Source organism: Bombina bombina, chromosome 6 (genome assembly GCF_027579735.1).
Source record: "Bombina bombina isolate aBomBom1 chromosome 6, aBomBom1.pri, whole genome shotgun sequence".
NCBI classification, from domain to species: domain Eukaryota; kingdom Metazoa; phylum Chordata; class Amphibia; order Anura; family Bombinatoridae; genus Bombina; species Bombina bombina.
Genome location: NC_069504.1, coordinates 270,460,135 through 270,532,223, shown reverse-complemented (window position 1 = coordinate 270,532,223; position 72,089 = coordinate 270,460,135). Strand labels below are relative to the sequence as shown.

At 39.0% G+C, this 72,089-nt stretch overlaps 1 long non-coding RNA gene across 2 annotated transcripts; it reads left to right on the top strand.

The window, feature by feature from the left end:
• Positions 1 to 16,696: 16,696 nt before the first annotated feature.
• On the top strand, positions 16,697 to 54,920 carry LOC128662848 (uncharacterized). Of its 2 annotated transcripts, XR_008402816.1 has the most exons (3): positions 16,697 to 17,129; positions 30,050 to 30,321; positions 54,558 to 54,920. It is a non-coding gene; the product is annotated as an uncharacterized LOC128662848 (long non-coding RNA). The 2 variants fall into 2 exon arrangements; XR_008402815.1 differs by lacking the exon at positions 30,050 to 30,321.
• The last annotated feature ends 17,169 nt before the right edge of the window (positions 54,921 to 72,089 follow it).

Genomic DNA, 72,089 nt, shown 5'->3' with positions numbered 1-72,089 from the left:
GTCTGGGTCTGTTGTAGCTTGTATAAGGATTGGTAGAAGTCAGCAAATGAGTTAGCGATATGGGAAGGGTTATTGGTTATTGAGCCTGAGGGTAACTGGATCTGGGGGATAGAGGTAGATCTGGTAATGTTTCTAATTTTCCTGGCCAACATGCGGTCAGGCTTGTTAGCGTATACAAAATATTGTGCATCAATAATTCTTAAGGAGGCTAAAGTCTCTTCATGAAGCATTTTTATCTAATTCAGCCTTCGTAGTTTTGATTATGTTAGCTAAATTAGGACTTCTGGTTATAATATGTTTTGTATTAAGATCCTCTATTTCTAGCTTTTTTTCCTCTATTAGCTTTTTCTTAAGTTTACTTATGTTTCCTTTTTCCTTGATTAGGATTCCTCTGAGGAAAGCCTTGAACGCCCCCCATATATTTAATGGATTTAGCGTTGAGTTTGTTTTATCGGACCAAAAGTGCTTAATTTGGCGGGTGAACTTTTGACATAATATAACATTTCTTAATACGGATGGGTCTAGAGACCAAGATCTGTCCCTGCAGGGGTCAAAAAAGCGAGATTTCCACAATGGAGTGGTCAGACCAGCTAGTGTGTGCTATATTAGCATATGTCGTTAGTGGGCATAAGATTTAGCTTGCAAAGATATAATCGATCCTGGAGAAGGATTTATGGGCCGCCGAGTAAAATCTGTAGTTTCAAACACCCAAATTAGGGATTCTCCATACATCTAGCAAATTATGGTCTAATATGAAGTCGCTAAAGATTTTTTTGGGAAATGCACCTGTTGGAGGGGATCTATCTATTTTATCATTAAGTGTTATATTAAAGTCCCCACCAAGAATAATTTTGTATTTTTTCCATGACATTACCATAATGTTTATTTGGCCATAAAATTACCCTGATTCTCGTTCGGGGCATATATATTCCCCAGCACGACCGTATTGCAGTGTATTTTCCTTTTTAGAATTATAAATCTCCCTTCTGGATCTCTAACAACCTCTTGTTCCTGGAAGTTGAGGGACGCGTGTAGGATAATAGAGACTCCTCTCTTTTTCTTTTGGCCAAATGAATGGTAAATGAAAAGCTGAGTCCCAATACTTTGGGTTCTGTGTGGAGGTGAAGTGAGTCTCTTGTAACATAATAATATGTGCCTGTCTGCTTTTGTATTCTGCAGTAGCTTTTTTTCCGTTTAACGTGGGAGTGTAATCCCCTCACGTTATGTGAGATTATTTTAAATGACATCTCTAGTCAGTGTAGTCAAGCATAAGGGTGTCTATGTAATGTGATCCCAGGTTAAATAGTACCTGGTATACCTGTCATTGTAAGCTGAATTGCTCAGTTCTCCCACAGTCTACCACCATACCTTTACTTTTATGACCCCACGAGTGTTCAAAGATAAAGAGAGAAAAGCTAGAAAAGAGAGAAGAAAATTATTAATAAACATACAAACAAAAAGTAACAGTAGTATCAGTATGAGATACTCAATTGTTCTGTAAACAATACTTGGTGGTTACATGGTATATAAGTGATTTAGTTAGCACGGGTTACTACAGTAATTCTAGACAGGTATAAGTTACAAATCATAGACCTGCAGATTTAATATTTATTTCAGAGGGGGTTGCTAATATATGGATCTATATCATTAACGGGTATCATTAGGGCAATGATATGGAGTAGGAGATAAGGGGATAATAGCCTGTGACCATTATATAATATAAAGCTATATAAAGCTTCTGCAATTAGTTTAGGGGAGGTCAAATCATTATAGGTTTAGGGATGTTGAGCATTCCTCACTACTCCTTCTGGGCGAATATGATCTAAGAATGTAACAGTGAACTCTGTTAATCATGGGAGGATAGCGTATCGGAGCTCTATGTCATCAATGGAGAGTAACCTTGAAACTTATTTTTTTCTGTACCCAACATGGGTAGCTTCTAAACCAATGGTAACAACAGTAGATTTATAATAACTTAAAGGTGAAGAGTTACTTTAGACTCCATCATATAGGCTTAGGATTAATAAGCACTCTTCATTACTTACAGTGGGCCAGTGTTATCCTAAACTATAACATTATTCTCCTGCAGTCTGGGGGAGATGATATGGCAAAGTCCAATGTAGAAAATATAAAATAAGCTATTCCAATTATAGGCAGCCTCTAAAACTTATATAACAGTAACACATTTATATTAACTCTAAGGTGGAGGGTTCCCATAATCTCCCTTTATAAGCATTATCTGGAACCCCCTCCAACATTAGGCTCCATTAGCTAATGGAATATGGACTCCCAATCCTATTAGTATGTATGTGGTCAATTACCAGAGAGTCCCAGTGAGTAAACAGTCCAACTTTGTTTGGTACCCTCCTTTGCCCAAAGCATTGAAAGGATATCATGCTTCAGATCCTGAGAAAGTTAGTGGATAGACCCCATGGGTCCTGGCCAGTGAAATTAGGATACCAGCTCCCATCATCCATCAGTTGCAGCTTGGACCTGTAAGTCTGATTCCTCTCCTAATTGATCCCCAGTCTTCCTGGAGAGTGTTCCACATCTGTTGAATCTGTTTCCTTGGAGGTCTGGGTGGCAAGGGTAGGGGTGTGTCTTCTCTCACCAGCCGTAGTTGACCAATTAGATCCATTCCCTCCTCCAGAGATGTGCAGGAATATGTGGTTTTGTTGTGAAGGAAGACAAGTCGAAATGGAAATGTCCATCGGTATTTGATCTGAGCTTTTATTAGGACCGTGGTAACTGGCCTGAGTTACAAAAAGAAGAGGTGGAAGGCTACTGAGCATCAGTAAAACGGTATATTTATTTCCAATATTAAAAAATACACATGAAAGTGAGCAAAGTCACATGAAAGTGAGCAAAGTCACAACAAACAGGGAAGGAGACAGCAGTCTTACATGTTTCACGCACACTTGCGCTTAATCATAGATGCTGGGAACAAGTATGGACAGCTGCTTCATTTAAAGGGACAACACACCAATAGAAACACTCATGTAGTTAAATCATGCAATCATTGGTTATCAACTTGTACATTTGATTTGTAAAGTGTGTGTCCACAGTTAATGATGCAGATCAGATAAAAGCAAAATACAAAATACTTGTGAAGGGGGAACAGAATCTGGCACATATGTAAAAGATATATATAGTTATAATTTATAATGTGAGAAACAATTATAGTAATCATCTCCAACAATATGTCTAAGATTAAGAAAATAAATCAAATGTTCAAGTAAATAATATAAGTGTATATACATCCTCAAGGAAAATAGAAAACAAGAAATATATGTATGTATGTATGTATGTCAACATAGTATGGGACACCATTGAACATTATGACATATTAACAAAGCATCACATTAAGTTTGCAGAATAGATTAATGGTATTCATGTAATCATGTAAAGATATGTATCTCAGATAAAATAAACAGACAAATCAAATACATAAATACAAATGTCATAGGTATCATAGATTGCTTCATATTGAAATTAATCCTTAAATAGAGAAAACCTAATAATATTACATTGGATACCAAAAACTACAAAAACTACAAAAATGTCTACAATGAAGTTATTGGAGTATAAAAAACTGGCCTGAGTTCCCTCCTCTTATGCAAAGTAATAGGTGAGAGGTCAGCAAAAAATTGTAGTTGATGGCCTTCAAATTCTATACTTTGTTGCATTCTAGTAGTTTGAAGGAGCCGGTCCTTGGTAGAGTAATAGTGGAATTTGAGGATGACATCTCTAGGTGTATTTGGGGCCCTTGGCTTATTTAGAGCTCTGTGAATTCTATCAATCAGGAAAAAGCTCTCCTCCACCTCCGGAAGTAGATGGTGGAGGATCTTAAGAAGGACATCATGAAGCTTGTCGTACATTTCTGGGAGATTACATTAGATCTCCGGGATCTGTTCTCCAAATCCTCAAGTTGCAATTCTAGCTGTTCAATCTTGTTATGTTGGGCCTGTACAGAGTTTTGGATGTGTGGAATTTCCTCAATAATCTCTCCAACTTTATCTTCTAGGTCAGAGATTCTCTGTCCAATTTTTTAATGTCACTTCTAATATCTTAAATTGCAGCTTTTAGTTCTATTTAGAATACCTCTTTGATCTACTGAACTAGAGTGCTGGTGGAGGACTGTACCTGATCCTCTGTACTAGTGTCTAAAATGGCCTCTGTCAATTCAGCCTCATGCGAGGCCCCTCTGTCTTGAAGCATGGCTTTTTTCTTTGCTTGAGCCTTGGATAAGCAGTCCCTGACTGACTGAGTTTTTCCCTTCATTGTACTGTAAATATTATCTGTCAGGAATAGTTCTTGTCCAGCTTTATGTTATAATTTGCACTTGTCTACCATAAAGTGGCTAAGTAGATATGTAGAACCACAGTGCATCGTTACTTAATCAACACCATGAGAAACAAAAATTAGGACCTATGAGAATACAGACATGCTTATTGGCAAAGGGGCTGCACCTCAATCATGAGTCCTCTTGTAGAATTTAGATAATAAAGATGGTTGTCCAGCCTATAGAGACCTGTTAGTTTCTCAGATCCTATATCATACCACTGTGGAGCCGAGACTCGAATCATAACACCTTTCCCTGAGTGGGGCGGGGGGGGGGGGCTGAACACCTTTATCAGGAATACATTTACAACATAGTACTCCAGTGACTTGGTTGAGGGTACTTTTTATTGTGCGTAGGGAGGTTTAATCTATAAAGCAGCCAAGTTTCATGTATGTCTCTTAATGGGCATAACCCCCTTCTAAAATGGGATATCTCCTGCCAAAGTTCTCCTAGTAGTATAGTCCTAAGATGGCTTCCTATAGTGAGGAGTTCTATCACCTTCCCTCCAGTGTAAACTTAAGGGTCAATCTATATATGTTTGCAAGTCTATAGTGGATAGAGGCCCCGGCCTCAGACAGCCAGCTAGAATGTGATAGCGTTGATCGTTGTGGGCCTCACTCAGAACTTGTGGGTCAACCTCTGTGTCAAAGACCCCTCTGCGGGGGTGGATAAAGGAGTACCTGATTTTGGGTTGCTGCCAGTTAAGTTCTCTTCTTCCGCTACTCAATAGGTGCTCTATTGCGGCCGAGGTGAAAGCCCCAGAAGCAAAATGGTGTCTTTCCGCGCCCTTTCTCTGCCCTCCGACTACTTTGCTACTGGTCACTGGGGCCGCAGACTGACTGCAGGGTTCTCCAGGAGAGTACCTGCGTGCATACTTAGTGGCCTATACTCTGTTTGTGGGGTGAGTCCCCATGTAACATTAATGATGGATGTCCTCCTCCTGAAGGCCCCAGAAACTCCCTCTGATGGCGTCGCTCCGACGCCAGGTAATTCTTTGCCTCTCACCTCCTTGTCCCTTCACCAGTGAACTGATCTCAATGCTCCAGAGCGGAGCCCCAACCCTCCAGAGCAGCGGGCTTTAGCTGCGTCAGTGACAAGTGGGTATCTGACAGGTAACGTTGTGGCATCTCACAGATTGCTGGGAATTAAAGTCTTTCCAATCGGTCGTTCTCGGACCTAAAACCCTAGGAAGGGGGTGTCCAGCTTCACTGCTAGTTAATCCCTGCAGTTAGGGAGTAATTTGGTAAAAACTTCTGCTAAATTTAGGAATTATTATTGATTTAAACACGGAGTTCACCACACATGCGACTGTTCAGATCGGTGGTTAACTCCGCCCCCCCCCCGGTTAGGTTTTATTTTACAGGTAAATTTGTATTTATTTTAACTAGGTAGTTAGTAAATAGTTAATAACTATTTACTAACTAGTCTACCTAGTTAAAATAAATACAAACTTGTATGTGAAATAAAAATAAAACCTAAGCTAGCTACAATGTAACTATTAGTTATATTGTTGCTAGCTTAGGGTTTATTTTACAGGTAAGTATTTAGTTTTAAATTGGAATTAGTTAGTTATTAATAGTAGGTTTTATTTAGATTTATTTTAATTACATTAAAGTTAGTGGGTGTTAGGGTTAGGGTTAGATTTAGGGGTTAATAACTTTAGTATAGTGGCGGCGGTGGCGGGGGCAGCAGATTAGGGGTTAATAAGTGTAGGTAGGTAGCGGCGATGTCGGGGCAGCAGATTAGGGGTTAATAAGTATAATGTAGGTGGCGGCGATGTCGGGGGCAGCAGATTAGTGGTGTTTAGACTCAGGGTTTATGTTAGGGTGTTAGGTGTAAACATAAATTTTGTTTCCCCATAGGAATCAATGGGGCTGCATTATGGAGCTTTACGCTCCTTTATTGCAGGTGTAGGCTTTTTTTTAGCCAGCTCTTCCCATTGATGTCTATGGGGAAATCATGCACAAGCACATAAAAACAGCTCACCGCAGCTCACAGCAGCGCTGGTATTGGAGTGCGGTATGGAGCTCAATTTTGCTTTACGCTCACTTATTGCCTGCTAACGCTGGGTTTTTGTAAACCTGTAATAGCAGCGCTATAGGGAGGTGAGCGGTGACAATAACTTGCAGGTTAGTACCGAGTAGCTCTTACCGCAAAAATCTAGCCAATAGGAATGAATACTCTTCTGTAGTTTATATATATAAAAAAGGAGAACAGCAGCACTGTGGATTTAGCATCAAAATCTGATTTATTCCATCAAGAAAGGAACAAGTATAGACGATGTTTCGGGCCAACCACCCTTATTCATATAAATTGATGGAATAAATCAGATTTTGATGCTAAATCCACAGTGCTACTGTTCTTTTTTATATCTATATTGGGGATTGCAGGTCCCTTCAGCTTGCACGGGATCACATTGGAAGTGCTGGACAGTGTTTCATTTTTTCTGTAGTTTATATATGTAGGTATTTGGTAATGGGATAGGCAGAGCTTGGAAAAAATATAATATTCTTGGTAAAACAGATATTTTAATAGCCTGTATTCTACCTGTCCAGGACAGTCTTTTTTTTCTACCAACTTTGTCAATCTGTTTGTATATTTTGCAATAGGGATTAGTAATTCAGGGAAAACAACTATTATTTATCAACTGAAATTATGAATTGCTAAATATTTAATCAATTTAGGTTTATACTGAAAGTGGTAATTCTTCCTTACGTGAAAAATAGTGGACGGATGGTTAGATATGCTATGAAATTCAGATTTGTTTATATTAATTTTAAAATAAGAAATTTGACTATACCTCTTCAAATTCCTTAAAGAGTGTAGCCAGTGAATCTATTGGAGAAGTAAGGGTAAGCATAATATCATCCGCGTATATATTTTAACTACCTAATGAACAAGTTTCCAAGCCAGGCAACCTGTCCTGTTGTGTTTAGAGCTTGCAAGGCAGCATTTAACAATGCACAAATATTTGTGAAGCCCCAACCCCAGCTCTCACAACAAATTACACAAGAGCAGGGCTTTCCATCATGTGGATGAATAAAAACATAGAAACATATGCCTAGATTCAGAGTTTGGCATTAGCCATCAAAAGCAGCGTTAAGGGGTCCTAACGCTGCTTTTGGCTGGTATTTAGAGTCAGCCAGGAAATGGTCTAACGCTCACTTCCCTACCGCGATTCCAAGCTACCACAGATCCCCTTAAGCCAATTGCGTATCCTATCTTTTCAATGGGATCTGCCTAATGCTGGTATTTGGAGTCTTGGGAGAAGTGAGCGGTAGAGCCTCTACCGACAAGACTCCTAACGCCAAAAAAAGTCAGTAGTTAAGAGCTTTATGGGCTAACGCCGGAATATAAAGCTCTTAACTACTGTGCTCTAAAGTACACTAACACCCATAAACTACCTATGTACCCCTAAACTGAGGCCCCCCACATCGCCGCCACTCTAATAATTTTTTTTAACCCCTAATCTGCTGACCGGACATCGCCGCCACCTACGTTATACTTATGAACCCCTAATCTGCTGCCCCTAACATCGCCGACCCCTATATTATATTTATTAACCCCTAATCTGCCCCCCCAACGTTGCCGCTACCTAACTACACTTATTAACCCCTAATCTGCCGACCGGACCTCGTCGCCACTATAATAAATGTATTAACCCCTAAACCGCCGCACTCCTGTCTCGCAAACACTATAATAAATTGTATTAACCCCTAATCTGCCCTCCCTAACATCGCCGCCACCTACCTACAATTATTAACCCCTAATCTCCCGCCCGCACCGTCGCCGCTACTATAATAAAGTTATTAACCCCTAAACATGTCTAACCCTAACACCCCCCTAACATAAATATAATATATAGTAAACGAAATAATATTCCTAAAATTAACTAAATTATTACTATTTAAAACTAAATACTTACCTAATAATTACATTGTAGCTATTTTAGGATTTATATTTATTTTACAGGCAACTTTGTATTTATTTTAACTAGGTACAATAGCTATTAAATAGTTATTTACTATTTAATAACTACCTAGTTAAAATAATTATAAAATTACCTGTAAAATAAATCCTAACCTAAATTACAATTAAACCAAACACTACACTATCATTAAATTAATTAAATAAATTAGCTACCAATACCTACAATTAAATACAATTAAATAAACTAAACTAAATTACAAAAACAAACAAACACTAAATTACAGAAAATAAAAAAATATTACAAGAATTTTAAACTAATTACACCTAATCTAAGCCCCCTAATAAAATAAAAAAAAAAATAATAATAAAAGTCCCTACCCTATTCTATATTACAAAGTAATCAGCTCTTTTACCAGCCCTTAAAAGGGCTTTTTGCGGGGCATGCCCCAAAGTAATCAGCTCTTTTGCCTGTAAAAAAAAATACAACCCCCCCCAACATTAAAACCCACCACCCACATACCCCTACTCTAACACACCCAAACCCCCCTTAAATAAACCTAACACTACCCCCCTGAAGATCTCCCTACCTTGAGTCGTCTTCACCCAGCCGGGCCGAAGTCTTCATCCGATAGGGCAGAAGAGGACATCCAGACCGGCAGATGTCTTCATCCTATCCGGCAGAAGAGGACATCCGGACCGGCAGACATCTTCATCCAAGCGGCATCTTCTATCTTCATCCATGCGGAGCAGAGTGGAGCCATCTTCTTCCCAGCCGATGCGGATCCATCCTCTTCAACCGACTCGCCGAATGAAGGTTCCTTTAAATGACGTCATCCAAGATGGCGTCCCTTGAATTCCGATTGGCTGATAGGATTCTATCAGCCAATCGGAATTAAGGTAGGAAATATCTGATTGGATGATTCAATCAGCCATTCAGATTCAAGTTCAATCCGATTGGCTGATCCAATCAGCCAATCAGATTGACTTCGCATTCTATTGGCTGATCGGAATTCGAGGGACGCCATCTTGGATGATGTCATTTAAAGGAACCTTCATTCGGCGAGTAGGCGTCGGTTGAAGAGGATGGATCTGCGTCGGCTGGGAAGAAGATGGCTCCACTCCGCTCCGCATGGATGAAGATAGAAGATGCCGCTTGGATGAAGATGTCTGCCCGGTCCGGATGTCCTCTTCTGTCCGGATAGGATGAAGACTTCTGCCGGTCTGGATGTCCTCTTCTGCCCCATCGGATGAAGACTTTGGCCCGGCTGGGTGAAGACGACTCAAGGTAGGGAGATCTTCAGGGGGGTAGTGTTAGGTTTATTTAAGGGGGGTTTGGGTGGGTTAGGGTAGGGGTATGTGGGTGGTGGGTTTTAATGTTGGGGGGGTTGTATTTTTTTTTACAGGCAAAAGAGCTGATTACTTTGGGGCATGCCCTGCAAAAAGCCCTTTTAAGGGCTGGTAAAAGAGCTGATTACTTTGTAATGTAGAATAGGGTAGGGACTTTTATTATTTATTTATTTTTTTAATTTTATTAGGGGGCTTAGATTAGGTGCAATTAGTTTAAAATTCTTGTAATATTTTTTTATTTTCTGTAATTTAGTGATTGTTTTTTTTTGTAATGTAGTTTAGTTTATTTAATTGTATTTAATTGTATGTATTGGTAGCTAATTTATTTAATTAATTTAATGATAGTGTAGTGTTAGGTTTAATTGTAACTTAGGTTAGGATTTATTTTACAGGTAATTTTGTAATTATTTTAACTAGGAAGCTATTAAATAGTTAATAACTATTTAATAGCTATTGTACCTAGTTAAAATAAATACAAAGTTGCCTGTAAAATAAATATAAATCCTAAAATAGCTACAATATAATTATTCGTTATATTGTAGCTATATTAGGGTTTATTTTACAGGTAAGTATTTAGTTTTAAATAGGAATACTTTAGTTAAAAAGAGTTAATTTATTTTGTTAGATTAAAATTATATTTAACTTAGGGGGGTGTTAGGGTTAGGGTTAGACTTAGCTTTAGGGGTTAATACATTTATTATAGTAGGGGCGAGGTCCGGTCGGCAGATTAGGGGTTAATACTTGAAGTTAGGTGGCGGCGACGTTGGGGGGCTAGATTAGGGGTTAATAATTATTATGTAGGTGTCGGCGATGTTGGGGGCAGCAGATTAGGGGTTCATAGGGATAATGTAGGTTGCGGCAGTGTACGGAGCGGCAGATTAGGGGTTAATAGTATAATGCAGGTGTCAGCGATAGCGGGGGCAGCAGATTAGGGGTTAATAAGTGTAAGGTTAGGGGTGTTTAGACTCGGAGTTCATGTTAGGGTGTTAGGTGCAGACTTAGAAAGTGTTTCCCCATAGGAAACAATGGGGCTGCTTTGGGAGCTTAACGCTGCTTTTTTGCAGGTGTTAGATTTTTTTCAGCCCAAACTGCCCCATTGTTTCCTATGCACGAGCACGTTTTGCTATCTTACCGCTACCGTAAGCAACGCTGGTATTGAGAGTTGAAGTGGCGGTAAATTTGGCTCAACGCTCCCTTTTTGGAGCCTAACGCATCCCCTCACACAACTCTAAATACCAGCATTGTTTGGAAGAAGCGGTAGGAAAATAAGCTGCGTTAGCTGCGCGGGTCTTTACCGACAAAACTCTAAATCTAGGCCATAGATTTTAATGGCAGATAAGATTTATAGGCCCAACAAGTCTGCCCACATTTAAGCGTAATTAGTTTGTAAGATAGTCTTATGCATATCCCAGGCATTCATGAAGTCCCCCATAGTGTTTGTCTTTACAACCACTAATAGAAATTCATTCCATAAATCGACTACCCTTTCTGTGAAGAAATGCTTCCACAAATTACTCCTGAACCTACCATTCTTCAAGTTGAGATCATTACTCCTTGTTCTGGTGTTGCTCTTAAATAATGGAGAGAGGCATAAGCTTCTCTAAAACACCAGGAACTAATGAAGCTGGAGAGGTTGGAGTTACTTCTTAGTCACTTTAGCAGCATTCCTCTAACCTGCCTGTTCTGTAAATTGCACTATATATTACTGGACAATACCCTAAATAAAGTTTAAGGAACACATAAGTCATTTTTATATATGCATGAGAAATGAATCACTGTATTACAGAAGATCTGGATATAAATAGTTTTAAAAGCATTTACAATTGCACAATTAACATTTTGTTGACATAACTGGCATTATTTTGAAAAGCATATTCAATGTTCTTTAATCTTTTCTGTAGCTAATTAGGGACAGCTATACATGACTATACTGATCAAGTAATCACTGTGCAGCATGTAAAAGGTTCAGGATTCTACATTCTATGGAATTCACTTCAGACTTTCTCCTCCCAACTGTCCCTATTTGAGAGGGACAGTCCCTGATTCTGAGCTCTGTCCTGTTGTTCCTCTGAGACAGTAATATGTCACTATTTGCTGAATTTTCCTTAGCTCCAGAGCACCCAGACATGCCTACAAACTGCACAGACACACCCACTGACCACCCAGACACACCCACAATCTTGCCTACTAATCATCCATGATCCCACCCCTACCAAAACAGCTCCATTCACAAAATGGTGACAGCCCCCATCAACCTCTTGAGTCCCTCATACACAGCCATAAATGGTGTGCGGTATGCTGTGGGCAGTAAACCCTCCCCAAAAAAACTACATATTTCACAGTTAAATTAGAGGAAAAGCAGACAAATAAATATCATAAATAAGAAGTTTTTCACTATGCATAATTAAACCTATGTACAATTAAATTTATATATATATATATATATTCCTTTAATTGCTTGAGTTCCTATTAGTTTTATTTTTAGGTTTAGATGCAACAAAACAGCTTTAAAGGGACATTATACACTCATTTTTTTCTTTGCATAAATGCTTTGTAGATGGTCTTGTTTTTTTTTAAATGTATAGTTTTGCTTATTTTTAAACATTGCTCTGATTTTCAGACTCCTAACCAAGCCCCAAAGTTTTATGAGAATATCGTCAGCTACCTTCTCCAGCTTGCTCCTGTTTGTGTAAAGGGTCTTTTCAAATGCAAAAGAAAGAGGGGGGGGGATTGTCTTATTTCCCATTTGCAGTGGGCTTTCCAGCTACCTTATCAACAAAGCTAAACTGAGAGCTTAAAGAGTAAATTTTTAAACAGTTTTATACTGGATTTTTATATCAGTATCTGTGCATCTTATTCATTATAGTAGTCTCTATTACATGCAGTTATTTGAAAATGAGTGTATACTGTCCCTTTAAGCTCAACAATAGATGTAGTTCCTAGATCCATTTTTTTCTAAATGGTAAAGCTCAGGAGTAAAAGTTCAAATCAAAAGGAATATACATTTCAGAACAGGGATAGATACTAGTTAGATTTGTGTGAACATAATCCCCAAATCCTTCCCTTTATCTATGTGCTCCCGGTGAGTATGACTTTGCTTTCACATTCGGTTCTGGAAGGCTTGAGTGCTTTCATTTGGAAGATCAGGAATTAGGCATTTAAGGAAGTTGACAGACTTGCATTCCCAAGAATTCCCTTACCTCTGCCCTTCTGACCTGCTCAACTATAAAGAGTCAGGGACTTCCTTTAACTATTCAATTAAGCATAATTGATGTGACAATGCATTGTAAAAATTGATTGGCACTTCAGAGTGTCTTGCATGTAACAATTCCTGTTTAAATTGTTAGGTCTATAGAAAATGTGTCTGCATGGTAATGTGCCTTCAGAAACAAGTTCTACAGAAATAACTTTAAAGTGACAGTAAATACTGAATAAATATAAATTGTTTAGTTATGTGTAGTAAAACAAATGTGCATTATTTTCATGTTTTGTTTGGCCCCCTTTTTATGTCATTTAACTGTGTGTTTTTTCAGTTCTTGATATGCTGACTTCTCAAGGCTTTCCCTATTTGTTTTTTAACTGATAACAACGGAAAAACAATGCATTTTATATTAATATAATGATAGTGGCTAGCCTAGTTGTGTACAGACTCAAGCCCACATGGGCCCAGTGGAATTGTTTTTAAATATTTATTTCTATAACATGACAAAATGATAAATTCAGCACCAAATTTAGCCAAATGTCAGTGTATTCAGCCATTTTTGGCATTAGTGGTTATAATGATTACCAAATTTGAAATAAAAAAAAAAATGCAAAACACACATATTCACACAAACAAACATTATTTGGTGCAATTGATACATTAGTTTTATGTTGTGTTTTGGGGTAAAACAAATAAGTAAGACACAATGGGTCCCTTTTAAATTATTTATTGTATTTATGTACAAAAATATTGATACTGTTATGCAATGCATACTATGTTACTTGGCCCCTAAGGTGTTGAAAACATTCCAGGGCATGAAAGTTCTCAAAGTAAACTAAAGTCAGCAAGATATGCCATGGTTATGCTTTGTCTCTGCATCAGTGTGTGTGCGCGCCTGCATTCCTTTGCTCTCCCTGCCCCCCAGTTATTATTACAAAGGAACTCATTTTGTGAATGAACTGTGCCTGCCTCCAGCGAGACAGCTTTACCACTGACCTGTGATCATGTATTGAATTCCTGCCCAGCTGGGAAACTAAGCCCTTTGGAAAAAAAGGTTAGTTCAATGATGGGCAGAGCCTGCTGGGATTCAGCCTGTTAACCAGCCTGGGAAATGGCTTTTCCTTTTTTTCCCTTAAATTAACCCAAAATTATGTCTAGCCTTCAAAGTGTTTGTTAAAAGACATCTTTACTAATGTTACTGAATATATTGAACATTATTATGTAGGAGGGAAACGTTTAATATCTTTATATTCATATGGGTTTTTGAGTCAAAGAATAGTATAAAATAAAACTGATGCAGCATTTATATTGCTAGTCATTATATGCTTACAGTAGAATATTGAGGATAAAATCTAAAGGTGCTGTATACTGCACTACTATATTATACTAGAGAGCTACTTTGTGAGCTGGAACTAGTGCAGTTTCTAAAAACTCATTCGGATGACCTATCCTTTTATTAGAGAGAAACATCTTCAGATCATATGTTATTGGGTTAGATTCCGATTGGCTGATAGAATTCTATCAGCCAATCAGAATTAAGGTAGAAAAAATCCTATTTGCTGATGCAATTAGCCAAAAGGATTGAACTTCAAACCTATTGGCTGATCCAATCAGCCAATAGGATTGAGCTTGCATTCTATTGGCTGATTGGAACAGCCAATAGAATGCCAGCTCAATCCTATTGGCTGATTGCATCAGCCAATAGGATTTTTTCTACCTTAATTCCGATTGGCTGATAAAATTCTATCAGCCAATCGGAATCTAAGGGACGCCATCTTGGATGACGTCACTTAAAGTGATATTCATTACGAAGAAGCCATCAGAAGAAGAGGATGCTCCATGTCGGATGTCTTGAAGATGGACCCGCTCCGCGCCGGAAAGGATGAAGATAGAAGATGCCGTCTGGATAAAGACTTCTGCCCATCTGGAGGACCACTTCTGCCCATCTGGAGGACTACTTCTGCTGGCTTCATTGAGGACATCTTGCCACTTGGATGAAGACTTCTCCCGGTAAGTGAATATTCGGGGGTTAGTGTTAGGATTTTTTTAAGGGTGTATTGGGTGTGTTTATTTTTTAGATTAGGGAGTTTGGGCCACAATAGAGCTAAATGCCCTTTTAAGGGCAATGCCCATACAAATGCCCTTTTCAGGGCAATGGGGAGCTTAGGTTTTTTTAGTTAGTATTTTATTTGGGGGGTTGGTTGTGGGTGGTGGGTTTTACTGTTGGAGGGGTGTTTGTATTTTTTTTTACAGGTAAAAGAGCTGATTTCTTTGGGGCAATGCCTCGCAAAAGGCCCTTTTAAGGGCTATTGGTAGTTTAGTTTAGGGGGGGCTTTTTATATTTTGATAGGGCTATTAGATTAGGTGTAATTAGTTTAAAGATCTGTAATTTGTTTTTTATTTTCTGTAATTTAGTGGGGTTTTTTTGTGATTTAGCTAATTTAATTTAATTTATTTTAATTGTATTTAATGTAGGTAATTTATTTAATTATAGTGTAAGGTTAGGTGTTATTGTAACTTAGGTTAGGTTTTATTTTACAGGTAAATTTGTATTTATTTTAGCTAGGTAGTTATCAAATAGTTAATAACTATTTAATAACTATTCTACCTAGTCAAAATAAATACAAACTTACCTGTAAAATAAAAATAAACCCTAAGCTAGATACAATGTAACTATTAGTTATATTGTAGCTAGCTTAGGGTTTATTTTATAGGTAAGTATTTAGTTTTAAATAGGAATAATGTAGTTAAGGATAGGAATATTTATTTAGATTTATTTAAATTATATTTAAGTTAGGGGGTGTTAGGGTTATACTTAGATTTAGGGGTTAATAAATTTAATATAGTGGTGGCGACGTTGGGGGCGGCAGATTAGGGGTTAATAAGTGTAAGTAGGTTGCGGCGACCTTAGGGGTGGCAGATTAGGGGTTAGTAAAAATAATGTAGGTGTCGGCAATATTGGGGCAGCAGATTAGGGGTTAATAAGTATAATGCAGGTGTCGGCGATGTCGGGGGCGGCAGATTAGGGGTTAATAAGTGTAAGATTAGGGGTGTTTAGACTCGGGGTTCATGTTAGGGTGTTAGGTTTAAACATAACTTTCGTTTCCCCATAGGAATCAATGGGGCTGCATTACTGAGTTTTACGCTGCTTTTTGGCAGGTGTTAGACTTTTTTTCAGCCGGCTCTCCCCATTGATGTCTATTGGGAAATTGTGCACAAGCACGTACGACCAGCTTACGCAGCGCTGGTATTGGAGTGAGATATGGAGCTAAATTTTGCTCTACGCTCACTTCTTGCCTGTTAACGCTGGGTTTCTGAGAACTCATAATACCAGCGCTGATTGACAAACCCTGCTTGCGGCCAATTGTCCGCGAATCTGCAGTTCTTGTGAACTGCTTGCGTGATGATAAATGCCAACAGCATATTCTTTTTGCATTTATCAATGTGCGGCGGACATGATACGCTACATTGTATCATGTCCGCTCGCACATTAATAAATAGGCCCCTAAATATGGTCTTATACAAAGGTTAGCATATATATTTCTGATGTTTTTAATACAGTTTAAAAGCATTCAATAAAGTAGGTTATTTTTGTATCACTACTATATTTTTAACCAGCTCAAAGAATATACCTTAAAATACAACATTTAGATGAGCTACCGTAAATGTTTATAATAATAGATTATACAAAAAACAAATGGCACAGGTTGTGTTTAAATGCATATAACAATTTTAGATTCTTTGGAATAAAAGGGACAAAGTCTTGAAATAAAACTTCATAAAGCAGAGTGTGTAGCTAAAAAAAACTCTGCATTACCGAAAGCCTTCACACACCAAGCACTGATGGGAAAAAAGGCTGTGGTTGAAACATGACTTTATTAGGAGACAGAATGCTAGCACACAGATGCAAGTAAAATGAGAAAGATTATCAACACCAAATGTTTACCCAAGCACTAAGAAGACTGAGAGCTATTGTAACCTTGAGGAAAGAACCGGAAGTGCTGGAAGGAAATCCTTCTCCTCCAAGGGCTGTGTGTTCATATATACACTTAGCAAGCAGGTCTTCATCATATATCAAAGAGGAAATATACCACCGATAGTGAACCTATCTTCATATAATATATTCAAGATACTTTGAACCAGATTTACTAAGTCCATGTGATGGCCAACCGCACTGTATTTTCAACATATTTATGAGCTTGGATTGTACGCAGGCTGAAGTGCCCATAATAAGTTTCATGTGCACTGTTTCTGATGACCTTGCGGTAATTGGAAACACAGTCCTGTAGAATACATCTTTCATCTGTTGTAAGTAAAGAAAAAAACTTAAAGGCCAATATGATAAATAATAAATAGCTGTGCATTAAAATGATTAATTCGTTGTTTGTATGTTAAAAAAGTGCATTCATATTCACTTTAAATGTTTTTATGTTATATGTCATTGTGACCTTTTGTATTTATTACGTTGTATGTGCTAAACTATATCACTGTACAAAACAATTAACGTTTGATGCCATAAGCAATTTGATCTTTTTATGATATAGATGTGCTTGACATAGATGCCAGATTGTCCCCTCAAAACTGCAGACATCTATATTAAAGGGACAGTCAAGTCATAATTAGACATTCATGAATTAAACAGTGGATACAATTTCAAAATAATTTACTTCTGTTATTATAATGTGCTTCCTTTTCTTGTTATCCTTTGCTGAAAGGTTTATCTAGGTAAGCTCAGGAGCAGCAAAGAACCTAGGTTCTAGCTGCTGATTGGTGGCTGCATATATATAGTGATTGCCATTTGCTCACCCATGTGTTCAGTTAGAAACCAGTAGTGCATTGCTGCTCCCTCCCCTAATGATACTAATAAAATGAAGCAAATTCGATAATAGAAGTAAACTGGAAAGTTGTATGTTCTACCTAAATCATGAAAGAAAAAAAAACAGGGTTCATGTCCCTTTAAATGTGAAATTAATTAAGCTATAAAAGACTAATTATCTGCATTTGCTATATGTTAAATGTAAATCTTACTGTGCCTTGCCTCATCTGCTATATTATTTTGTGCAGCAGTATAAGACAACATGAGTTCACATTTAATTAAGCCCTTTATTGCATTATTTATGTCCAAACACACAATCCTGCCTGACATGTAAAATAAAAACAGCAAATTTGATATATTTTACATTAGCTTCATATTTGCATAAATATTGTTCTTACCTTAATTTTGATTGTGTAATTACAATCCCCCGGACCACAAGTTATTGACTAAATATCGACAACAAAATGGAAACATCAAAGTCAACAGCCAAAGGCACTTGATAATTGCTCATCAACACCCACAGATGGACCGATAACACATATTGGATAAACAATAACAATATTGGTCATGGATCTGCGCATACTCAGAACAAAAAAATACGATGGCACTGCCCATGCCAACAACAACGGCAGCCCTTTTTGATGATGATGATTGAATTATGCCAAGAAGAAAACAAATGTACAAGATATTTACAGTTGGGAAAGGTGGACAGAGCAAAGACAGGGAGGAGACTCCCAGGAGAGGAGAGAATGCTGGAGCAGCAAAATGAGAATGGTGAGAATAACTGGTCAGCCTTGAGAGCCGTTGTCATTTTTTCGTGTATGGATTCGGTTTTTGGTGATTGCCGGCCATTATCAGTCATTGACAGTGCTGTTGTGGGTAGAGATAGAAAATGATGGGAGATATCAAGCTTGACTGAGTTTGTGTTGATTTTGATAAAAGAATTTCATAGAGATTTGAATCAAGTCCTTAATTTCATACCTATTAGGTAATTGCAGTAACTACAGAATGTTCACCAACAAGATCTCCTGTTTTCCAGATTTATCAGTTCACATTTGCTATCAAAATGAAGCTCCAAACAGTAACTTTCATTCAGGCTACCCGAGGTTGTGCAGGAGACATCTGGTCACAAATTTAAAAGTAAGAGGGCAGGAGGTAAGCAGTGTTCAGGCATTTAAACCATGGGATACTTATATTAATAACTTTTATGCCAGATTTAATTAAAAAAATGAGAGAACTAAGCAGGTTTAACGCTTTGATAAAAATCAATCACCGAGATTACGAGTTTTGTGGTAACAGGGGTGCGTTGCTAATGAGCATTTTTTTTTTCACCGCTCACTTAAGACAACGCTGGTATTACAGGTTTTTTTAAACCTGGCGTTAGCCGCAAAAAGGTGAGCGTAGAGCAAAATTTAGCTCCACATCTCACCTCAATACCAGCATTGCTTACGGTAGCAGTGAGCTGGCAAAACGTGCTCGTGCACAATTTCCCCATAGGGATCAATGGGGCAGAATCGGCTGAAAAAAAACTAACACCTGCAAAAAAGCAACGTTCAGCTTCTAACGCAGCCCCATTGATTCCTATGGGGAAACAAAAGTTATGTCAACACCTAACACCTTAAAATTAAGCCTGAGTCTAAACTCCCCTAATCTTACACTTATTAACCCCTAATCTGCTGCCCCCAACATCGCCGACACCTGCATAATAATATTAACCCCTAATCTGCTGTTCTGGACACCGCCACCACCTACATTATCCCTATGAACCCCTAATCTGCTGCCCCCAACATCGCCAACACCTACTTTTTAAATATTAACCCCTACTCTGCCACCCCCAATGTCGCCACCACCTAACTACACTTATTAACCCCTAATCTACCTCCGCCAACGTTGCCGCCACTATAATAAAGTTATTAACCCCTAAATCTAAGTCTAACCCTAACCCCACCTAACTTAAATTTAATTTAAAATAATCTAAATTAAATTACTACAATTAAATAAATAATTCCTATTTAAAACTAAATACTTACCTATACACTGTGTGCAGAATTATTAGGCAAATGAGTATTTTGACCACATCATCCTCTTTATGCATGTTGTCTTACTCCAAGCTGTATAGGCTTGAAAGCCTACTACCAATTAAGCATATTAGGTAATGTGCATCTCTGTAATGAGAAGGGGTGTGGTCTAATGACATCAACACCCTATATCAGGTGTGCATAATTATTAGGCAACTTCCTTTCCTTTGGCAAAATGGGTCAAAAGAAGGACTTGACAGGCTCAGAAAAGTCAAAAATAGTGAGATATCTTGCAGAGGGATGCAGCACTCTTAAAATTGCAAAGCTTCTGAAGCGTGATCATCGAACAATCAAGCGTTTCATTCAAAATAGTCAACAGGGTCGCAAGAAGCGTGTGGAAAAACCAAGGAGCAAAATAACTGCCCATGAACTGAGAAAAGTCAAGCGTGCAGCTGCCAAGATGCCACTTGCCACCAGTTTGGCCATATTTCAGAGCTGCAACATCACTGGAGTGCCCAAAAGCACAAGGTGTGCAATACTCAGAGACATGGCCAAGGTAAGAAAGGCTGAAAGACGACCACCACTGAACAAGACACACAAGCTGAAACGTCAAGACTGGGCCAAGAAATATCTCAAGACTGATTTTTCTAAGGTTTTATGGACTGATGAAATGAGAGTGAGTCTTGATGGGCCAGATGGATGGGCCCGTGGCTGGATTGGTAAAGGGCAGAGAGCTCCAGTCCGACTCAGACACCAGCAAGGTGGAGGTGGAGTACTGGTTTGGGCTGGTATCATCAAAGATGAGCTTGTGGAGCCTTTTTGAGTTGAGGATGGAGTCAAGCTCAACTCCCAGTCCTACTGCCAGTTTCTGGAAGACACCTTCTTCAAGCAGTGGTACAGGAAGAAGTCTGCATCCTTCAAGAAAAACATGATTTTCATACAGGACAATGCTCCATCACACGCGTCCAAGTACTCCACAGCGTGGCTGGCAAGAAAGGGTATAAAAGAAGAAAATCTAATGACATGGCCTCCTTGTTCACCTGATCTGAACCCCATTGAGAACCTGTGGTCCATCATCAAATGTGAGATTTACAAGGAGGGAAAACAGTACACCTCTCTGAACAGTGTCTGGGAGGCTGTGGTTGCTGCTGCACGCAATGTTGATGGTGAACAGATCAAAACACTGACAGAATCCATGGATGGCAGGCTTTTGAGTGTCCTTGCAAAGAAAGGTGGCTATATTGGTCACTGATTTGTTTTTGTTTTGTTTTTGAATGTCAGAAATGTATATTTGTGAATGTTGAGATGTTATATTGGTTTCACTGGTAAAAATAAATAATTGAAATGGGTATATATTTGTTTTTTGTTAAGTTGCCTAATAATTATGCACAGTAATAGTCACCTGCACACACAGATATCCCCCTAAAATAGCTATAACTAAAAACAAACTAAAAACTACTTCCAAAACTATTCAGCTTTGATATTAATGAGTTTTTTTGGGTTCATTGAGAACATGGTTGTTGTTCAATAATAAAATTAATCCTCAAAAATACAACTTGCCTAATAATTCTGCACTCCCTGTAAAATAAACCCTAAGCTAGCTACAATATAACTAATAGTTACATTGTAGCTAGCTTAGGGTTTATTTTTATTTTACAGGCAACTTTGTATTTATTTTAACTAGCTACAATAGTTATTAAATAGTTATTAACTATTTAATAACTACCTAGCTAAAATAAGTACAAATTTACCTGTAAAATAAACCCTAACCTAAGTTACAATTACACCTAACACTACACTATAATTAAATAAATTAACTAAATTACCTATAATTAGTTACAATTAAATTAAATAAACTAAAGTACGAAAAAATAACCCACTAAATTACAGAAAGAAATAAAATAATTACAAGAATTTTAAACTAATTACACCTAATCTAATCCCCCTAATAAAATAAAAAAGCCCCCCAAAATAATAAAAATCCCTACCCTATACTAAATTACAAATAGTCCTTAAAAGGGCTTTTTATGGGGCATTACCCCAAAGTAATCAGCTCTTTTACCTGTTAAAAAATACAATACCCCCCAACATTAAAACCCACCACCCACACACCCAACCCTACTCTAAAACCCACCCAATCCCCCCTTAATAAAACCTAACACTAACCCCTTGAAGATCACCCTACCTTGAGACGTCTTCACCCAGCCGGGCACAAGTGGTCCTCCAGAGGGGCAGAAGTCTTCATCCGATCCGGGCAGAAAAGGACCTCCAGACGAGCAGAAGTCTTCATCCAGGCGGCATCTTCTATCTTCATCCATCCGGAGTGGAGCGGTTCCATCTTGAAGCCAGCCGACGCGGAGCATCCATCCAGACCAACGACTACACAACGAATGACGGTCCCTTTAAATAACATCATCCAAGATGGTGTCCCTTTAATTCCGATTGGCTGATAGGATTCTATCAGCCAATCGGAATTAAGGTAGGAAAAATCCTATCTGCTGATCCAATCAGCCAATAGGATTGAGCTCACATTCTTTTGGCTGATTGGAACAGCCAATAGAATGCAAGCTCAATCCTATTGGCTGATTGGATCAGCCAATAGGATTGAACTTCAACCCTATTGGCTGATTGCATCAGCCAATAGGATTTTTCCTACCTTAATTCCGATTGGCTGATAGAATCCTATCAGCCAATTGGAATTCTAGGGACGCGATCTTGGATGACGTCATTTAAAGGAACCGTCATTCGCCGTGTAGTCATCGGTCTGGATCGATGCTCCGTGTCGGCTGGCTTCAAGATGGACCCGCTCCGCTCCGGATGGATGAAGATAGAAGATGTCGCCTGGATTAAGTCTTCTGCTCATCTGGAGGTCCTCTTCTGCCCGGATCGGATGAAGAAGACTTCTGCCCCTCTGGAGGACCACTTGTGCCCGGCTGGGTGAAGACTTCTCATGGTAGGGTGATCTTCAAGGGGTTATTGTTAGGTTTTATTAAGGGGGGATTGGGTGGGTTTAGAGTAGGATTGGGTGTGTGGGTGGTGGGTTTTAATGTTGGGGGGGTATTGTATTTTTTTTACAGGTAAAAGAGCTGATTACTTTGGGGCAATGCCCCGCAAAAAGCCCTCTTAATTGTAATTAGTATAGGGCAGGGATTTTTATGATTTTGGGGGATTTTTTATTTTATTAGGGGGATTAGATTAGGTGTAATTAGTTTAAAATTCTTGTAATTATTTTATTTTTTTCTGTAATTTAGTGTAATTTGTAATCTGTAATTTAGTGTTTAGTTTATTTAATTTAATTGTAATTAATTGTAGGTAATTTAGTTAATTTATTTAATTATAGTGTAGTGTTAGGTGTAATTGTAACTTAGGTTAGGATTTATTTTACAGGTACTTTTGTATTTATTTTAGCTAGGTAGTGATTAAATAGTTAATAACTTTTTAATAATTATTGTACCTAGTTAAAATAAATACAAAGTTACCTGTAAAATAAAAATAAACCCTAAGCTAGCTACAATGTAACTATTAGTTATATCGTAGCTAGTTTAGGGTTTATTTTATAGGTAAGTATTTAGTTTTAAGTAGGAATAATTTATTTAATTGTAGTAGTTTTATTTAGTTTTATTTAAATTATATTTAAGTTAGGGGGGGTTAGGGTTAGACTTAGGTTTAGGGGTTAATAACTTTTATATAGTAGCGGCGAAGTTTAGGGGTTAATAAATGTAGGTAGGTGTCGGCGATGTTAGGGACGGCAGATTAGGGGTTAATAAAATTTAACTAGTGTTTGCGAGGCGGGAGTGCGGCGGTTTAGGGGTTAATATATTTATTAAAGTGGCGGCGATGTCCGGTCGGCATATTAGGGGTTAAAAAGTTTATTTGTTTGCGATGTGGGGGGGGGGGGGCTCGGTTTAGGGGTTAATAGATAGTTTATTGGTGTTAGTGTACTTTTTAGCACTTTAGTTAAGAATTTTATGTTACAGCGTTAGCCCATAAAACTCTTAACTACTGACTTTTAAATGCGGTAGGAGTCTTGAAAGGCGAGGTTCTACCGCTCACTTCTTCCAAGACTTGTAATACCGGCGTTAGGAAAATCCCATTAAAAAGATAGGATACGCAATTTACGTAAGGGGATTTGCGGTATGCTCGAGTCGCAGAAGAAAAGTGAGCGGTACACCTGTACCTGCCAGACTCGTAATACCAGCGGGCATTAAAAAGCAGCATTGGGACCTCTCAGCGCTGCTTTTTAAGGCTAACACAAGACTCGTAATCTCGCCGAATGATTGCAAGTTATGATATACAACACGTGAACTACCTCATTAAAAGGATGTAGATTTTTTTTTTCTTTTTTTCTTTCATTATACAGATATTTACTGTGATCTTATGGTATTCTTTGTTGAAAATCATACCTATGTAAGAAGCGTGCCTTCATTTGGCGCACTACATGGCAGCAGTTTTGTATCAATGCTTTGAACAGTGTTGTACACTTTTGAGCACTAGATGGCAACAGTGTTTGCAGAATGTGTAACTGTTTAAAATATTTTTGTGAAACTGTTGCAATTTAGTGCTCCCAATATGTGCACACCACCTACATAGGTATGCTCTTCAACAAAGGATGTAATAACAGTCACGTAAGTGTGATAATAGAAGAAAATTGTTAAGTTTGTTTTTATATTGTACACTCTGAATCATGGAAGAAAAAAAAATTGGATTTATTTTCTCTTTAAATTAGTACAACAATTTTGTCTCAAAGATCCTTTGGTATTAGCCTCTCATGTCATTCAGGTTTTTGAATAAATTACTGATTTTATAATATCTGTTCTTTAACAGTTATAAATAAAACAAATCTCATTAAATACAAACAAAAATGTATGTTTTGAATGACAAAGGCATTTCAAGTACATTTTTATCTCAGCAATTACATTTATTCACAGTTTGATAAATCTGCCTCATAAAAGCCAAACAATTCCAAGATCCTTATTCTCAAATTCTTACATTTTAACTATGTGCTTACCAGCTGCTATATGCAGGATCAATTGAAAAAAACAGTCAAGAGCCTTTTATTAAGTTGGATTTAAAATACATTATCCCACATTAAAAGTGGATCGCAGAAATATTAGTGGTTTTGTGTGTTGACAACATGAAGAGACAGAAGCGCCACATGGCCCAATATTGTATGGACCAAGGGTAATAGTGTATGTGACAATTGCACTCACATGTGATCAGACACCCCTAGTGGTGTAGATGGAACAGTCTGGGGTCAAATGCAGTCACCCAGAAGACTAGCCTTTAGTAGATATTCAGGTGTCTGTAGAAAACTATATAAAGCACAAGGGCGCCTGTATGGCCTAGTATTGTAGGAACCAGCGGTGAGAAGAAGGTAGTATATGCACTCACATTTAGTAGAGCACCTCCCTTGAGTGTTTATTGTTCATTCCCCTAAGCCTGATGAAACAGCCACTGGTTGGCTGAGAAACGCATTGCAATTATTTTATTGTTTTTATTAAAGTAAGTTTTGTTAACTAACCACTTGCTGCCTTACTACATTCTTGTTGCATATTCTCATTCTGAGACTGGACCACTGGGTGTTCCTGATCACTGGAGTATAAGTCTATTGGGTGACTTGATTGATCCCAGCTTGCCCCTATTGCACCAAGGGAGGTGCTCTACTAAATGTAAGTGCATATACTACCTTCTTCTCACCGCTGGTTCCTACAATACTAGGCCATACAGGCACCCTTGTGTTTTATATATTTTTCTACAGACACCTGAATATCTACTAAAGACTAGTCTTCTGGGTGACTGCATTTGACCTCAGACTGTTCCATCTACACCACTAGGGGTGTCTGATCACATGTGAGTGCAATTGTCACATACACTATTATCCTTGTTCCATACAATATTGGGCCATGTGGCGCTTCTGTCTCTTCATTATGTTTGCAGATTACTGAATTTGGATCGTGGACGGATCCGCTACAGAAAGCTGCCTGACTGTCCCAGTCATCTACCTCCATCTGATACCATCATCTTAATAAGACTGTTTTAAAGTTAGTCAAATATATGACCACACCACATCTCTAGTTTTGTATCTGACACTTTGTATTTTCACTACCTTTCACTACCTTTCACTTCTGTGTATACCAATAGGGAATTCAGATTGGGGCCGTATCTTATAACCCTTCTGAATCATTGTATGTGTGTTGTTGTTAGTTTAATATTATATCACTACTTATCAGCAAATCACACTTGACCATCAGCTTCTAGAGGCTATTTCTTGGTGACACAAGGGCGCCCCCTACCCTTTTCTCGCTGTTTTGTGTGTTGAGATTGCTTGAGCACAGTCAATAGCGTTAATTTTTGTGTTTATAGTGCAAGTTGGAAGTAATATATTACCGGTAATATTTGCTGTAGTGTAGGGATTAACCTCCCACCTGATCCCTCCCAAACAGCTCTCTTTATTTATTTATTTATTTAATTATTTATTTATTATTTTCTGTAGTGTAGAGATCCCTGCCTCGCCTCCCATCTCCCTGATCCCTCCCAAACAGCTCTCTTCCCTCCTGCTGGTCACTGCCACATTTGTTATTGGCAACCAGTCTGACAGTAAAAGTTTAGGGTATTTTTTTTGTATTTTTTTTTTAAAATAATTTATTTATTTTGTTGTAGTGTGGGAATCCTACCTTTCTTTATCAATTGTCACCTACTCCCTCACCTCCCCCCCTTACCTCCCAGCAATCATGTTTTTTTCTGTTCTGTAGGGAGCCACCTTACCCCAAGGTTTTTTTGTTGTAGTGTAGGGACCTGCCTTTCTCTACCCCCCTCCTGCGATGGGCTGCCCTCCCACCTCCTTCCTTAACAGCTACCACTGCAAAATCATTGCAGATGGTGATACTGTTTGTATCTATATGGCAATCTGGCTTCATATGGAAATAGAGCACAATCAATTCTCTCTTACCATATGAAGGCAAATACAATCTGGCACTAGTTTTGTTCCCCACTGTCAAAGCTGACAGCTGGGATCAACATGTGCTAGTGTGTTGGAGGTAGGTACTTTGTCAACACAGTATGGGCTAGATTACAAGTGACGCTAGGATTTTCATTTTTGCGCTTGTTGGGTTGCGTTTGTATTACAAGTTCCAAAAAAGCTTATTTTGTGCTAGCGTTTCACCTAACTTAAGTTTTTGCATGCATGTGCATGTATTCCCCCATAGAGATCAATGGAGAAAAAAAAGTGGGGGAGAAACTAACACCCGAGATCACGCATACGCCATTGCGTTTCTCATTTCCCATAGAAGTCAATGTAGAGAAAAAAAATTGTTAAAAAACAAACATCCATTACACAAACAAAATAGCATATTCGCATTAGTAAATGTGAAATATTTACAGTAAATACATAGTTAAAATCTTTATTAAATATGAATATTGCACAAATATGTTTAATCATGTTTTTATCTACTTAATGGCAAAGGGATATAATGCACTTATATATTAAATATATTAATGTTTTTATATGTTTATATATGACTGTAAATACATATATACACATATAAATACATTAATATATATGTACACATATATAAACATATATACATATGCAATCGCAATTTTGCTTCACTTGTAATCGGCAAGATTACAAGTTGTGTGGTACGGCTATACCGCTGAAAAATTGACCTTTGCGCGCATAATGGCAGGTCTCCCGTATTCCAAGTGACGGTGGTACAGCTATACCACAAGCGTTTTAGCCTGTAGCGCAACTCTCCATTCCGCACTCAAAAAATGGCTTTTGAGTGTGGAATTTTCAGGTCAACCATATTACAAGTTGTTCGGTCAGGCTATTATGCTAGCGTTATAGCTTATACTGTCACGATCCATTCCGTGATCAGAGACCAGTAGCAATTGATTTTGCAAAACAAAAATGTTTCACAAAACTCATAACAAAAATTATACAAAGTACACTAACACCCATAAACTACACTATTAACCCCTAAATCGCCATCCCTCACATCGCAAATACTTTATTAAACTTATTAACCCCTAATCCGCCATCTACCCACATAGCCAACACTAAAATAAAGTATTAACCCCTAAACCTAACACCCCTGTTCTGTCAGACTAGCAAATTCATCAGACCAGTGAACAGAAGTGACGTTCTGTTAGCTGTCTGATAAAAAATCCATACCACACATGCGCGTATCTTCTCATAGCATTCCAAATGTAACTACGTCACAGCCCATCAGAATAGTGAACGTAACAGCCGTGCGCACTGGCAACATTTCTATTTCTATTTGTAAATACAACTTTTTGTAAATATAATAGTACACACGCTGCATGTTAACAGCTGTCACATGTACAATTGACATTGTGCGGTACAGATTAGTACACATGCTGTCCTGCATTGTTTTGTACCTATATAAAAACTTTCTACCTTTTGTAGAAGTCTATGGTTTCTTGTCCCTCTTTGAACATAACTGTCTGGTCTCCACAAGCATTGGACAAGAAACCATAGACTTCTACAAAAGGTAGAAAGTTTTTATATAGGTAAAAAAGATTGCAGGACAGCGTGTGTACTAATCTGTACCGCACAATGCCAATTGTACATGTGACAGCAGTTAACATACAGCGTATGCACTATTATATTTTACAAATAGAAATAGAAATGCTATTAGAAGAGCAGCGCATGCGTGGTGTGGATTTTTTTATCAGACAGCTGAAGGAACGTCGCTTCCGTTCGCTAGTCTAATGAATTTGCTAGTCTGACAGAGCACCCACTAGCTTTAAATTAAACTTACAATATAACTACCATAAAATAAATAAAAACTTACCTGTGAAATAATAAAATTACTTAAAAAAACACAAAAATTCCGAAGAAAAAAAAAACATTACCAAAAAAAAACCACACTAAAATTACGAAAAATAAAAAAACACTAAGATTACAAAAATAATAAACAAATTATCCAAAATATTAAAAATTAAACCTAATCTAATAGCCCTATAAAAACAAAAAAAGCCACTCCAAAATAATAACACCCACCTAAGCTAACAATAAACTACCAATAGTCCTTACAAGGACTTTTTGTAGGGCATTGCCCTAAGTTAAACAGCTCTTTTACCTAAAACAATTGCAAAGTCCCCCCTAACAGTAAACCCCCCCACCCAACCAGCCCCCCAAACTAAAAAAAACTAAGTCTAAAAATAACCTACGCTACCCAGTGTATGCCTAAGACTAACCCCAGAATAAGTACTCACCAGTCCTGAAGTCCGAAAGTCCAGGCAGAACAACGTCTTCATCCAGGCGGGCGAAGATCTTCTTCTAGGACGGCACCATCTTCTATCTTCTTTTCTATCTTCTTCCCGGAGGTGTGGAGCGGTCTTCGGCAATGTGCGGATCCGGAGCGCTGGTCCTCATCAGGAGTGCTGGTCCTCTTCTGCGGCGGCGGTCTTCAGCAACGTGGATCCTCTTCATGCGATTGAATGCAAGGTACCCCTTTTATATTGGGGTACTGTTACATTCTTATTGGCTGAAAAATTCAAATCAGCCAATAGGATGAGAGCTGCTTAAATCCTATTGGCTGATTTGAACAGCCAATAGGATTTAAGCAGCTCTCATCCTATTGGCTGATTTGAAAATTTCAGCCAATAAAAATCACAGGTGTTAGTTTTTTTCTAACACTTTCTCTCCATTGATGTCTTTGGGGGAATACGTGTATGAGCACATAAAGTTAGGCCTTGGCTTTTGTGCGGTATGGAGCTTAACACAACATACCGCACAACAAAAGAATGTTTATGTGTAACTTGTAATGGCAGCGCTATGGAAAGTGCGGTAGCGCAAAATTCTAGCGTTATGTACGCACCGGGTTTAGCGCACAACTTGTAATCTTGGTGAATATCAGCAAAATGAAAATGGCTTGCAAAAACACAATTATGCTAGCGCAAAACTGTTTGTGCCTGCCTCACTTGTAATCTAGTCCTATGTTGGGTAAAGTACTGTGTGCCGTAGTATCTACATCCATATGGCGCAAGGCATTAATATGTATAAATATGAGTGAAATACTTTATTTGAATATATTTTACGTGTGTTTTCAAGCATTATCACTTGAGGTCTCCAAAAGCACTAAATATTCCATTGCTGTTTTGTGTTGAGCTTAAGTGCGACAGTTAACATGAAGTTAGAGTAAAAATAACGCACCCTGCACTATCCATTAAAAGTAGAGGGTACACTAAAACAAATTCAGCCATGTTAAGAGTCTCAGGTAAACCTTGGTTTTAACGAGTGGTTATTTGAGTTACTGTTGCCTTTCTATCACCTTGAACCAGTCTGCCCATTCTCCTCTGACCTCTAACATCAACAAGGCATTGTCATCCACACAACTGACACTCACTGGATATTTTCTCTTTTTCAGACCATTCTCTGTAAATCCTAGAGATGGTTGTGCATGAAAATCCCAGAAATTGAAATACTCAGACCAGCCTGTTGGCACCAACAAACATGCCACGTTCAAAGTCACTTAAATCCGCTTTCTTCCCCATTCTGATGCTCGGTTTGAACGTCAGCAAGTTGTCTTCACCAAGTCTAGAGGCCTAAATGCATTGAGTTGATGCCATGTGATTGGCTGATTAGCAATTTGTGTTACCAAGCAATTGAACAGGTGTACCTAAAAAAGTGGCCGGCCCGGTGAGTGTGTATATATATAAATATAGATAAATATTTATATAGAACATGTTTGCTACAGTGTAATCACAATATTATAAGTAAAACACGATTGTGCGATCACAATATTATGAAATATGAATATTACAAACAATAATGTGAAATATCAAAACGCGAAAACGTGATTGCAATATTGTTAAATATTAATATTGAGATCACAAATGCACGTTCTAAATATAATGTAAATATGATTATTGGGAAAAGGCAATCAAAATCTTAAAATAAGTAAAAATACGCGTCTAAGGACACTATAGAAGATAAGTACAATCACGTTTACAGTTTTCATACATATTCTAACATTATACAATACATATACAGTGATCAATGTATATACATATTTCATATAGCCACAATCCCCCAGCTCCTATAGGTGTATTATTAATATGTTTGATTCACTACAGTATTGTACGAGCAGCAGTTGAGTTTCTGCTGACCCATGTAAAATGTAAAGGGATGATTTAAATTACACCTTCAATGCTGCTTTGAATATATCGACGGTATCAGAGCAGCATCGTCACTTACTGAAATGTATGGTAAGATGCCTCTTGGCGATGCTGCCTTTAAACAGTTCTGTTGGCCCTTTTAAATATTTTGCCGACTTTCTCAACATGGTGAGGATCCCTTTTGAATATCTTGCTGCCTTGTGGCACTTTCGATCATCAGGGTCTAAGACACAGAGAGATTAAAAGAGGGAGCCTGAACTAAAAGGTCATCCATGTAAATACAGGTAGCCCTCAGTTTACGCCGGGGTTAGGTTCCAGAAGGAATGGTTGTAAATAGAAACCGTTGTAAATTGAAACCCAGTTTATAATGTAAGTCAATGGGAAGTGAGGGAGTTAGGTTCCAGGCCCCTCTCAAAATTGTCATAAGTAACACCTAATACATTATTTTTAAAGCTTTGAAATGAAGACTTTAAATGCTAAACAGCATTATAAACCTAATAAAATAATAACACAACACAGAATATATCATTAAACTAAGTTAAATGAACAAAAACATTTGCTAAACAGCATTATAAACCTAATAAAATAATCACACAACACAGACTTCACTTGCATTTTTCTGCAGACAGTTTTTTCTATGCATTCCAATCTGGACTGATTTATAGACAGGAACATCTTGTTCCTTTGAAATCTGCTCGATAGCTCAGCTCTGGTTAAACTGATTAATTTCAACTTGCTTGGCTTTGCTGCAACACAAGCGGACAGCTCCACCTACTGGCTATTTTAATCAATGCATTGCTTCTCAATGCTTTTCAATAGCAGTCACATGACTGGAAAAAAAGGTTGGTATTCTGAAATGGTGCAAATTGAACCGTTGTAAACCAAGGGCCACCTGTAACTACAGAGAATTCTAGAGCTCAAACTGCAGATAACAGCACTCCCAGCACTTTTGTAAATACTCTGGCCTAGATTAAAAGTGGAGCAAAAGATTTTTATTGCTCATGAGCGCTAACTACGCTGAAGGTAAAAAAAATAGCACTCTCAGGTTAGCGCTAGCACTACCAGTGCTAAATAAAAAGTTAGCGAAAGAGCAAAAGACTCGGACTTGATAACTTCAGGATTTCAGATATCACCGCAGTGCTAACTCCCGCTCCCTATGGACTTTTATAGGGTGTGCTAATGAAAGCCTTTTCTATTTATTACTCACACGCTACCCTAGATCAACTGTGCTAAAGCCGAAGGTGCCTTATGTTTTGGGCTACAGACTGTTTAACAAATTACCATTATCAATAATCCAATAAATAGTTACAAGTGCTTAAACACCCATCACGTTACTGTTAACACTAGAATGTATTTGATATTTTTCTGAAAATAAGTGACATTATTAACTATATATATATATATATATATATATATATATATATATATATATAACACACAGAGAAAACCCAGCACTCACTTACAAGCTCTCAGCTAAGATTTAAAAGCAAAAATGGAAAGGTTAGTCACTGCATCTGGCCAAATGGGACAAGCTCAGGTACCACGTCAAGGTCCTTTCCAATACCTGAGACCCTAAAACAGCCACACAATGCAAGCTTTCAAATCCAAACAAACTGAAAACAAGAGAAGGGTGCACAGGAATATGTAATAACCCTAGACATATACAAAACACGGAAGGGAACTGCACTCTCATACCGGACCGGGTACACGTCCCATGACCCTGCAACATGCCCGATGAGAGTGCAGTTCCCTTCCGTGTTTTGTATATGTCTAGGGTTATTACATATTCCTGTGCACCCTTCCCTTGTTTTCAGTTTGTTTGGATTTGAAAGCTTGCATTGTGTGGCTGTTTTAGGGTCTCAGGTATTGGAAAGGACCTTGACGTGGTACCTGAGCTTGTCCCATTTGGCCAGATGCGGTGACTAACCTTTCCATTTTTGCTTTTAAATCTTAGCTGAGAGCTTGTAAGTGAGTGCTGGGTTTTCTCTGTGTGTTGTATTAATTTGTTTTGTAATTTTCCCTATGGTTCTTGCACCCAGACCTGTCTGGGGTTAACTGCTTGTGGCTCTGGGGACAGCACAGCTTCCTGTGAGTGCCAGTGGCACCCAGGGCTGAGCATGTTGCAGGGTCATGGGATGTGTACCCGTTCCGGTATGAGAGTGCAGTTCCCTTCCGTGTTTTGTATATGTCTAGGGTTATTACATATTCCTGTGCACCCTTCCCTTGTTTTCAGTTTGTTTGGATTTGAAAGCTTGCATTGTGTGGCTGTTTTAGGGTCTCAGTTATTGGAAAGGACCTTGACGTGGTACCTGAGCTTGTCCCATTTGACCAGATGCGGTGTCTAACCTTTCCATTTTTGCTTTTAAATCTTAGCTGAGAGCTTGTAAGTGAGTGCTGGGTTTTCTCTGTGTGTTGTATTAATTTGTTTTGTAATTTTCCCTATGGTTCTTGCACCCAGACCTGTCTGGGGTTAACTGCTTGTGGCTCTGGGGACAGCACAGCTTCCTGTGAGTGCCAGTGGCACCCAGGGCTGAGCATGTTGCAGGGTCATGGGATGTGTACCCGGTCCGGTATGACAGTGCAGTTCCCTTCCGTGTTTTGTATATGTCTAGGGTTATTACATATTCCTGTGCACCCTTCCCTTGTTTTCAGTTTGTTTGGATTTGAAAGCTTGCATTGTGTGGCAGTTTTAGGGTCTCGGGTATTGGAAAGGACCTTGACGTGGTACCTGAGCTTGTCCCATTTGGCCAGATGCGGTGACTAACCTTTCCATTTTTGCTTTTAAATCTTAGCTGAGAGCTTGTAAGTGAGTGCTGGGTTTTCTCTGTGTGTTGTATTAATTTGTTTTGTAATTTTCCCTATGGTTCTTGCACCCAGACCTGTCTGGTGTTAACTGCTTTTGGCTCTGGGGACAGCACAGCTTCCTGTGAGTGCCAGTGGCACCCAGGGCTGAGCATGTTGCAGGGTCATGGGATATGTACCCGGTCCGGTATGAGACTGCAGTTCCCTTACGTGTTTTGTATATATATATATATATATATATATATATATATATATATATATATATATATATATATATATATATATATATATATATATATATATATATATATATATATATATATATATATATATATACAGAAGAAAAAAGGGAGAATTAACTCCCATGGAGAGAGTCACACAGAACTACCCACCCCATACACAGGGCAATCCAGTAAACCCTTATCTGACACAAACCTAGAGGAAAATAATTAAGACAATACTAGCGATATGCAACACAATCTAATTTTCTTACTAATAATACTAAGCCACAAGCAATAAAAGTCACATCAAGTCCACGGGACTACATTAGAAGGGAACCCTTAATTTATCAGGGAGCTCCCTGTCTGTTATGCTCCAGAGTTAAAGGGACAGTCTAGTATAAATTAAACTTTCATTATTCAGATAGGACTTTTAATTTTAATCAACTTTCCAATTTACTTTTATCATCAAATTTGCTTTTTTTCTCTTGGTATTCTTAGTTTAAACTAAACCTACGTAGGTTCATATGCTAATTTCTAAGCCTTTGAGGGCTGCCTCTTATCACATGCTTTTTAAATCTCTTTTCAACACAGAGACAGGAAGTACACGTGGGCCATATAGATAACACTGTGTTCTGGCACAGGGGGTTATTTAAGATTTAGCACAACACAATGCTAAATGCAAGACAATAGATAATAAACAGTCACAGTCATGTGATCAGGGGGCTGGAAGAAGGTTCCTAGGTACAAGGTAATCACAGAGGTAAAAAACATAATTTATGCTTACCTGATAAATTTATTTCTCTTGTAGTGTATCCAGTCCACGGATCATCCATTACTTGTGGGATATTCTCCTTCCCAACAGGAAGTTGCAAGAGGATCACCCACAGCAGAGCTGCTATATATCTCCTCCCCTCACTGCCATATCCAGTCATTCGACTGAAACAAGCCGAGAAAGGAGAAACCATATGGTGCAGTGGTGACTGTAGTTTAATTAAAATTTAGACCTGCCTTAAAAGGACAGGGCGGGCCGTGGACTGGATACACTACAAGAGAAATAAATTTATCAGGTAAGCATAAATTATGTTTTCTCTTGTTAAGTGTATCCAGTCCACGGATCATCCATTACTTGTGGGATACCAATACCAAAGCTAAAGTACACGGATGATGGGAGGGACAAGGCAGGAACTTAAACGGAAGGAACCACTGCCTGTAGAAACTTTCTCCCAAAAACAGCCTCCGAAGAAGCAAAAGTATAAAATTTGTAAAATTTTGAAAAGGTATGAAGCGAAGACCAAGTCTCAGCCTTGCAAATCTGTTCAACAGAAGCCTCATTTTTAAAGCCCCAGGTGGAAGCCACAGCTCTAGTAGAATGAGCTGTAATCCTTTCAGGGGGCTGCTGTCCAGCAGTCTCAAAGGCTAAACGGATTATACTCCGAAGCCAAAAAGAAAGAGAGGTTGCAGAGGCCTTTTGACCTCTCCACTGTCCAGAGTAAACAACAAACAGGTTAGATGTTTGACGAAAATCTTTAGTAGCTTGTAAGTAAAACTTCAAGGCACGGACTACATCTAGATTATGCAAAAGACGTTCCTTCTTTGAAGAAGGATTAGGACACAATGATGGAACAACAATCTCTTGATTGATATTCTTGTTAGAAACCACCTTGGGTAAAAACCCAGGTTTTGTACGCAGAACTACTTTATCTGAATGAAAGATCAGATAAGGAGAATCACAATGTAAGGCAGATAACTCAGAGACTCTTCAAGCCGAGGAAATAGCCATCAGAAACAGAACTTTCCATGATAGAAGTTTGATATCAGTAGAATGAAGGGGTTCAAACGGAACCCCTTGGAGAACTTTAAGAACCAAGTTTAAGCTCCATGAAGGAGCAACAGGTTTAAACACAGGCTTAATTCTAACTAAAGCCTGACAAAATGCCTGAACGTCTGGAACTTCTGCCAGACGCTTGTGTAAAAGAATAGACAGAGCAGAAATCTGTCCCTTTAAAGAACTAGCTGATAACCCTTTGTCCAAACCCTCTTGGAGGAAGGACAATATCCTAGGAATCCTGACCCTACTCCATGAGTAATTCTTGGATTCACACCAATGAAGATATTTACGCCATATCTTGTGGTAGATTTTCCTGGTGACAGGCTTTCGTGCCTGTTTTAAGGTATTAATGACTGACTCGGAGAAGCCACGCTTTGATAGGATCAAGCGTTCAATCTCCATGCAGTCAGTCTCAGAGAAATTAGATTCGGATGATTGAAAGGACCTTGTATTAGAAGGTCTTGTCTCAGAGGCAGAGTCCATGGTGGAAAGGATGACATGTCCACCAGATCTGCATACCAGGTCCTGCGTGGCCACGCATTCACTATCAAGATCACTGATGCTCTCTCCTGTTTGATTTTGGCAATCAGTCGAGGGAGCAGAGGAAACGGTGGAAACACATAAGCCAGGTTGAAGAACCAAGGCGCTGCTAGAGCATCTATCCCTGGACCTGGATCCGTAACAAGGAAGCTTGGCGTTCTGGCGAGACGCCATGAGATCCAGTTCTGGTTTGCCCCAATGATGAACCAATTGAGCAAACACCTCCGGATGGAGTTCCCACTCCCCCGGATGAAAAGTCTGATGACTTAGAAAATCCGCCTCCCAGTTCTCTACACCTGGGATATGGATTGCTGATAGGTGGCAAGAGTGAGTCTCTGCCCAGCGAATTATCTTGGAGACTTCTAACATCGCTAGGGAACTCCTGGTTCCCCCTTGATGGTTGATGTAAGCCACAGTCGTGATGTTGTCCGACTGAAATCTGATGAACCTCAGTGTTGCTAACTGAGGCCAAGCTAGAAGAGCATTGAATATTGTTCTTAACTCCAGAATATTTATTGGGAGGAGTTTCTCCTCCTGAGTCCATGAACCCTGAGTCTTCAGGGAGTTCCAGACTGCACCCCAACCTAGAAGGCTGGCATCTGTTGTTACAATCGTCCAATCTGGTCTGCGAAAGGTCATACCCTTGGACAGGTGGACCCGAGATAACCACCAGAGAAGAGAATCTCTGGTTTCCTGATCCAGATTTAGTAGAGGGGACAAATCTGTGTAATCCCCATTCCACTGACTGAGCATGCATAATTGCAGCGGTCTGAGATGCAGGTGCGCAAATGGTACTATGTCCATCACCGCTACCATTAAGCCGATTACTTCCATACACTGAGCCACCGCAGGGCGCGGAATGGAGTGAAGAACGCGGCAAGCATTTAGAAGTTTTGATAACCTGGACTCCGTCAGGTAAATTTTCATTTCTACAGAATCTATAAGAGTCCCTAGGAAGGAAACCCTTGTGAGAGGAGATAGAGAACTCTTTTCTTCGTTCACTTTCCACCCATGCGACCTCAGAAATGCCAGAACTATCTCTGTATGAGACTTGGCAATTTGAAAGCTTGACGCCTGTATCAGGATGTCGTCTAGATAAGGAGCCACCGCTATGCCTCGCGGTCTTAGAACCACCAGAAGTGAGCCCAGAACCTTTGTAAAAATTCTTGGGGCTGTAGCCAACCCGAAGGGAAGATCTACAAATTGGTAATGCCTGTCTAGAAAGGCAAACCTCAGGAACCGATGATGATTCTTGTGAATCGGAATGTGAAGGTAGGCATCCTTTAAGTCCACTGTGGTCATGTACTGACCCTCTTGGATCATGGGTAAGATGGTTCGAATAGTTTCCATCTTGAATGATGGAACTCTGAGGAATTTGTTTAAGATCTTTAGATCCAAAATTGGTCTGAAGGTTCCCTCTTTTTTGGGAACAACAAACAGATTTGAATAAAAACCCTGTCCTTGTTCCGTCTGCGGAACTGGATGGATCACTCCCATTACTAGGAGGTCTTGCACGCAGCGTAGGAATGCCTCTTTCTTTATCTGGTTTGCAGATAATTTTGAAAGGTGAAATCTCCCTTGTGGAGGAGAAGCTTTGAAGTCCAGAAGATATCCCTGAGATATGATCTCCAATGCCCAGGGATCCTGAACATCTCTTGCCCACGCCTGGGCAGCAACAATTTCTTTCAAACCAGGCCCGAATAAGGTCTGCCCCTTGAAAGGAATGTTGAGTAATTTAGACTTTGAAGTCACGTCAACTGACCAGGATTTAAGCCATAGCGCCCTACGCCCTGGATGGCGAATCCAGAATTCTTAGCCGTTAGTTTAGTCAAATGAACAATGGCATCAGAAACAAGTGAGCTAGCTAGCTTAAGTGTTCTAAGCTTGTCAATGATTTCAGTCAATGGAGCTGTATGGATGGCCTCTTCCAGGGCCTCAAACCAGAACGCCGCCGCAGCAGTGACAGGCGCAATGCATGCAAGGGGCTGTAAAATAAAACCTTGTTGAATAAACATTTTCTTAAGGTAACCCTCTAATTTTTTATCCATTGGATCTGAAAAAGCACAACTGTCCTCAACCGGGATAGTGGTACGCTTTGCTAAAATAGAAACTGCTCCCTCCACCTTAGGGACCGTCTGCCATAAGTCCCATGTAGTGGCGTCTATTGGAAACATTTTTCTAAATATAGGAGTGGGGGAAAACGGCACACCGGGTCGATCCCACTCCTTACTAATAATTTCTGTAAACCTTTTAGGTATTGGAAAAACATCAGTACACACCGGCACTGCATGGTATTTATCCAGTCTATACAATTTCTCTAGCACTGCAATTGTGTCACAGTCATTCAGAGCAGCTAACACCTCCCCAAGCAATACACGGAGGTTCTCAAGCTTAAATTTAAAATTAGAAATCTCTGAATCAGGTTACCCCGAGTCAGAGATGTCACCCACAGACTGAAGCTCTCCGTCCTCAGGTTCTGCATATTGTGACGCAGTATCAGACATGGCTCTTACAGCATCTACGTGCTCTGTATCTCATCTAACCCCAGAGCTATCGCGCTTGCCTCTTAATTCAGGCAATCTGGCTAATACCGCTGACAGGGTATTATCCATGATCGCAGCCATGTCCTGCAAAGTAATCGCTATGGGCGTCCCTGATGTACTTGGCGCCATATTAGCACGTGGGGAGAGTTAGTCGGCATAACTTCCCCCTCGACAGAACCCTCTGGTGACAATTCTTTTATAGATAAAGACTGATCTTTACTGTTTAAGGTGAAATCAATACATTTAGTACACATTCTCCTATGGGGCTCCACCATGGCTTTTAAACATAATGAACAAGTAGTTTCCTCTGTATCAGACATGTTTGTACAGACTAGCAATGAGACTAGCAAGCTTGGAAAACACTTTAAACCAAGTTAACAAGCAATATAAAAAACGTTACTGCGCCTTTAAGAAAAACAAATTTTGTCAAAATTTGAAATAACAGTGAAAAAAGGCAGTTACACTAACAAATTTTTTACAGTGTATGTAACAAGTTAGCAGAGCATTGCACCCACTTGCAAATGGATGATTAACCCCTTAATACCAAAAACGGAATAACAAATGACAAAAACGTTTTTAAAACCAGTCACAACAACTGCCACAGCTCTACTGTGGCTGTTACCTTCCTCAAACACGACTTTTGAAGCCTTTTTAGCCCTTCAGAGATGTCCTGTGTCATGCAGGGAACTGCTGAGGAAAGCTGAATGTCTCTGTCTGTAATTTTAGCTGCGCAGAAAAGCGCTAACATAGGCCCCTCCCACTCATAACAACAGTGGAAAGCCTCAGGAAACTGTTTCTAGGCAAAAATCAAGCCAGCCATGTGGAAAAAAACTAGGCCCCAATAAGTTTTATCACCAAGCATATATAAAAACGATTAAACATGCCAGCAAACGTTTTATATTGCACTTTTATAAGAGTATGTATCTCTGTTAATAAGCCTGATACCAGTCGCTATTAAATCACTGCATTTAGGCTTAACTTACATTAATCCGGTATCAGCAGCATTTTCTAGCAAATTCCATCCCTAGAAAAATGTTAACTGCACATACCTTATTGCAGGATAACCTGCACGCCGTTCCCCCTCTGAAGTTACCTCACTCCTCAGAATATGTGAGAACAGCAGTGGATCTTAGTTACTTCTGCTAAGATCATAGAAACCGCAGGCAGATTCTTCTTCTAAATGCTGCCTGAGATAAAATAGTACGCTCCGGTACCATTTAAAAATAATAAACTTTTGATTGAAGAAAAAAACTAACTATAATACACCACTCTCCTCTTACTACCTCCATCTTTGTTGAGAGTTGCAAGGGAATGACTGGATATGGCAGTGAGGGGAGGAGCTATATAGCAGCTCTGCTGTGGGTGATCCTCTTGCAACTTCCTGTTGGGAAGGAGAATATCCCACAAGTAATGGATGATCCGTGGACTGGATACACTTAACAAGAGAAAGTATATTAATATAACTGTGTTGGTTGTGCAAAACTGGGGAAAGGGTAATAAAGGGATTATCTATCTTTTAAAACAATAACAATTCTATGGTAGACTGTCCCTTTAAGTGATTCATTCAATTTTTCTCTGTATCCCAATACCACATTTTACTTCTGCATATGTAAAAATTGCCCTTTAAAGGTCTTCAATGTGCACCCCCATGGCTGCAACTCTAGTAGCCAGATTCTGGATGGGTTTATGATGCAAAATAAAGCTTAGTCCAGCAAGTAATGCATCTGTCAGCGTGGTTAGTAAAGCAAAGCAGCTCAGTCCTTAAACATAACCCTCCAGTAAAAGACAATAACTGCAATACATACTCCCCAGATCTAGGTGGGTCCGCAAAGAAGCAACGCCTCTCTCAGCATAGTAAGTAAAGCAATGTCTGCCGTTATGTCTGCCATTATGTCTTACCCTCCTTCTGGGAGTTCGTTTTGTGTGTAGTGTCCATTACAAACTTACGTGGGGTCCCTGGTGTCAAATCGCTCTTCCGGTTTTTAGTATCACCTTCTACCGTAGTCGGGTTGAGGCCTTTACATGTATTGTGGTGCGTCCTGTGGAGCAATTGAGAAGCTGTCTGCTATGCATGTTTCACTCCTTATAATTACAGGTGACTCGGGTGAGCATTAACCAGGATTTCTCATCTTTTCTGGTGCCAGTCTTGTATTATATATATATATATATATATATATATATATATATATATATATATATATATATATACAAAAAATTAGGGGCGGTGTACAAGCTTAACCCAATCAAGTAATATATAGATTGACCATAGATATGTAAATTGATATATCTAGGGGTGCTCGGGGGCATAAGAAATTAATATACTATAATATATAGAAAAAATGCAAGAGGGGACAGAGAAAAGAAAGAAAAAAGGGTAGTTTTGCACTACCGACCTTGGCTAGACCAGCTGAGGGTCCTGGATTCCTTTGACCGTAGGGGAGTTTATGCACATACCCCTCTTTGTTATCTCCATCTGAACGACAAGGGAAAGCAGCTATTTCATCACCATTCGATTGCAGTACATAGGGGAAGCAGCATTCCAGCACTTTATCAAGTCCGGATTGACATACATCAGTATACACGGATGCAACTTTTTGATGAAAACAGGTGAGATCAGTCCATATTACTTGCCTGCACAAACGGGTCCCTTGGGTGAGGGCTAACCCCTCAGTAGGTAGTACCCTGTAGCAAGTATACCCAGCAATTTCTGGGAAAATTCTAATATTTGGAACATTACAGGGAGTGCAGAATTATTAGGCAAATGAGTATTTTGACCACATCATCCTCTTTATGCATGTTGTCTTACTCTAAGCTGTATAGGCTCGAAAGCCTACTACCAATTAAGCATATTAGGTAATGTGCATCTCTGTAATGAGAAGGGGTGTGGTCTAATGACATCAACACCCTATATCAGGTGTGCATAATTATTAGGCAACTTCCTTTCCTTTGGCAAAATGGGTCAAAAGAAGGACTTGACAGGCTCAGAAAAGTCAAAAATAGTGAGATATCTTGCAGAGGGATGCAGCACTCTTAAAATTGCAAAGCTTCTGAAGCGTGATCATCGAACAATCAAGCGTTTCATTCAAAATAGTCAACAGGGTCGCAAGAAGCGTGTGGAAAAACCAAGGCGCAAAATAACTGCCCATGAACTGAGAAAAGTCAAGCGTGCAACTGCCAAGATGCCACTTGCCACCAGTTTGGCCATATTTCAGAGCTGCAACATCACTGGAGTGCCCAAAAGCACAAGGTGTGCAATACTCAGAGACATGGCCAAGGTAAGAAAGGCTGAAAGACGACCACCACTGAACAAGACACACAAGCTGAAACGTCAAGACTGGGCCAAGAAATATCTCAAGACTGATTTTTCTAAGGTTTTATGGACTGATGAAATGAGAGTGAGTCTTGATGGGCCAGATGGATGGGCCCGTGGCTGGATTGGTAAAGGGCAGAGAGCTCCAGTCCGACTCAGACGCCAGCAAGGTGGAGGTGGAGTACTGGTTTGGGCTGGTATCATCAAAGATGAGCTTGTGGGGCCTTTTCGGGTTGAGGATGGAGTCAAGCTCAACTCCCAGTCCTACTGCCAGTTTCTGGAAGACACCTTCTTCAAGCAGTGGTACAGGAAGAAGTCTGCATCCTTCAAGAAAAACATGATTTTCATGCAGGACAATGCTCCATCACACGCGTCCAAGTACTCCACAGCGTGGCTGGCAAGAAAGGGTATAAAAGAAGAAAATCTAATGACATGGCCTCCTTGTTCACCTGATCTGAACCCCATTGAGAACCTGTGGTCCATCATCAAATGTGAGATTTACAAGGAGGGAAAACAGTACACCTCTCTGAACAGTGTCTGGGAGGCTGTGGCTGCTGCTGCACGCAATGTTGATGGTGAACAGATCAAAACACTGACAGAATCCATGGATGGCAGGCTTTTGAGTGTCCTTGCAAAGAAAGGTGGCTATATTGGTCACTGATTTGTTTTTGTTTTGTTTTTGAATGTCAGAAATGTATATTTGTGAATGTTGAGATGTTATATTGGTTTCACTGGTAAAAATAAATAATTGAAATGGGTATATATTTGTTTTTTGTTAAGTTGCCTAATAATTATGCACAGTAATAGTCACCTGCACACATAGATATCCCCCTAAAATAGCTATAACTAAAAACAAACTAAAAACTACTTCCAAAACTATTCAGCTTTGATATTAATGAGTTTTTTGGGTTCATTGAGAACATGGTTGTTGTTCAATAATAAAATTAATCCTCAAAAATACAACTTGCCTAATAATTCTGCACTCCCTGTATACGGCTGTGTCTCTACTAATCGAACTGCTTGATTGTTACATCGTTTTACTGCTTTTCATCTATCCTGCATGGCATACATCTGTTTGCATGAACTACTGCTGCTGCTTTTTACTAACATTCCCTGAATATTGACTGTATTCTTGGAGTTTAACTGTGGTGCTTATTTTACATGGATCTATGGGCCACTACTCCATACTTTAGGATCATTGTATAAAACTTTATCACGCTCCAATATGATGCTCCAACTTATTAATTGATCCATGGATACTGCTCTCTCCCCAATGGCCATTGGTATTTTTTGCTATAGTTAGGTTTAACTGACTTTTTACTCGTTCTTATAAATTTATATTTATGTGTAATTTTGACCAATAAATGTAAGGCACTTTTTTGTATATCTATGACTAGCAGTTTTTTGTTTATAGGAGAGGGGCTTTTATCCCCTAGACCAATAGGTTCTACATCCAGCTTTGAGGACTTTATTCCATTAATTTTTTTGACATGATTAGTGCTGGCACAGGGCATACTTTTTTCCCCCTTTTTTTCTTTCTTTTTTCTGTCCCCTCTTGCATTTTTTCTATATATTATAATATATATATCTGTATATATATATAAAGTATGTAACAAATTCAAAACCAGGCGGCCGGAAACCACATTTAGCTCTTTTTTTGGAGCTGCAATTATTCTTGTGAAAGTCCAACACACTGAGATTTGTACAAATCCTTTCAGTGTGTTGCACTTTCACAAGAATAATGGCGGCTCCGATAATAGTTTTACAGTTTTGCCGCAGCTATCTCACATGCCATGAATTATAAATATAATGGCTTATATTACAAGTGGCACACTAATTTATTGTGTGACTGTTAACTGGCAAATTCGCCCATTTATGGCCGCACAATAAATAACCTGCACTTACAAGTGGCTAGTTATTGCTACCGTGACCTCAAGTAGCAATTAGCGCTCAAAAAATTAACCAGAGGTCAGACCTCTGGTTAATTTTTAAAATGTCCCCCAACTACCCCCAAAATAAGGTGCATAGTGCCTTTTTGAAAATAAAAATAGTAGCATCTTTTTTTAAAAAAAAAAACCCTGCACAAGGCAGTTTTTAGTGCTTAAAATGTGCGGGTGTGGGGTGTTAGTAAAAAACGGCACTGAAAAGTGCTTTTACCTAGCAGTCTATGGGGACTGTGTGTTTCCTGTAAATCTATATGCTTATATACATATATATTTAAACTTTGCTGCCTATCACTGCGCGACTTCCCCCTTCGCTGCGCTAGGTTCTCATGCCATGTCTAACGTTTCATAGGCTCATTGGAGCCTATGGAAGTACGCTCTTGTGAGCGCAAAGCTTCCCTGCAATGTGAATGTGAGATTGCATTCGCATTGCACCTAACTTGTAATACCAACGCACATTTGCGTGCACTGGTATTACTGAGTGGAGCACAAATATCATGCTGGCATAAGCGATATTTTGCGCTCGACTCGTAATCTGGCCCTATAATTGCATATTGTGTATCTGTGAGCTAATCACTGAAATTTGACTTACAATAGGGGTTTAAATGTAGGTAGCATAAAAAGCTCAAAATTGGCTCAGCACTGGGGTGAAAAAAGGCTTAGCAGTGAAAGGGTTAAATAAATAAGTGACAAAAAATTGCTTGAAATTAGATTTTGTGGAAAACACTTTCACATCTAATTACTACATAAAAAATAATAATAAAAATCAGGATATAGAGTTTCATCCCGATAGCAATAATAAAACACTTGTAATATTCTCATAAAAGTTAACTAACAAATAAAAAAAAAATCTTAGTGGAAAAGTATGTATTGTCAAATTAAAAACAAGGTTAACATAAATTGACAAGACATTGATAGTGATTGACATTGTCAACCACTAGCTAAGGAGGAAAAAAATTTTTTTTTAAAGGTGTGAGAAAAGTAAAGCCAGTTTTGTACACACTACACATCATGTTAAAGGGACGGTCAAAATAAATGGATTGTAAATTTCAATCACCTTTCAAATTTACTTCTTTTAACAATTTTGCTTACTTCTCTTGGGGGTAGATTTATCATAGTGGGAGCGGACATAGTGCGAGCGGACATCTTGTGAACTGCTGGTGGCAATCGGCCGCTAGCAGGGGGTGTCAATCAACCCAATCATGCGGACACAGAGGCATCAAGCTTCATAAATCGGCTCCTTGGTATCTTTTGTTATAGAGTAATCCTAGGTGAGCTCAGAAGTGTATACAGGTCTTTAGCTATCTGGCAGCAGTGCTTACAACAATGTTTATTGCAATGTTATACATAGTTGGAAACATTGCTACCATAAAATGCTAAAAACACATGCACACTCCTAAGCTCCTATCAGCCTACATAGATTTACTCTTCAACAAATGATATCAAGAGTATAAAAAAATTGATCTTAGAAGTATACCGGTAAGTTGTTTAAAATTACATGTTCTATCTGAATTAATCAGTTGATTTAGAAAATACACCAAAATACAGCTGATTTATCATCTTCTTAGTACTTAGTACTTCGTCTTAGTACTTTTAGTACTTTTACTCCCAATTAATATATTTATTGATTAAATATTGATTACATGATCTAAAACTACTTTTTCAAAATATAAAAGATACTTAATCAAAACTATTAGTGAAACATATTAAAATGTATTAAACAAATTGATAACATACACATTTTTGTTCATGTTCCAGATAAATATGACTGAGGACCGAATTATAAAAAGTTCTCTGGACTGGTGAGATTTTATAAGAATGCTGGCCAGTCCTTCTATTTCCCAGTTGGATATAAATAAAGCCACTCTTTACCATTACAAAAACATAATTTATGTAAGAACTTACCTGATAAATTAATTTCTTTCATATTGGCAAGAGTCCATAAGCTAGTGACGTATGGGATATGCAATCATACCAGGAGGGGCAAAGTTTCCCAAACCTCAAAATGCCTATAAATACACCCCTCACCACACCCACAATTCAGTTTAATGAATAGCCAAGTAATGGGGTGATAAAATAAGGAGTAGAAAAGCATACAAAAAGAGGAACTGGAAAAAATGTTGTGCTTTTATACAAAAAACATAACCACCAAAAAAAGGGTGAGCCTCATGGATGCACTCTTGCCAATATCAAAGAAATTAATTTATCAGGTAAGTTCTTACATAAATTATGTTTTCTTTCATGTAATTGGCAAGAGTCCATGAGCTAGTGACGTATGGGATAGAAATACCCAAGATGTGGAAGTCCACAGAAGAGTCACTAGAAAGGGAGGGCTAAAATAACTATAACAGCTATTTACACTGAGAAATTAAATCCACACAATAAATAAGTTTTCCTTTGAAACACATAAATCAAAAGCAATAGAATCAAACTGAAACAGTTGTCTGAAGAACTTTTTCTACCAAAGACTGCTTCAGAAGAAGCAAATACATCAAAATGGTAAAAACAATAAAAGTATGCAAAGAAGACCAAATTACTGCTTTGCAAATTTGATCAACCTAAGCTTCATTCTGAAAAAGCCCAAGAAATGGCGACTGAACTTAGTAGAATGAGCAGTAAAACTCTGAGACAGAGCCTGCCCTGCCTCGAAATAAGCTTTGAAAAACTAAAGCTTTAATCAGGATGCCAAAGAAATGGCAGAGGCTTCCTAACCTTTTCTGGAACCAGAATAACAGCAGATAGACTAGAAGTCTTCTGAAATCCATATAGAATTATAAAGCTCTTACCACATCCAAAGGATGTAAATAACTCTCAAAGAATTCTTTAGGATTAGGACACAAAGAAGAAACAACAATTTCTCTACTAATGTTGTTCAAATTCATAACCTCAGGCAAAAAAGAAGTTCACAAAACAACTTATCTAGATGAAGAAAATCAGATAAGAAGACACACAAGAGAGAGCTAACAAATCAGAAACTCTTGTAGCAGAAGAGATAGTCAAAAGAAACAACACTTTCCAAGAAAGTAGATAATCTTCTAACCAAATAAGACTCCAAAAAGGAGAAATTAATAAATGAACAGGCTTGATACCAACCAAAGCCTGAACAAAACAGTGAATATCAGGAAGTTTAAACAATCTTTCTAAAAAATAAAACAGAAAGAACAGAGATTTGCAGACAAACTTATCCAAACCATCCTGAAAAACTGTAAAATCCTAGGAATTCTAAAAGAATGCCAAAAGAATTTATGAGAAGAACACTATAAAATATAGGTTTTCCAAACCTGAAAATACATGTTCCTTGAAACGTATAAGCCTGCAACACAGTGATAAAAACTAAGTCAGAGAATCCTCTATGACTAAACACTAATCAATTTCCATACCCCCAAATTAGTCATTTGAGATCCCGATGGGAAAATAGCCCCTAGAACAAGAGGGCTGGCCAAAAAGAAAGTGTCAAGGATGGCAACCTGGATATCTGAACAAGATCTACATACCAAACCTGTAAGGCCATGCTGATGCTATCAGAAACACATGACACTGTTCCAATATGATCTTGGAAATCACCTTTGGAAGGATGTAGTCAGGTTGCAAAGCAAAAAAGAGATCTCAGATGGAAAAACGAGCAAAGGGAACTACGCCCGATGCCGCGGTTATGAGAACTAAAACTTCTATGCACATATCCATTGAAAGAAATGTTCTAGACTGTAAATTAGACAGAATTTTGGCGCAAATTTCGTCATTTTTCTTTGTTAACGCTAGTTGTTTTGGAGCGAAATTGCGTTTGTTATGACGCGAGTTGTGTCATTTCCTGGTGTTTGTTTAACTTTTGCGTAATGCCTCATTCTTGTCGCCAAATTTTAGTTATTTTACCCCTCTCCCTCTATTGCTCGCTGTTTTCATGAACCTTGAAAGCTATTATGCCTGCTTTTGTCTATCTCTACTGAAACTGTTACATTGTGGAAATTGAATGTTTTGCCTTATGTTATTTTTCTTTTTCTATTACAATTTGCAAGATGTCTCATTCTGATCCTGACTCTGATGTTACTGTAGAAACTATGATGCCCTTGAACACAATTCTACAAAGCTAAGTGTGTTCTTTTCATTTTTTAAGATGTTGTTATTTCTTCAGCTCAATTATGTGGCATTTATTTATCTTGTTTTATGCTAGCAATGTTTCTACATGTACAATAACATTTACTGTTTTTTACATATTCAGTTCATGTACTTGATTTCATCTGCAAATATCACATGTTGTTGCTTATATCATAAAAGGTTATGACTGCTATTATGCCTTTAAGTAAACTTACCTGGTCTGTTCAAAATTGTTAAGATTTAATTTTGCGCCCTCGCAAGCCTAGATTTGCCCGCGAAAAAATTAAAGTCAAATTGAAAAAGACTGAACCCCAGGTAAGAAAAAAGTTTAAATAAACTTCCCAAGCGTGATTCCTATACTGAAACTGTTTAGACTGCAAAGGGAACTATACATAGACCAGACTCATGGCAAATATAAGTAAAATACATATATTTAGAACTTTATATTAATACATAAAGCGCCAAACCATAGCTGAGAGTGTCTTAAATAATGATACATACTTACCGATAGACACCCATCCACATATAGCAGATAGCCAAACCAGTACTGAAAACTATCAGTAGAGGTAATGGTATATAAGAGAATATCATCAATCTGAAAAGGGAGGTAGGAGATGAATCCCTACGACCAATAACAGAGAACCCTTGAAAAGATTTGAGGGAAACCATAAAATCAATTAGTGATACTCTCTTCACATCCCTCTGACAAACACTGTACTCTGAGAGGAATTGGGCTTCAGAATACTTAGAAGCGCTTATCACAGAAGAAATCACAAAAATAAAGCACAAACTTACTTCACCACCTCCATAGGAGGCAAAGTTTGTAAAACTGAATTGTGGGTGTGGTGTGGGGTGTATTTATAGGCATTTTAAGGTTTGGGAAACTTTGCCCCTCCTGGTAGGATTGTATATCCCATACATCACTAGCTCATGAACTTTTTCCAATTACATGAAAGAAAAAAGGTGTCTCACTAAGGGGTACATAGGGAGGAGATGAATACTGAAGTGCACAATTAAATTTGTAATTTAAAAATCATACAAAATGAATTTAGCCATTCACACAAAAGTATGCAGGAAAAAATTGTATTGTTAAGGTGCATAAAAATCGTGTTTTAGCAAAAATCTAAAATTTGTATGTTAATTAAACAGGAATAAGTCATATTAAATATGCGTAGCATAAATCATTTAAGTACACTAGATGCAAAAAACACAAAGAAATGTGTAGTTATAAATACAAAATACAAAGCGTAATTTTTGGGGGGGTTTTAATGGGCATGGGCATTTTATAGGTGTTTATAAAATTTTCTCTCAAATACCATCATAATTCTATAAATATTTTCACACTACAGTTCTCACAGTTTTTTCTTGCCAGTTAAAATGTGGTGAGTTTTCACTAAAATACTCAAAACACTAATTACTCTGAAATGAAACCTATGCGTACGAAAATAGCATAATTTATTTTGTTCTAGCCTTATTATTCAAGTTTAAAACCCCGCTGGTCTCCCTCTCTGTACCTCATCCTCCAATGCAAACCTCTACCTAGCAAAGGGCTCTCATTTTGTATGGGAGACCTTTTTTAATAGAATTCCATGAGAACTGCTCCTGCGAGTTTTGGTGTGGAAACCGACACAAAGACCAGCAACTTCTACATAATCAGGCCCTATGTATACACTAACCACACTTCTAATTTATCAACAGTTCACTATTAATTACAACTAGTGATGTCGCAAATAGTTCGCCGGCGAATAGTTCCCGGCAAACATAGCATGTTCGCTGCGGCGGGCGAACATATGCAATGTTCGATCCGCCCCCTATTCGTCATCATTGAGTAATACTTTGACCCTGTACCTCACAGTCAGCAGACACATTCCAGCCAATCAGCAGCAGACCCTCCCTCACAGACCCTCCTTCCTCCTGGACAGCATCCATTTTAGATTCACTCGGAAGCTGCATTGTTAGTGAGAGGAGGGACAGTGTAGCTGCTGCTGATTTAATAGGGAAATCGATAGCTAGGCTAGTGTATTCAGTGTCCACTACAGTCCTGAAGGACTCATCTGATCTCTGCTGTAAGGTCAGCACTCCAAAAAGCCCTTTTTAGGGCTAGAACATCAGTCTGCTTTTTTTTTTTTTCCTGTGTAATCTAATTGCAGTTGCCTGCCTGCCAGCGTGTGTGTCAGGCTCACAGTGTATACTGTGCCCACTTGCCCAGTGCCACCACTCATATCTGGTGTAACAGTAGTGTAGATTTAAAAAACAACAACACTTTTTTGACTGTGTTAAATAATAGCAGTCAGTTTCCTTCACACTTGTGCGTTTCAGTGCCTGCCTGCCAGGGCACAGTGTCACCCCAGTGCAACTCATATCTGGTGTAACAGTAGTGTAGATTTAAAAAAACAACAACACTTTTTTGACTGTGTTAAATAATAGCAGTTACTTTCCTTCACACGTGTGCGTTTCAGTGCCTGCCTGCCTGCCTGCCTGCCTGTTAGGGCACAGTGTCACCCCAGTGCAACTCATTTCTGGTGTAACAGTAGTTTAAATATAAAAAAAACAACACTTTTTTGACTGTGTTAAATAATAGCAGTCAGTTTCCTTCACACATTTGCGTTTCAGTGCCTGCCTCCCAGGGCACAGTGTCACCCCAGTGCAACTCATATCTGGTGTAACAGTAGTGTACATTTAAAAAAAACAACACTTTTTTGACTGTGTTAAATAATAGCAGTCAGTTTTCTTCACACGTGTGCGTTTCAGTGCCTGCCTGCCAGGGCACAGTGTCACCCCAGTGCAACTCATATCTGGTTTAACAGTAGTGTAGATTTAAAAACAAAAAAACACTTTTTTGACTGTGTTAAATAATAGCAGTCAGTTTCCTTCACACGTGTGCGTTTCAGTGCCTGCCTCCCAGGGCACAGTGTCACCCCAGTGCAACTCATATCTGGTGTAACAGTAGTGTACATTTAAAAAAAACAACACTTTTTTGACTGTGAAATAATAGCAGTCAGTTTCCTTCACACGTGTGCGTTTCAGTGCCTGCCTGCCAGGGCACAGTGTCACCCCAGTGCAACTCATATCTGGTGTAACAGTAGTGTACATTTAAAAAAACAACACTTTTTTGACTGTGTTAAATAATAGCAGTCAGTTTCCTTCACACGTGTGCGTCTCAGTGCCTGCCAGGGCACAGTGTCACACCAGTGCAACTCATATCTGGTGTAACAGTAGTGTACATTTAAATAAAAAAAAAATTTTTTTGACTGTAATAGATTGAATAGCAGTTAGTTGTCTGCAAGCGTGTGTGTCAGGCCTACAGCGTCTACTCTGCCAACTTCTGCCAGTGCACAGTGCCACTCATATCTGTTGTCACAGTAGCTTGCACGCATAGTACCACTAATCGAAAAAAAAATGACAGGCAGAGGCAGGCCACCCCGCAGGGGCCGTCGTGTTCGTGGTGCTGTGATTCCCTTTGGCCCTAGAATAATGCCCAGTGTTCAGAGGCCACGTACCCCGGACTCGAACATTTCTGAGGACATAGTTGACTAGCTAACACAGGACACCCAATCTTCTACAGCTTCCGCTCGGAACCTTGACGACCATCCTCCTCCAGCTTAGCTTCGGGCACCTCTCAAGTTACCACTCGCCCGCCTGCCGCCACCACCAACACTAGCACCACAGCCGCTTCACTTGATCTGTCAGAGGAGTTATTTACACATCATTATGAAGAAATGAGTGATAATGATGCGCAACCATTATTGCCAGAGGATGTAGATAACAGGGATATGTCTCAGCAAGGCAGCATTACACACATGGACGTAACAGAGATTAAACTGATAAGAATAGAACTACTTAACACACTACTCCTATCTGGTGGCACATTAGATTGCACGCGCAGTGCCCCAAATTTGAAGTAGGAGGACCGACCAAGCATCTTTTTCCATCTCCCGGTTCCTAAAATCGATGCCATATACACGTCCCCTGATAGGGGACGTAACAGTGATTAAACTGATAAGAATAGTACGACTTAACACACCACTCTTATCTGGTGGCACATTAGATTGCACGCACAGTGCCCCAAATTTGAAGTAGGAAGACCGACCAAGCATCTTTTTCCATCTCCCGGTTCCTAAAATCGATGCCATATACACGTCCCCTGATAGGGGACGTAACAGGGATTAAACTGATAAGAATAGAACTACTTAACACACCACTCCTATCTGGTGGCACATTAGATTGCACGCGCAGTGCCCCAAATTTGAAGTAGGAGGACCGACCAAGCATCTTTTTCCATCTCCCGGTTCCTAAAATCGATGCCATATACACGTCCCCTGATAGGGGACGTAACAGGGATTAAACTGATAGGAATAGTACTACTTAACACACCTTATAATAATGCAGAGAGAGGCAACGCAGAGAGAGGAGTCTGAAGAAGAGGAGTCAGAGGAGGAAGGTGGCTTTGAGGAGGTGGAAGATCAAACACAGCAGGCGTCCCAGGGGGCTTATTGTCACCTTTCGGGGACCCTTGGTGTTGTACGTGGCTGGGTGGAGGAAGAGACCTTCAATGACATCAGTGAGGACAAGGAACGGGACATGGCTAGCTTGGTATCCAACCTTGTGCAAATGGGGAGTTTGCGGTTGTGCAAATGGACAGTTTGCGGTTGTTTGCGTTAAAGGGACAGTCTAGGCCAAAATAAACTTTCATGATTCAGATAGAGCATGTAATTTTAAACAATTTTTCCAATTTACCTTTATCACCAATTTTTCTTTGTTCTCTTGGTATTCTTAGTTGAAAGCTTAACCTAGGAGGTTCATATGCTAATTTCATAGACCTTGAAGCCCACCTCTTTCAGATTGCATTTTAACAGTTTTTCACCACTAGAGGGCGTTAGTTCACGTATTTCATATAGATAACACTGTGCTCGTGCACGAGAAGTTATCTGGGAGCAGGCACTGATTGGCTAGACTGCAAGTCTGTCAAAAGAACTGAAAAAATGGGCAGTTTGCAGAGGCTTAGATACAAGATAATCACAGAGGTTAAAAGTATATTATTATAAATGTGTTAGTTATGCAAAACTGGGAAATGGGTAACAAAGGGATTATCTATCTTTTAAAACAATAAAAATTCTGGTGTAGACTGTCCCTTTAAACGGGGAGTTTGGTCTGTCACTGTGAAGCGGGAGTAACCCTTACACTACCTGATTGATACAACATCATACCTGATGTTTTAAAGCACGTTATTCCAAACAATTTAGGAATGTTAGGTGATTTATGCCCTTTATGGCTTAAAACCAGACTCTGCATCAACTATGTAATTTTCCATGGGAGTTTTGCCATGGATCCCCCATCCGGCATGCCACAGTCCAGGTGTTAGTCCCCTTGAAACAACTTTTCCATCACTATTGTGGCCAGAAAGAGTCCCTGTGGGTTTTAAAGTTCGCCTGCCTATTGAAGTCTATGGCGGTTCGCCCAGTTCGCCCTGTTCGCGAACAGTTGTTGAAGTTCGCGTTCGACGTTCGCGAACCCAAATTTTTATGTTCGCAACATCACTAATTACAACAGATAAGATCATATGTTCTATGATAAAAGCAAAAATTTGCATTACTGTTAATAGCAATATGCAGAGTTCACACCCCAGGCAGTGAACTGCTTCATAAATCAGGTTCCAAATATCTGATGGATGGTGATTTGTATTTTTAACACTCAAAAGCAAACCTGGGTGAGCACTCTAAACACACATGCACAACTTACATGATGAAAAAAGAGTTATACATGCATTTCTTTACATTGTATATATAAGACATTTCAGAGTATAAAAATGATCCCCCATAATGAGATATTAGAGGGCTTCTGGATAATGATCAAGAGATCATATGCTTCAGTGGGTATAATCTGTCTAAGATTAAATTAATTTATGTTTGATTTATTGTTTTTTACAGATAAAGAACGGTGTACAAAACTTAATGTACTCATTTTATTTATAAGACATTCATTAACTCTTCTTCAGAAAAGCTATCTGTAAAGACTCTACTGTTCAGGGATGCATACAATATATGCTAACCTTTTCTAACCTCGGTCCTCTCCTCCTTTGTTATCCCTGTGTACCCCTTAGCATTTAATTCTACGATCACAGCTGTTAGTAGATCGCCTTCATGAGTGCTCATTTATAACAGAGCAACTCTTGGCAGAGCCCTCTACCCACTTGTTCTCTATAAATGTTACCTTGCATATCATACCAATGTTTATAGCGCTTTAAAATCTGTTGGTGCCCTACAAATAACTGATCATAATAATAATAACTGATGAGTTAATCTTATAGGCTCAGGTTATGGTGAAAGGATGATACATAAATGGGCAAGCTAAAAAATATTTCAATGTTAAGTTTAAAATAATTAATTTGGGTGCGTGTCTAGGAAATGGCCATATTAGGCCGCAATATTAGAAGCTCTGTGTGAAGAAATGATAATCAGCTTATTATCTTTTATTTCAGCTTGCATCTATTATTTTAAACAGCATTTTCAGAAACATCACCAGCTGTTTAACAGATGTTTTGCCAAAGCAAAGAATTGCATGGGGAGGAGTCCCTGGTTCTCCAACAGAGATTTTGCTGAACTGACTCTGGAGAGCCCCCTAGCACTGCAACTTCTGGCCATGGTAATATATATGAGGTGATGGAGTAGATGACTTCTACGTTATGGAGAAAGAATCCAGTGACTGCTAGCTTTACCATTACAACAACATCTACAAGACTGGATGTGTCACCTGAACAGGGGAGATAGATATTGAGGTTGAGATTTTTTGTTCTGAAATCACAGCAGACCAGGTATTAAAGATCATAAGTGTTCATATGCAAGCTACGTGTATTGAGATCTTGCTGACAGCTGTAGTGTGGTCTAAAAAAAGGATGACATGGGCCCTTGCCTCTTAAGATTTAAGCCTTGCATCTTAAGATTTAAGCCTGGGCCTCCAACAGGCTGTCATTACAGGGATTAGAAGATGCGGCAAGAATTATTCCCCCCCCCACCCCCACCCCCACACACACACACTCATCTGTACACATTTTTAGTTTGGGGCTCAGTTGTATAATTTGGCCCGGTGGTGGTCTGCTGTGCTGGAGGTCTGAGTGGGGTGAGCTTTGAGCTGCATGCAGAGACCAGCGTGGAAGATACAGTACTGGCACTTCAAGGTATACATGACATTGGATGACATCTTTATAAGTTAGTGAGCTATCCCTGGATAAACACTGAAACTGTTATGCTATCTATATTCTGCTGCTTTTGAGAATTAATCTTTTAAAGCCCAGGGTGATACGCTTACCTACAATTGTCCTTCACATAGAATAAACAAGCCCTAATGACGACAACTGAGCCTGAGGCTTGGGGGACTTTATTTGTTTTTTTATTTATATTTCTTGTTTATTAGAGTTTTAGTCCATGACAATGAAAAAGTAATACATTGAAGTGCAGTACATATCTCATGATGTTCCATGGAATATCAAGTATTTAACAATTAACAAATAACATAGAAACAGTAAACACAGTCGAGTAAACGTAGCTTATCTGATTAGTTCCACTGTTCTAACTAATGTGTCTCCTTAGGTATAGGGATAGGAAGTGAATGGGTAGTAGGAAGAGATGTGTTGGTGGACATCGGGGATAGGTAGAAAGGGAGGATAGAAGGATGGACGGGAGCGAGTAGTCCAAGGTGGGCAATGCTGTTTTTACTTTCGAGCCAGCTCCCCTATGTCCTAGACTTTATTGTTTATAAAGTGGTTGTAAAACATGTTGGACAGCGGGGTTGGGGGGCCACGTTGTTGGGGTCTGTCATTCAAGTCTCCCAAGTAAACTTAAAATCATGAAAAAAACCTTCAAGATTATTTGTTCTAAAATAACCATAATCCTCTAGTATGAATGTACTTTCTATATGTGCTATCCAGTTTTCTAGATTGGGGAGAAGTTGTGATTTCCATAATTTAGCTATGATGGATCTGGCACAGTTTAGTCCGAGCTGTTCAGGATTGCATCTATGTTTACGTAGTAGGTTCAGAAGGGCCAATGGAGGATCGAGAGTAAATTCTGAGTTTAAACCCAGCAGTTTCCTAATGAGAGATTCAACTAAACGCCAGAAAAGCCTCAATTTTGAACAACTCCACCACATGTGTAGTAATGTACCTTTCGACCAGCAGCCCCTACAACAAGGATCAGAGGAGGTGGGAAATAAGCTTTTTAACCTGAAAGGGTTAAGGTACCATCGGGTCAGGATTTTGTAATTTGTTTCCAAAAATCTGGTGGACATAGATGATTTTCTAGTGTTTCTAAGTATATGTTTCCAGTTTCCAACTCCCCAAGTTCCCTGTTTAGATCCCTGTGCTATCTATTAATGTATTCAGGTTGTTTAAAGATTTGTGCGTCTATTAACATTTTCCTTGCCCAGGAAAGAGTGTGGCAAGTAGGTATTTCTAAGGAGCAATAGTATTCGAAGAGTGTCAGAGATCTTGGCAAGGAGTCCTTATGTCATTTGTGGTAAAAAATGTTGACGTTGGTTTTTTAACCAATTTGAAAAAACTCCCCCATACACCCCTGAAAGTTCCTGTCTATCTTTAATGTTCCTGTCTTTAAATAGTTTGTGAATTGGGATTGTGAAGCCCATTTCTCACAAACATCTAGATTACAAGTTTTGCGCTATAGATATGGTGGCGATGAGCTCTATATCGCACAAAATCCAAGGGCTGAGAATACGTGCTCGTGCACGCTTTCCCCATAGACATCAATGGGGAAAGCGTGTTAAAAAAAAAACTAACACCTGAAGCTCGGAATGGCGATCACGGTAACGCAACCCTATTGATGTCTATGGGTAAAAAAAAGTTATATTTAAACCTAACACCCTGACATAAACCCCTAGTCTAAACACCCCTAATCTGATGCCCCCGACATCCCCAACACCTAAATAAAGTTATTAACCCTGATTTGAATAGCCAATAGAATTTTAGTAGTTCTCATTCTATTGGCTGATTTGAATTTGAAAAAGCTCCCTTGCATTGAAAATTCAGTCTACGGCGGCGACCGTTTGAACAGGACGCTCCGCGTCAGATGGCTTCAAGGATGGACCCGCTCCGTGCCGCCGGGATGAAGATAGAAGACACCGCCAGGATAAAGATAGAAGATGCCGTCTGGATGAAGACTTCTCGCCGCCTGGATGTCCGGACTTCAAAAACTGTAAGTGGATCTTCGGGGGTTAGTGTTAGGTTTTTTTTAAACTTTTTTGGGGTGGTTTTTTTTTTTAGATTAGGGTTTGGGCTTTCTTAAAAAAGTTAAATGCCCTTTTCAGGGCAATGCAAAAGAGCTAAAGCCCTTTTAAGGGCAATGCCCATACAAATGCCCTTTTCAGGGCAATGGGTAGCTTAGGTTTTTGTTAGAGTTAGGTTTTTTATTTTGGGGGGTTGGTTGGGTGGTGGGTTTTACTGTTGGGGGGTCTTTGTATTTTTTTACAGGGAAAAGAGCTGATTTCTTTAGGGCAATGCCCTACAAAATGCCCTTTTAAGGGCTATTAGTAGTTTATTGTAGGCTAGGGTTTTTTTTATTTTGGGGGGATTTTTTATTTTTATAGGGCTATTAGATTAGGTGTAATTGTTTTTATTTTGGATAATTTTGTTTGTTATTTTTCATAGTTTAGTGTTTGTTATTTTTTGTAATTTAGTATTTTTTGTAATTTTAGAATTATTTTTTTTAGTAGTGTTAGGTTTTTTTTATTGAGTAATTTAGTTTATTTAATTGATAGTTAATTTAAGTATAATAGTTGTTAGGTTAATTGTTAGTATAAACTTACGTTTTTTTAATTTCACAGGTAAGTTTTTATTTATTTTAAGATAGGGATATTGTAATTTTTATTTAAAGTTAGGGGGTTGTTAGGTTTAGGGGTTAATAGTTTAATTTAGTTTTTTGCGATGTAGGGGGCTGGAGGTTAAGGGTTAATAGGTTTATTTAGTTGCGGTGATGTGGGAGGCCAGAGATTAAGGGGTTAATAACTTTATTTAGTGGCGGCGATGTTGGGGAGCGGCAGAATAGGAGTTAATATCTTAATTATAGTGTGGGCGATGTTGGGGTGTGGGGAATAGGGATTAATAACTTTATTATAGTGTGACGATGTCGGAGAGCGGCGGAATAGGGGTTTATAAAATGTATTAGCAGCGGTGATGTCGGGAGCGGCAGATTAGGGGTTAATAGGTTTAATATAGTATGGACAAAAATTGTGGATACAGGAATATCCACGGAAAGAATGCACTATAGTATTCTAGGCCCAGACTATAGAGTAGGCAATGTTCCGATAAATTAAAACATAACTTTTATTCCAAACGTATAAAAATTATAACAAAACTAACACACATAAATTAAAATCTGTATTCTGTGGGGCTATATATTGATTGTATCGGGAAGTGGTATGTATCAAGTACTATGTGGCCTTATCCAGAATATAATTCACCAGATCGTTCCCATATCAAATAGTAAGAGTCTAGTCTGCTGATTAGTGTGTGTATCCACTAATAAGTTAAATTCCATTTCTACTGCACATTAATTGTAATTTTATGTGCTTAGAATATTACGATCATATAGTCAAATCCTAATCAAATTGGATTAGGAATCAGCTGTAAGATTAATTGTTACCTACAGCAAATATAATAATATCCAGTATGTATATACATGGAATAGTGCTTATACTGTCTGGTGACCGGATCAATATCTGTCTAACCAGTACTTGCACTGTGTATTACAAGTGTATGGGGAAAAAAAAAATATAGTTCCGCTAGTGTTGACGCTAATGAGTTTATACTATAGCCTCTGGGAGTTCTACTGTGTGACTAAGTCTCCTACTAGCGTTTGCTAGCTATATCAGCACTGTAAGATGAGACCGGCACCGGGCAATGCCTTCCTAGGCTCTGATGCAAATTGGTTGAGCCGGCGACCTCCAGCTCCACAATATATAACAAACGAAACTGTCCACAGCACCAGTAAAGTTAAAGGAATCTTCTTTATTAAATGTTTAAAAGCATATACAGGTATGCGACGTTTCGAGACCGCAGTCTCTTAATCATGCATCAATGCATGATTAAGAGACTGCGGTCTCGAAACGTCGCATTCCTTTAACTTTACTGGTGCTGTGGACAGTTTCGTTTGCTAGCTATATCAGGCATAGTTATAGTAAACTGATTACTGAGGGGTAAAGATACACTCTAGAAATATCAGTGGGGGAATCCAATTGAACACAACCAATACCCCTTATGCAGAACTATTATTTATGTTTTTGATTGTGTGTAGTGCTTAAACTCATGAAATGTTCAATGATTAGACATATACAAATCACTAGACATATAAACTTGCCACTGGTTTTTGTCCAGTATTTTATCATATTGTTATATAGTGATATAGTGCTAAGTTTGTCTAGCAACTCATTAATAGCACTATGTAACTAGCAGTCATACTGTCTAAATAGTGCTTGTTTATTCAGGGCTGCATATCGCCACTACTTTGGGGTTAACAATTTAGTACATATACTGAGCGAACCGCAAGGCTATCGATGATAGAGTGTAGTTTACCATCTCTCATATAACATCAATTAATTATTGTTATGCGTAATTAATATGGCCAGGTTATTATATTACCCCCCAAGCCTTGTATTGTATCATCGAGTATAGTCTTGGATTTCTCAAAAGCACTGTTCAGCTTTTACAATCGCTTGGCTAGATTACGAGTTTTTCATTTTGAGCTGTGCAGTGCTAACGAGCAGTTTTGTCTCACCGCTCACTTACATGCAGCGCTGGTATTATGGGTTTTTACAAACCCGGCGTAAAAAAGACAAGAAGTGAGCGTTGAGCAAAATTTTGCTCCTTACCACACTCCAATACCAGTGCTGCTTAAGTCAGCGGTGAGCTGGTCGTACGTGCTCGTGCACGATTTCCCCATAGGAATCAACGGGAGAGCCGGCTGAGAAAAAGTCTAACACCTGCAAAAAAGCAGTGTAAAACTCAGTAACGCAGCCCCATTGATTCCTATGGGGAAACACATTTTATGTTTACACCTAACACACTAACATGAACCCTGAGTCTAAACACCCCTAATCTTACACTTATTAACCCGTAATTTGCTGCCCCCGACATCGCCGACACCTGCATTATATTTATTAACCCCTAATCTGCCGCTCCGGACACCGCCGCCACCTACATTATACTTATGAACCCCTAATCTGCTGGCCCCAACATCGCCGACACCTACATTATATTTACTAACCCCTAATCTGCCACCCCCAATGTCGCTGCAACCTACCTACACTTATTAACCCCTAATCTGCTGCCCCCAACGTCGCCACCACTATAATAAAAATATTAACCCATAAACCGCCGCACTCCCGCCTCGCAAACATTAGTTGAATATTATTAACCCCTAATCTGCCGTCCCTAACATCGCCGCCACCTACCTACATTTATTAACTCCTAATCTGCCGCCCCCAACGTCGCCGCCACTATACTAAATGTATTAACCCCTAAACCTAAATCTAACCCTAACACCCCCTAACTTAAATATAATTAAAATAAATCTAAATAAAAAATCCTATAATTAACTAAATTATTCCTATTTAAAACTAAATACTTACCTATAAAATAAACCCTAAGATAGCTACAATATAACTAATAGTTACATTGTAGCTAGCTTAGGGTTTATTTTTATTTTACAGGCAAGTTTGTATTTATTTTAACTAGTTATTAAATAGTTATTAACTATTTAATAACTACATAGCTAAACTAAATACAAAAGTACCTGTAAAATAAAACCTAACCTAAGTTACAATAACACCTAACACTTCACTATAATTAAATAAGATAACTAAATTAACAACAATTAAATAAATTAAATTAAATCAGCTAAAGTACAAAAAAACAAAACTAAATTACAGAAAATAATAAACAAATTACAAGATATTTAAACTAATTACACTTAATCTAATAGCCCTATCAAAATAAAAAAGCCCCCCCAAAATAAAAAAAAACCCTAGCCTAAACTAAACTATCAATAGCCCTTAAAAGGGCCTTTTGCGGGGCATTGCCCCAAAGTAATCAGCTCTTTTATCTGTAGAAACAACCCCCCAAACAGTAAAACCCACCACCCACACAACCAACCCCCCAAATAAAATACTATCTAAAAAACCTAAGCTCCCCATCGCCCTGAAAAGGGCATTTGGATGGGCATTGTCCTTAAAAGGGCAGTTAGCTCTTTTGCGGGCCAAACCCTAACCTAAAAATAAAACCCACCCAATACACCCTTAAAAAAACACTAACCCCCTGAAGATCGACTTACAGTTCTGAAGACCGGACATCCATCCTCAAGGAAGCGTCAGAAGTCTTCATCCAACCGGGCCGAAGTCCTCAACGAAGCTGGGAGATGTATTCATCCAAGCCAGGCGAAGTGGTCCTCCAGGCGGGCAGAACTCTTCATCCAGACGGCATCTTCTATCTTCATCCATCCGGTGCGGAGCGACTCCTTCTTCAAGACATCCGACGCGGAGCATCCTTTTCTTCTGACGACTAAAGACGAATGAAGGTTCCTTTAAGTGACGTCATCCAAGATGGCGCCCCTTAGATTCCGATTGGCTGATAGAATTCTGAGCAGTATCTATTGTTGGCACAGTTAATTCAGATGTGTCCGTTTCTGTCTAAACTGTCAGTTTGCTCCGCTCTATCAAGGTATATTTTCTATACTCGATTGTGATACAGTTAGCTGAGCAGTGCCTATTATTGGCATAATGTATTCCGAATAACAGCCACTACTGTCTAAGCGGTTTGTTTACTCCCCGCCTGAGCGCTATGACTCTTCTTTTGATTGTGGTAGTGCTTTGTTTGCCACTCCGTAATATCAAAGCTATAATGTTTCAATGTAAATAAATGTTACAATTTAGTGTGTTTCCAGAGTTATAAATCCACAGTTGTAGCATCGCAACCCCCTTAAAGAATATTGTATTACAGCGCTCCCATTAGTAAAGGTCCATCAGTGCAATTGGTGCAATAACCGCTACTGACGAGACTGGAATGGTAAGCTATTTCCCCATATCCACTTATTATCAATTGTGTATGACTGGTATTATTGCTACACTAAGCAAACTATAGGCTCATAAAAAGCCTCCACAGAGTATACTACTAAAAAGCGTCCATACTGCTGACGCATTGAGGGCTTTATCAAAGGCAGCGGGCAGCCAGAGTTGAACTTATTTAAAGCTTTGTTGTACCGGAAGTTCCGCCTATTCGTTGGTCGTGATTGGAATATGGCTTGTCACTCATTGTGACAATTAGTTAAGGAGGTATATACTGGATACCCATTTATTTGTATAGGATCATAGGATCATCAATTTAAAAATGTATTTGTAAAATGTGAGTTACGGTACATTTAGCTGTTGTGTTATTACATAGTGCATTATATCATGACTTGTCTTATGAGTATTGATACATACTCGATTGGGGTTTAACCCCATATTTTTATTAACATTGATTGCTACAGAACAGAGGTGGAGTTCCAGATCTTCCACTACGTGTGGATAGGTACTGATATTCTTGTAATTCTCCTTGGCATAACTTTTTTCTTAAGGGGTGTATGATTCTCTAATATTTTAACATAGGGATCTAAAGCCACATATTATGATATTATCTATTGTGATTCCTAATATTGGTTTTAGGTGGCTGATGTGTGAAAGTAATATGATAATATGGATGTGTACATCCTCTGGACTCACATAATGTGGTCTTGGATATATATGGCAGTAGTTTTTGATTATCTTCTGACCCTTATATTAAAATATCTCACATGTGCTTTGGTATGAGTTTAGATCAATATTTGGTTGTACAATCCTCTCATCATTTTATATCATATATCATTAGGGCTGACCTGTGACATATCGAGTGAATACATATTTATATGGTATAACACAGGGCCTCACTTGTTGTGTACACAACTTAAAGGAGGTCATATTGGGTGTTCCCCATGTTAGTTTAATATTATCCCATCTAGATTAATGAAGTATATCAACCTTGTTTATGTAATTGTGTACATATAGGGGGGACATAATATTCACTAGATATTATCAATCTGATGTCTTAGGATTGTCCATAGCCTATATTGCATATGTCTAATATAATTACTTCAGGCATCTCATGGTGAGGGCTCTATTGTCCCGCATTTGCTGGGTTCAATCAGTGTCATTAGATATGTCTGCCTGCAATTATTCAAATCCCTCTGTGTGGTAATATGTATCACAGCCTAATATGTATCAGCAACTGGCTTAAGTACTTGTTTATCTTGTTTGTAATTCAGGACATAATAGTTGGACAGTGTCAAACGTGTGTCTATCTGACTTAAATGTGGTATTGGGCATTATATATTGCCTCTGTACAAGTGTTATTGACTTTCAAGATTTGTGTTTTGATGTAAGACAAAGAAGTGACAGTAATATTAGAGATACTTTTCTCTTTATAAGTGACTAATATGTGATTGTGTTATGTGTCCTAATCAAAATTATGAAGATAACAAGTGAGCAAAGAAAAGGGAAGGAATAAAAAGAAAAAAAGTAAATTTATGCTTACCTGATAAATTAATTTCTTCTACGATATGACGAGTCCACGGATTTCATCCTTACTTGTGGGATTTATCCTCCTACTAACAGGAAGTGGCAAAGAGCACCACAGCAGAGCTGTATATATAGCTCCTCCCTTCCCTCCACCTCCAGTCATTCGACCAAAGTTAGGAAGAGAAAGGAAAAGCCAAAGGTGCAGAGGTGACTGAAGTTTGTAAAAAATATAAACTAAATCTGTCTTAAAAAAATGACAGGGTGGGCCGTGGAATCGTCATATCGTAGAAGAAATTAATTTATCAGGTAAGCATACATTTACTTTTCTTCTACAAGATATGACGAGTCCATGGATTTCATCCTTACTTGTGGGATGCAATACCAAAGCTACAGGACACGGATGAAAGGGAGGGAACAAGACAGGAACCTAAACGGAAGGCACCACTGCTTGAAGAACCTTTCTCTCAAAACCAGCCTCAGAAGAAGCAAAGAAGAAGAATTTGTAAAATTTGGAAAAAGTGTGAAGAGACGACCAAGTTGCAGCCTTGCAAATCTATTCATCAGAAGCATTGTTTTTAAATGCCCATGATGAAGCCACAGCCCTAGTAGAATGAGCCGTAATTCTTTCAGGAGGCTGCTGTCCAGCAGTTTCATATGCCAGGCGGATGATACTCTTCAGCCAAAAAGAAAGAGAGGTAGCCATAGCTTTCTGACCCCTACGCTTTCCAGAAAAAACAATAAATAATGAAGATGATTGACGGAAATCCTTAGTCGCCTGCAAGTAAAACTTCAAGGCACGGACCACGTCCAAGTTATGTAACAGACGCTCCTTCTTAGAAGAAGGATTAGGACATAAAGAAGGAACAACAATTTCCTGATTAATATTCTTATTTGAAACAACCTTAGGAAGGAACCCAGGTTTGGTACGTAAAACCACCTTATCAGAATGAAAGATAAGATAAGGCGAGTCACATTGTAACGCTGAAAGCTCAGAAACTCTACGAGCAGAAGAAATAGCAACTAAATACAAAACTTTCCAAGATAACAACTTAATATCTATGGAATGCATGGGTTCAAACGGAACCCCTTGAAGAACACTAAGAACTAAATTCAAACTCCAGGGTGGAACAATTGGTCTAAACACAGGCTTAATTCTGGTTAGAGCCTGACAAAAAGACTGAACGTCTGGAACATCTGCCAAACGTTTGTGTAGCAAAATTGACAAAGCAGAAAATGTGTCCCTTTAAGGAACTCGCTGATAACCCTTTCTCCAATCCCTCTTGGAGAAAAGACAGAATCCTGGGAATCCTAACTTTACTCCATGAGTAGCCCTTGGATTCACACCAATAAAGATATTTACGCCATATCTTATGATAGATCTTTCTAGTGACAGGCTTACGTGTCTGGATCAAAGTATCGATGACCTAATCAGAGAATCCCTGCTTAGATAAAATCAAGCGTTCAAGCTCCAAGCAGTAAGCTGCAGAGAATTTAGATTTGTATATTGGAAAGGTCCTTGAATGAGAAGGTCCTGTCTCACTGGAAGTTTCCACGGAGGTAGAGAGGACATGTCCACTAGATCTGAATACCAAGTCCTGTGTGGCCATGCAGGCGCAATCCAAATTACTGAAGCTCTCTCCTGTTTGATCTGAGCAATTACGCGGGGAAGGAAAGGAAACGGTGGAAACACATAAGCTAGGCTGAACGACCAAGGCACTGCCAAGGCATCTATCAGTTTGGCCTGAGGATCCCTCGACCTGGATCCGTATCTTGGAAGCTTTGCATTCTGTCGAGATGCCATCAGATCCAATTCCGGTCTGCCCCATCGGAGAATCAGTGAGGCAAATACCTCCGGATGGAGTTCTCACTCCCCTGGATGAAAAGGCTTAAAAAATCCGCTTCAGAGTTGTCCACTCCTGGGATGTAGATTGCTGACAGATAAAAACAGTGGGCCTCCGCCCATCGAATTATCTTGGATACTTCTGCCATCATTAAGGAACTCCTCGTTCCTCCCTGATGATTGATGTAAGCCAAAGTCGTGATGTTGTCCGACTGGAATCTGATAAATTTGGCCAAAACCAACTGAGGCCATGCCTGAAGCACATTGAATATTGCTCTCAATTCCAGAATATTGATTGGAAGTAGAGACTCCACCTGAGTCCATACACCCTGAACCTTCAGGGAATTCCAGACTGCACCCCAGCCTAGTAGACTGGCGTCCGTTGTCACTATCACCCAAGAGGGTCTGCAGAAACACGTCCCTTGGGACAGATGATCCAGCGACAACCACCAAAGAAGAGAGTCTCTGGTCTCCTGGTCCAGATTTATCTGAGGAGATAAATTCGCATAATCCCCATTCCACTGTCCGAGCATGCACAGTTGCAGTGGTCTGAGATGAAATTGAGCAAACAGAATGATGTCCATTGCCGCCTCCATCAATCCAATTACCTCCATGCACTGAGCCACTGATGGCCGAGGATTGGACTGAAGAGCTCTGCATGTATTTAGAATCTTTGACTTTCTGACCTCCGTCAGAAAAATCTTCATGGATATAGAATCTATCACAGTCCCCAAGAAGGGAACCCTTGTCTGAGGAATTAGTGAACTCTTTTCTAGATTCCCTTTCCATCCGTGAGTTCTCAGAAAAGACAACACTGTGTCCGTATGAGAGTTTGTTAGATGTACTGATGATGATCTTTGTGAATTGGAATATGAAGGTATGCATCCTTCAAGTCCACAGTGGTCATATATTGACCCTCCTGGATCATTGGTAAAATTGTTTGGATAGTCTCCATCTTGAAAGATAGGACTCTGAGAAACTTGTTTAGACTCTTGATATCTAAAATAGGTCTGAACGTTCCCTCTATTTTGGGAACCACGAAACGATTTGAGTAAAACCCCTGTCCAATTCCAGTTGATACCCGTTGGTCACGATTTCCAGTGCCAGGGGTCCTGAACATCTCTTGCCCAAGCCTGGGCAAAGAAAGAAAGTCTGCTCCCTACTAGATCTGGTCCTGGATCGGGGGACGCCCCTTCATGCTGTCTTTGTAGTAGCAACGGGCTTCTAGGGTTGCTTACCCTTGTTCCAAGCTTGGTTGGGTCTCTAGATGGACTTGGCCTGCACAAAATTCCCTTCCTGCTTTGTGGAGTAAGAGGAAGAAGAGGGTACTCCTTTAAAATTCCGAAAGGAACAAAAATTATTTTGTTTACCCCTCATCTTAACAGACTTATCCTGAGGTAGAGCGTGACCTTTACCTCCAGTAATGTCAGAAATGATTTCCTTCAACTCAGGCCCGAATAGGGTCTTACCCTTGAAAGGAATCGCCAAAAGCTTTGACTTAGATGACACATCAGCAGACCACGATTTTAACCATAACGCTCTAAACGCTAAAATGGCAAATCCTGCTCTTTTAGCCGCCAACTTAGCAATTTGAAAGGCGGCATCAGTGATAAAAGAATTAGCCAGCTTGAGAGCCTTAATTCTATCTAAAATATCCTCTAAAGGGGTCTCAACTTTGAGAGACTCTTCCAAGGCATCAAACCAGAAAGCCGCTGCAGTAGTAACTGGAACAATGCAGGCTGTCGGTTGTAAAAGAAAACCCTGATGAATAAATAACTTCTTTAGAAGACCCTCTAATTTTTTATCCATAAGTCTTTGAAAGCACAACAGTCCTCAATAGGAATAGTTGTACGCTTAGCCAGGGTAGAAATAGCTCCCTCAACCTTCGGGACAGTCTGCCAAGAGTCCCGAATGGTGTCTGATATGGGATACATTTTCCTATAATTAGGAGGGGGAGAGAATGGTATACCCGGTCTGTCCCATTCCATCTTAATAATCTCCGAGATTCTCTTAGGAACCGGAAAAACATCAGTGTAAGCGGGTACTTCTAGATATTTATACATTTTAGACAATTTCTCTGGTGGTACCATAATAGAGTCACTGTCGTCCAGAGTCGCTAAGACCTCCTGAAGTAACAGGCAGAGGTGTTCCAGCTTAAATTTAAAGGACATGATGTCTGAATCTGTCTGAGGTAACACACTTCCTGATTCTGAAAGCTCTCCCTCTGACAATATTTCCCTGACCCCCAATTCAGATCCCTGTGAGGGTACATCGGAAATAGCCAACAAAGCATCAGAGGACTCAGTATTCACATTGATTCCTGTCCTACTGCGTTTACCCTGTAACACTGGTAACTTAGATAATACCTCTGTAAGGGTAATTGACATAACTGCAGCCATATCCTGCAGAGTAAAAGAATTAGACGCTGTTGAGGAACTCGGCATCGCTTGGGTGGGCGTTAAAGGTTGTGTCACTTGGGGAGAATTAGGCGGCAAATCCTGATTCTCTTCAGGCTGAGAATTATCCTTAGCCACACTTTCTTTACATAAAATATGTTTTTTACATTGTAAGGCTCTTTCAGTACAAGAGGTACGCTAAGTAAGGGGGGTTCCACAATGGCTTCTAAACACATAGAACAAGGAGTTTCTTCAAGTTCAGACATGTTAAACAGACTAGCAGTAGCCACAATGGACGTTTTTAACCTTATTTGTGGTATCAAAGAATTTTTAGAAAAAAGAGTACTGTGCCTTTAAATAATAAAAGCACAACAATTTTTCTGTCTGCACAAAAAAAAATGATTTTTAGCACTCAAACCTTATGCTAAACATTTCAATTTTGCCAAAAATTATTGCACTAGTCGAGCAAAAACTAAATCACCCTGTAAAAAGTATTTGTATTTAGTAAATAAACTTTAAACAACGATAACAGCCTATCTGCCCCCTGGGTACTCAAAATGGATTCAACAACGATCCGGTGACTGAATCTCAACTTTAGGCCCCACCGGAGCTAGTGCCTGCTGCCTTCTAGTGAGAAGAAACTGCGCGTCTGAGAGCGCAAACTAGGCCCCGCCGTGGGCATCTCATGATCTCTCTCCATAACCGCATGGGAAGCGGCTTCAATAAGCCATGTGGCCCTTCCTAATGTGTTTCACACCATATATTGTTATGCCAATAGTAAAATGTCTCCATAACCACATGGTAAGCAGTTCTAATAAGCCATGTGGTCCCCTGATGTTACCGCACACACATTATGCCATACATAAATATAAAACGTGTCACAGTTGCCTCTCCCAGTGTCAAGCCCCTATTGAATTACATACCCATCGTAATCAATATGTACAAATAGTAATGTCAGTAACACCCTATTCCATCCAAGTCTACTGCTTACCCCTTCCCTTACAGGGAATAATGTCAGCCAGTTCTGATATAACAAGACTCCTCAGAAATAAAGACTGAACATACCTCAATGCTGCTTGTAGCATGACACCGGTCTCCACACTGAAGATTTTTCTTGCACTACCTTCAGAAGCTCTGTGGGAACCAGAATGGATCTTAGTAACGTCTGCTAAGATCATCAACCTCAGGGCAGAAAAAATATCTCTTCATTCCAACGATTTCTCCCTGAGGAAAAATAGTACTCACCAGTACCATTTTAAAATAAAAAATCTCTTTATAGAAGAATCTAAAACTAACACCTCACTTTACCTCTTCCTATTACTAACACAGGCAAAGAGAATCACTGGAGGTGGAGGGAAGGGAGGAGCTATATATACAGTTCTGCTGTGGTGCTCTTTGCCACTTCCTGTTAGCAGGAGGATAAATCCCACAAGTAAGGATGAAATCCGTGGCCTCGTCATATCTTGTAGAAGAAATAAGCAAATTAACAATTTCAGTCTGTGAAGATAGCTCAAAGGGACAATTCCAGTGATTACTCCTGTATTGGAGGTAGTGTTTATATGAATTGATGATAATTATGTGCTGAGTAGTGACTGTGCTGGGGTTCTATACCCCTGTGAATATCTTATTTTTGTCCATCCTATTATTATGAAACAATGCTAGGATATCATGTATCCAGGTCAATATTGATCTAGAATTGGGACCATTTGCCTAATCAGTTAAAATGCAGGATTCTAATGTTCCCCTACGGCCTCCTCTTAAAGTTGAGTACATTGTTGCTTATATTTTTCCCTTTCATAGAAAGACATAATAGTTGTTCTGTTCATTCATTCCATTAGGATGAACATTGTTCAACAGATATATCCATTTGCTTTCAACTTTAAGAAGGGCAGTTTCCAAATCCCTTCCTCTAATGCCAAGGGATACTTTTTCAATTCCCCAGCACTCCATCTCCTCTTTTTTTGGAATGATGGTGCTCCAAAAAGTGAGATGCTACGCTTGTAATTGCTTTCCCCTTTTCCAGATCTTTAGCTGCATTTGTGATATTCCGTAGATGCTCCATTAATCGTATTCTAAGTTTACAGGTCATCCTTCCAATGTAAAGTAGATTACATCTGCAGCGTAGAGCATATACCACTCCCTCTGTGTTACAGCTAATGTATAGTTTAATTTGATGTCTGGTTCTGAATCTATCTTCAATTGATGACATTTTTACAATATGGTGGCAGGTACTACAATTGCCACATTTAAATGAACCAAGATTGAATGCTGATTTAGTTTTTCTTACATTTAGATGGCTACTGCTGACCAGATCTTTTAGGTTTTTATGTGCGTCTATACCCAATCGCTGGTCTGTCCCCCAATTTACTTTTGAGGACTGGATCCATCATCCGTTAAGAAATGTTATCATCTTAATATGATCCTATACAAATAAAGGGGTATTCAGTATATACCTCCTTAACTAACTGTCACAATGAGTGACAAGCCAGATTCCAATCACGACCAACGAATAGGCGGAACTTCCGGTACACCAAAGATTTAAATAAGTTCAACTCCGGCGGTCCGCTGCCTTTGATAAAGCCATCACAGGTGAAATGCGTCAGAAGTATGGATGCTTTTTAGTAGTATACTCCGTGGAGGCTTTTTATGAGGCTATAGTTTGCTTAGTGTAACAATAATACCAGTCATACACAATTGATAAGTGGATATGGGGAAATAGCTTACCATTCCAGTCTCCAGTAGCGGTTATGCAGTCTCCAGTAGCGGTTATGCTTATACACCAATTGCACTGATGGACCTTTACTAATGGGAGCGCTGTAATACAATATTCTTTAAGGGGGTTACGATGCTACAACTGTGGATTTATAACTCCGGAAACACGCTTAATTGTAACATTTATTTACATTGAAACATTATAGCTTTGATATTACGGAGTGGCAAACAAAGCACTACCACAATCAAAAGAAGAGTCATAGCACTCAGGTGGGGAGTAAACAAACCGCTTAGACAGTAGTGGCTGTTATTCGGAATATATTAGGCCAATAATATGCACTGCTCAGCTAATTGTATCACAAGGGAGTATAGAAAATATACCTTGATAGAGGGGAGCAAACTGACAGTTTAGACAGAAATGGACACATCTGAATTAACTGTGCCAACAATAGATACTTCTCAGTTAACTTTAACAAGAGCGGCCATAGGAAGACTCTGGAATAACATACCTGATAGAATACTGTTAATTAGCTAACTTAGAAACACAGTGATTGTTAAAGCTGAACAGGGCTTTTGAGAAATCCAAGACTATACTTGATGATACAATACAAAGCTTGGGGGGTAATATAATAACCCGGTCATACTAATTACGCATAACAATAATTAAATGATGTTATATGAGATATGTAAACTACACTCTATCATCGATAGCCTTGCTGTTCGCTCAGTATATGTACTAAATTGTTAACCCCAAAGCAGTGGCAAAATGCAGCCCTGAATAAACAAGCGCTATTTAGACAGTATGACTGCTAGTTACATAGTGCTATTAATGAGTCGCTAGACAAACTTAGCACTATATCACTATATAACAATACAATACAATACTGGACAAAAACCAGTGGCAAGTTTATATGTCTAGTGATTTGTATATGTCTAATCATTGAACATTTCACGAGTTTAAGCACTACACACAATCAAAAACATAAATAATAGTTCTACATAAGGGGTATTGGTTGTGTTCAATTGAATTCCCCCACTGATATTTCTAGAGTGTATCTTTACCCCCCCAGTAATCAGTTTACTATAACTATGCCTGATATAGCTAGCAAACGCTAGTAGGAGATTAAGTCACACAGTAAAACTCCCAGAGGCTATAGTATAAACTCATTAGCCCCACCACTAGCGGAACTATATTTCTTTCCCCCCCATACACTTGTAATACACAGTGCAAGTACTGGTTAGACGGATATTGATCCGGTCACCAGACAGTATAAGCACTATTCCATGTATCTACATACTGGATATTATTATATTTGCTGTAGGTAACAATTAATCTTACAGCTGATTCCTAATCCAATTTGATTAGGATTTGACTATATGATCGTAATATTCTAAGCACATAAAATTACAATTAATGTGCAGTAGAAATGGAATTTAACTTATTAGTGGATACACACACTAATCAGCAGAC